General features: G+C 43.5%; 1 protein-coding gene across 1 annotated transcript; it reads left to right on the top strand.

The window, feature by feature from the left end:
- Positions 1 to 22212: 22212 nt before the first annotated feature.
- LOC128901914 (ankyrin repeat domain-containing protein 55-like) lies at positions 22213 to 51758 on the top strand. The gene is given in 7 exon segments (XM_054184059.1): positions 22213 to 22381; positions 39412 to 39539; positions 48049 to 48187; positions 48190 to 48226; positions 49527 to 49682; positions 51028 to 51514; positions 51516 to 51758. Coding segments are annotated over 7 exon segments (1359 nt in total).
- The last annotated feature ends 20331 nt before the right edge of the window (positions 51759 to 72089 follow it).

Below are 72089 nucleotides of genomic sequence, written 5' to 3'. Positions count from 1 at the left end.
CAATATACTTTACAAGTATTGCCTCAGGGATACACACACAGTTCCTCCATTTGCCACCTAATGATAGCAGCTGATTTAGCAGTATGGTCAGTACCGTTACTGTTTACTGTTATATTGATGATCTATTGATTATGGCAGAGTCACAACAAGAAAGTGAAGCAGCTGCTGAATTGCTGAAAGCGCACTTACAGGACTGAGGCTGGGCAATTAATCCAAAGAAAATACAGGGCCCTAGTACTACTGTACAATTTTTGGGAATAGTTTGGCATGGACAGATTAGAGAAATACCAAATAAGGTGCAGCAAACAGTCCAGCAATTTCCTGTACCAATCACAGTAAGAGAGTTACAAATCTTTTGGGGACTTTTAGGGTATTGGAGAACTTTTATCCCACATCTGGTGATATTAATGTGCCCTCTGAAGAAATTAACTACAAAAAAAGTTGTTTGGCAGGGAACAAGCAACAACAAGAAGCCTTTGATGCCTGCAAAAATGCTTTGATTGAGCATGTGCAATCATACACTCCTAAGCGAGGATATCCTTTTGAATTAGAAGTATTGATTCTAGATGATATAGTCTCGTGGTGATCGTGGCAGATCACTGGGCCAAAAAATCAGAAAGAACCTGTAGGATTATGGTCCAAGGCATTACAAGGTTCCCCTATACATCATAACCCAACTTCTCCTCTTATTTTACATCATTTGTTAATATCAGATTCTTGAGTTCTTGTATTTCAGGTGTCTTCGATGTATACCTGCATCTTATCTAGAGGCGATAGCATTGGAACAGTGTTATTGCTGTTGGTAACCCAACATTGATTTGAAGTTCAGTCTGAAAAAGCACAATCCATAGTTCTCCAATCTGTGTGGGCAATTACCGCACATCAGGTTATCAAACCCAGAGTAATATTAGCTGAAGGAGCTGGAGCAACGCATATGGATTGCTGGAAGGAGATGACACTCCTGTTTTCCTCCCCTATCACAGGTTGGCCTGTTGTGCTTTGTAGTCTAGTACTACAAGCACGTGCCCTGGATACATCTCCACAAAATCAATGTAAAAATACTTAGATTTGGTTAGCCTCTACTGTAACTAACTCATCTGCTTTTTATATGAAGAGAAGTCTAACAACTGCAGATCTTTTGACAACTTGTTTCAGTGATGTGACAACCCCAGTACCTGTATTATAGAATTATACTATGCTAAGTGATTTTGATATTAATGTCTCTCATTGCTATCTTTTCTGAGTAGGTAATGGCTATATGTCAATGAATATTACAATATCAACTGACAGTGGACTATTTCCTCCATCGACACCATAAACGTTGCTTCGATTTTGAAAGCATGTGTTGCTCCAACATAACTAATGAATCAGCCAGCGTAGAGGACAACATTCAACATTCTCCAGGACTTAATGCATCAAATGAAAAAACATGGTGTCTGGTGGTGCCTGCCTGGCTGAGTGGTTTAATTCCCTGACAGGAGGAATGGGACACCTGATTCAAAGTATTATTGTAGAGATATGTTTATTCCTTTTTCTATATGTGTTTCTGTAAATTACTCAGTGCTATACCCCGTGAGCCTAAACGAACATCTCCAGCTTTATCACCCCCAGCAGAAGTGGTCTGTTGAGCGAGGGGGCGGAATGTGGGAAAGTAACGGAAGATCAGCGAGGATTGTAAACACATTCAAGTGACTTGCACCTGGGATGTTGGAAACACATATATCACACTAATCGTTGTTTAGTCTTATGTGCTCGACAAGTAGAACATCTGCACTTAGATAATATAGGCCTGTGATGGACTCAGAGGCACCTTATAGAACATGCCTGAGATTCCTGTCCTGCTATCAGAGAAGATCAAAGCACAGTGGAAAACTATGCCTGTGTCCTGGTTTGAGGTAAAACAGAACCAATTTTCTGTTCACTAATTTTACTTTGTAGCTAAGCCTCTTCTAACTCTCTGAAATTAACAGCATATTGTGCATAAACTGTTTGTTCTCAGAGTGATAAGACCTATTTTTATAGTGAATACCAAGGAATGGTATGCAGAGAGGCCCTTGCTTTGGGACAGGTGACCCAAAACTGATCAACAGGGTATTCCATCCCATCTGCTCAGTATACTTCCACGCTCAGTATAAAAGCTGAGGGATCAAAGCGTCAGTACTCTTTCTTCAATGGTTGATGTCCAAGGGGGACTCTGTCTCTTTGATCCCGATTTGTGCGTTCCTCAATCTAGTTCCTGAGTTCAACTCCCGTCCATTGCTGAGTCCAGTCTGGGACTTTCTCAGTGCCTGACGATGACATGATCATCATCCTGGGAGTTTGGTACTGGTTTTGTATATATTTCATTATTGTATTTTTTGATATTATTATCATTTCTTTTTATTATTTTATTATTACTATTTCATTAGTTTAGTTTCTTTTAAACTCATAAGTCTCATTCTCATCCTTCCCTCCCTGAAGGGAGAGGTTGGGGAGAACATCTGTTGTTCATTTCAGTGGCCAGTCCCAGACAAACCACAACATTAGGACTCCTACCTGTCTGATGTAAAATGGTATTTAATTCCACAGATGTGTGTGCATTTATGTACATATACATATATATTAAGCATATATAGAGAGAGAGTGGTGTACCTCAGGGCTCAGTTTTGGGGCCAGTTTTGTTTAATATCTTTATCAATTATCTGGATGAGGGGACTGAGTGCACCCTCAGTAAGTTTGCAGATGACACCAAACTAGGTGGGAGAGTTGATCTGCTTGAGGGTAGGAAGGTTCTACAGAGGGACCTGGACAGGCTGGATCAATGGGCCAAGGCCAACTGTATGAGGTTTAATAAGGCCAAGTGCCAGGTCCTGCATTTCGGTCACAACAATCCCAAGCAACACTACAGGCTTGGGGAAGAGTGGCTGGAAAGCTGCCCGGCAGAAAAGGACCTGGGGGTGCTGGTGGACGGCCAGCTTAACACGAGCCAGCAGTGTGCCCAGATGGACAAGAAGGCCAACAGCATTCTGGCTTGTATCAGGAATAGCGTGGCCAGCAGGAGTAGGGAAGTGATCGTGCCTCTGTACTCGGCACTGATGAGGCCTCACCTCGAGTGCTGTGTTCAGTTCTGGGCCCCTCTGTACAAGAGGGACCTTGAAGTGTTCGAGCGTGTCCAGAGGAGAGCTACCAGGCTGGTGAGGGGTCTGGAGACCAAGTCATATGAGGAGAGGCTGAGGGAGCTGGGGATGTTTAGCTTGGAGAAGAGGAGGCTGAGGGGAGACCTCATTGCCCTCTACAGCTACCTGAAAGGAGGTTGGAGAGAGGTGGGTGTTGGCCTCTTCTCCCAGGTGAATAATGACAGGACCAGAGGAAATGGTCTGAAGTTGCAGCAGGGGAGGTTTAGGTTAGATATTAGGAGGAATTACTTTACTGAAAGAGTGGTCAGGCACTGGAACAGCCTGCCCAGGGAGGTGGTTGAGTCACCATCCCTAGAGGTGTTTAAGAAACGTCTAGATTTGGCACTTCAGGGCATGCTCTAGTGACAGAGATTGTAGGGGTTTTTTTTGGTGTGTGTATGTTTGGACTCGATGATCTCAAAGGTCCTTTCCAACCATGAAGATATTATGATTCTATGATTCTATGATATAAATCTTTTATATATTTTCTACAGCCATCCTGCATGGCAAAATAAGAGATGCACTATATTTTTAGTATCTCGCAAATCACAGAATGGTAGGGGTTGGAAGGGACCTCTGGAGATCATCTAGTCCAACCCCCCTGCCAAAGCAGGGTCACCTAGAGCGGGCTGGACAGAAACGCATCCAGGTGGGTTTTGAATGTCTCCAGAGAAGGAGACTCCACAACCTCTCTGGGCAGCCTGTTCCAGTGGTCTGCCACCCTCAAAGTAAAGAAGTTCCTCCTCATGTTCAGATGGAATTTCCTATGTTTCAGTTTGTGCCCGTTGACCCTTGTCCTGTCGCTGGGCACCACCGAAAAGAGCCTGGCCCCATTCTCTTGACACCAGCCCTTTAGATATTTATAAGCATTGATGAGATCCCCCCTCAGTCTCAGATAACATTCAGAATGAGTTGTTCCATCACCTTTCCAGGGATGGAAGTGAGGCTGACTGGCCTGTAGTTTCTTGGGTCCTCTTTCTTGCCCTTTTTGAAGACTGGAGTGACACTGCCTTTCCTCCAGTCCTCAGGCACCTCTCCTGTTCTCCATGACCTTTCAAAAATGTTGGAGAGCAGCTTCGCAATAACATCTGCCAGCTCCCTCAGCACTCGCGGGTGCATTCCATCAGGGCCTATGGATTTGTGGATGTCAAGTTTGCCTAAATGATCTCTAACCTGATCCTCCTCAGTCGACAGAGAGTCTTCCTTTCTCCAGGCTCTCTCTTACCTTCATGGTCTGGGGTTCCCAAGGGCCAGCCTTAGCAGTAAAGACTGAAGCAAAGAAGGCATTCAGTAACTCTGCCTTCTCTGTATCCTCTGTCACCAGGGCATCCACCCCATTCAGCAGCAGGCCCACATTTTCCCTAGTCTTCCTTTTTCTACTGATGTACTTGAAGAAGCCCTTCTTATTGTCCTTGACATGTTTAATTCTAAGTGGCCCTTAGCCTTCCTCGTTGCATCCCTGCACACTCTGACAATGTTCCTATGCTCCTCCCAAGTGGCCAGTCCCTTTCTCCACATTATGTAAACATCCTTCTTCCATCTGATTTTTTCCAGAAGCTCCTTGCTCATTCATGCAGGTTTCCTGCCTCCTTTGCCTGATTTCTTGCTCCTAGGGATGCACCGATCTTGAGCTTGGAGGAAGTGGTGCTTGAATATTAACCAGCTCTCTTGCACCCCCCTACCTTGAGCCCATGGCATTCCTCCAAGTAGGCCTTTGAAGAGGCCAAAGTCAGCTCTGCTGAAGTCCAGGGTTGTAATTCTACTTATTGCCCTGCTTCTTCCTCACAGGATCCTGAACTGCACCATCTCATGGTCACTGCAGCCAAGGCTACCCTCAACCTTCTCAGTCAGTGAGCTACGGTCAGCGAGACTGAAGCAGAGTCCTGCTTTTGTGGGTCACCAGGGTCCAAGGTGCCTCATTCTCAGTGGTATCTGCTAAAGGAACATGGTTCTGAAACCACCTGTCTATCTCTGTCTCAGCTCCTCTGATACTATGCAACCTTCTAACCATTTCTTGCAACTTGGCCACCTGATGTAACAGATCATCGACCTGTGCACACTGTGTGCAAGTACTTCCCTTTCTGCCAGGAGAAGGATCTGGGCACTCACTGCATATACCACCTGTAATGAAGTCTCCCTCATTACCAGTTCCATCTGAGGGGCTTTCTGTGTAGGAGCACTGGTTTTAGCTCTGAGGCGAGTGCCCACCATTTTGGCAGGGACCTTTAACACTTCCCTGGGCTGTGGGCCAACAAGCAGGCTGCAGGGCCCTTCCTGAGTGCCACTGACACACCACGCCCTGTTTGCAGCGCTCATGGTTGTTAGCACTCCCTAGGGCGTTTAAATCTCCCGCAGTTTTGATTATTTTTATATGATTTGACCCTATGAACAATTCAAAGAATTACCAGTGTATCAGCTTTAGTACAGTGAAAATATTTTGAAAGTATGTGCAGTTCACATGTGTGATATCAGGATAACTTCCTTGACCTGCATAGACTTAGCCTAGAAGTGACGCTAAAATAATTTAAAGTAATTTAAAACTAGTTTCAGATTCTGCTCTATTATTCAGGTTTCAGTGAGAAAAAAATTCTACTCTGATTACTGATGGAAATCAGTGATTTCTCACTTCAGGTTGTTTGCACACACATGGGACTCACACAGTGTGTAAGATATCGCTCTAAAAACATGTAAGGAAATGAAATGAAATGAAATTAATAGAATAGAATAGAATTTCAGTTGGAAGGGACCTACAATGATCATCTAGTCCAACTTCCTGACCACAAGTTAAAACATGTTGTTAAGGGCATTGTCCAAATGCCTCTTAAACACTGACAGGCATGGGGCATCGACCACCTCTCTAGGAAGCCTATTCCAATGTTTGACCACCGTCTCAGGAAAGAAATGTTTCCTAATGTCCAGTCTGAATCTCCCCTGGAGCAGCTTTGAACCATTCCCACATGTCCTGTCACCGGATACCAGGGAGAAGATATCAGCACCTCCCTCTCCACTTGCCCTCCTCAGGAAGCTGTAGAGAGCAATGAGGTCACCCCTCAGCCTCCTTTTCTCCAAATTAGACAAGCCCGGAGTCCTTAGCTGCTCCTCATAGGACATGCCTTCCAGCTCTTTCACCAACTTTGTCGCCCTCCTCTGGAGGCATTCAAGGACCTTAACATCCTTCTTAAATTGGGGGCCCAGAAAATATATTTGTCCTGGTTTGAGATAGAACAAAACCAATTTTCTTTTCAGTAATTTTACTTTTCAGTTAAGTCTCTTCTAACTGACTGTACTGTCTGAAATTAACGGTATGTTTTTCAGACAGTGTCTGCTTCTAGCAGTGATAACGTCTGATGTTTATAGTGAATACCAAGGAATGGTATGCAGAGTGGCTCTTGCTTATACTTATTCCTATAACAACCAAAGTCAGCTAACTTTCTTATGTGCCAAGTTGGAGGGCTGGAAGCGGAAGTGCGTAAAGGGCTCACACCTGTGGGGAGGAGTGGACAGGACAAGTGACCCAAAACTGACCAAGAGGGCATTCCATCCCATCTGCATCATGCTCAGTAGAAAGCTAAGGGATCAAACGGGTCAAGCCTCTTTTCCTTCTTCTTCAGTGGCCACCGTCCAAGGAGGACTCTGCCCATTCTTCTGCCTTTGATCCTGATCCATGTCTTCCTGAATCCAGTTCTTATCTGCTGCTGAGTCCAGTCCCAGTGCTTACCAGTGACGTGATGGTCATCCTCGGAGCTCGATACTGGTTTTGTAGATATTTGTATATATTTCATTATTTTCTTATTAATATTATTATATTTTCTTTTTATTGTTAATATTTCATTATATCTGTTTTAGGGGTTTTTTTTCAACCCATAAGTCTCTCTCCCTTATTCTCTCTCTCCCTTCTCCTTCTGGGAAGGGAGAGGGGTTAGTTCGTAGTTCATTTAGTGGCCAGCCCAGCCTAAATCTTGACAATATTGAACAGAACTGGACCTAGAATTGAGCCCTGAGGAACACTGCTGGTGACCAGTTGTCAGCCAGATATAGGTCCATTCAACTATAACCCTTTGAGCTCTGCCATTCAGCCAGTTCTTCACCCAGTGCACTGTGAACCCACTCAACTCACAGTTGGACAACTTGTCCAGAAGGATGCTGTGAGGGACAGTATCAAAAGTCTTACTAAAATACAGAAAAACTACATCCACCACCACATCAAAATTTCATCCACTAGGCAGGTGACCTTATCATAGAAGGAAATCAAATTGGTTAAACAGGACTTTCCCTTTGTGAACCATGTTGACTGTGCCTGATGATTGCATTGTCCTTTAAATGCCTTTCAATAGCACCCAGTATGATCTTCTTGATAATTTTTCCACAAACTGAGGTTAGACTAACAGGTCTGTAGTTTCCTGGGTCTTCCCTCTTGCCCTTCTTGTAAATTGGAATAATATCGGCTCGCTTCTGGTCATTGGGCACCTCCCCAGACTCCCAAGACCTTTGGTAGATGATCAAGAGGGGTCCTGCCATAATATCCACTAGCTCCTTCAGTACTCTGGGATTAATCCCATCAGGCCCCATGGACTTATGAACATTCAGCTGATAGAGCTGGTCCTGGTCCCTTACAATTTCAGTGTCCACAAATGGAAAGTCACTGTTCCCATAGTCATGGTCCTCCAACTCAGGGGACCTGGCAGCCCAAGGTCTTATTAAAGTATTATTAAAGACTGAGGCAAAAAAAGCATTGAATGCCTCTGCTTTTTTTCATCCCTATTAGTCAGATGATCATCTTCAACAAGTATCAGTCCAATGTTTTCTTTAGACCTCCTCTTGCTATTAACATACTTTTAAAAATCCTTCTTGTTATCTGACACAACACTGGCCAGTTTCAACTCTAAACGAGCTTTGGACTTTTGTGTCTTCTCCCTGCATATATGAACCACAGCTCTGTAATCTTCCTGCGAAGCTTGACCTTGCTTCCAGAGATCCTGCAATTTATTTTTCCTCCTGAGTTCCAAGAGGAGTTCCCTGTTCAGCCAAGCTGGTCTTCTGCCCTGTTTGCTTGACTTGCAACACAATGGGATTGCCTGCTCCTGTGCTTCTAAAAGGTGCTTCTTAAAAACTGACCAGCACTTATGGACTCTTAAGCCCTCAAAAGCAGATTCCCAGGGTATTCTGCTAAATAGCTCCCTGAATAGCTTAAAGTTTGCTCTCTTGAAGTCCAGGGTAGCAACTCTGCTGTACTTTTTTCTCATTACACTGAAAATTTTATACTCAACCATTTCATGATCACTGTGGCCAAGACAGCCACTTGCCATCACATCTCCCATGAGTCCTTCTCTATTCACAAATAGCAAGTTGTGGAATAAATACTAAATTGGCTAAAAAATACAAAAGTACAGCATTGTTCACACATTAAGGAAAAGTATAAAATCAAGAGGCTTCTGAGGTAGAAAATAGCCGCAGCTGGCATGAAGGACACAACATCTGTGGTTCCCTGATAAGCTACATGAGGTACGGGACGGGATGCAATTATTCCGTGGCTTTACCTTATGATGTATAGCGGATACAGGAATGGGATGATACCATGAAACAGATAAGCTGCCAATTAGCTGCCCGCTAGATGCTCAGAGCCAACATTTTGTCAAATTTTGATGAAATGCTGTCCTTTGTGCGAACTTTGCTCATTATAATGTCATTATAATACCAAAACACACCTCCATCCCGAAGGCTACCCGCCTCCAAGGTGCGACCGCTCCTTCTTGAGTCTGCGCCCTGAATTTCTCGTAAACTATACCTTTAATTGTGAAGCGAGAGAAATTTACACCAATCATGATAAAAGTATGTATGACTAAAGTCACTCAAACTCCACCTTGAAGATAACAAATAGTATAAAAATAGCCCAAGAGAGGGGGGATACCCAGGGAAGACACCATCATAAAGAATTACATCACTGACTTCTGGGATCAGTCGACGGGCTGAGCCTCTCTTCCCCCCCATAGGGACGCCTTTGGGTAAGACTTAGATTATACCGAGTGCTTCCTCGGGAAACTTAGAAATTTCTCTAGAGACTCTCTTTTCCTACATTTAAAGCCAGGCTGTATCGTTTATAACTTTGTCGCACGTTTTGTATATGTAACAATACTGTCATTTGCACGTGCTTTGCAGACAGTGTATTTATCACCGGCAATCCTAAGAACCTATATATCTGTTGTTTAAATAAACTGCACTTTTTTAAGTAGCTAGTCGTTTCGCTTTCTCACTGAACGCGACCAAAAACTCAAGAGTGGCCGTGCTAGTTCATGAGCACGACTAGACTGAAGGTGCAGTCCACTATTAGTGTATCCAAATCGTAATAGTTTAATATATATTAAACGCGATTGGACTGATAGTGCTGAATTGGGCATCACTCAGAATTTAAACCTAGCCGCACCTAGCCTCCCACCTCGGTGAGGAGTGTTAGAACGCAAGGGGGTTTATCTTCTGCTAAAACCGCTTTGCCCCTTTTCACGCAACAGAATTTTGGCGTAGTCGGCAGGATTGCCATGGATAAACTGCTGCAAAAATATGATTGTGCCCCTTCCCAGGCTGGGAAGGAGTGGGCCCATAAATTTTGGAAGGATGAAGAGAAAGTGGTGGAACGTATTGAAGAGTGTCGGGTTTCACAGAAGCTCAGAGCGGGGAAAGGCAAAGGTGTGATTTGTGCGGTGTTAGGCGCCTGTTTATCTTGTGCACAACAAGAAGCTAGGGAAACCCCTGCTCCTAATCTGATTTCAGCTGTAGAATATGCAACCCTGAAATCGGAGAATGAGGTGTTGAAGTCATCACTAGCCTTTCAAAAGGAGACAGGAGAAAAATTAAGAACTCAAGTTGATAAGCTTGTGAGTGAGAATGAATGTTTAGGAAACCGGAATGCTCAACTTGGGAGTGAAAATCACCAACTTAAAATGTTATTGGAAAGGGTGACTGGGCTCTTAGATAAAATGCAGCCCTCGACCCAGGTCCAACAGATTCGTAAATTAATGTGTTATCCAAATTCTGGAACCCAGACCGGAGATTTTTGGTCTAATAGTGAAGATGAGGAAGAAGATGAGGAGGGAAGGACTTTTACTGTGAAATCTCGAGTCTTTCCTTTACGACCTCTGATTAAAACTGAAACCACAGTTGATGAGGATGATGAGGAAGTCCGCAACACTGTGCGTACTATTCCGTGGACACCAACAGAGTTAGCAAAAATAAGGGAAAAATATTCGAGGCGGCCAGAAGAATCAGCTGTTGAGTATGTGTGGCGAGTTTCTTCTGAAGGAGGAGATAGAATTATGTTGAGTGAGGAAGAAGCAGGAGACTCTTGGGGACCAGGAGTGTTTTTAACTACAATGGACGGGGATCATAATTATTCCCTAACCGCTCGAGCAGCCTTTTGGGCAGGTGGTATGGATCCGCGAGAGAGGGGAGAGCCATTAGAGATTAGAGCTACAGGCTACTCTGAACTGTTTGCGGCGATACGGAAAGCAGCTTGTCTGCAAGCCATGTATGACAGAGAGGAATTTCGGAAATCCCCAATGTCAGCTGCTATCGACCCCGATCGATTAGCCCCTCTTATCCGTGGTCTTCCCGATTGCCTGAAGCCATTTGTTGTTTGTACTCAAGATCGTATACGAGAGGCTCGGGATGCTCATGGGCGGGGCCGGCGTCGCTACATGCCCACCTGGAATGAATATGTACAGGAAATAGACCAATATGGGCGCCGAATGGGCTGGGCCAGCCTAACTAGCGAAAAATCCTCCGAACACCCCCGAAAGGTTCGCCAAGTCCGAACTCACACTCAAAACCCCAAACCGGTGGAAAGGTTTAAGCCTGATAAGGACCGGAACGAGTTGTGGCGTAAAGCCCTACAATTAGGGGTGCCCCGACAATTCTTGCACGGTGTCCCTACGGGAGATCTCCGTACACTGGTCCAATCTCTAACTAGAAAGAATAATTCGGCTGGGGAGAAAAGTCTAACCAGAGAATCCCCAAGCCGTGAGAAAATTGTGCCTTCTGCACCAGAGCGTAATTTGATTGATTTGACAGAGTCCCAGCCAAAAAACTCCTATCCCCGGGGAGGGCAGTGAGCCACCCTGTCCGGCGGGTACTAGCTATTCAATGGCTCTCTCATAAAGATTCTGAACCTATTATCGCCATTCCTGTCGGACCCCGGAGGATGTCAGTAAACTTTATTATTGATACCGGAGCCCAAATGTCTGCAATCACTAATGAAACGGCACAACTTCTAGGTATAAATCCCACTAGACGCAGAGTCAACTTCACAGGAATTGATGGTGTGGTAAAAACATGCCCCGTTGCAAAAATTAACCTCTGGTTGCCGGGAGAGCAGCGGATGACCAGGGCGGAAGTGTTAGTGGGTGCCTCGCGTACTAACCTCCTAGGATTTGACGTGCTGCGTGGGCGAATGTGGAAATTCCCAGATGGAACTGTGTGGAGTTTTGCAGGATGCGAAAAAGTAATAGACACAGTGAAATTGAGTCTATTGGAAACTTCCATGCCTTTACCTCCCTCTAAAATCACTAATGTCCGGCAGTATCCACTGCCTGCAGCTGCACTTGCAGGAGCAGACGGGGTGGTATCAGATTTAGAAAAAAGAGACATCATCAAGAGGACTCACTCGCCTTATAATTCACCAGTGTGGCCGGTAAAGAAACCAAACGGGCAATGGCGTTTCACAGTAGATTACCGAAAGTTAAATGCCAACACTGCACCCCTCACTGCCGCAGTTCCAAATATCGCGGAAATTGTGACAACGATACAGGGAGCTGCCCATCCTTGGATGGCTGCCTTAGATGTTAAAGACATGTTTTTTATGATCCCCCTCCTTGAGCAGGACAAAGCGCGGTTTGCATTCACGTGGAAAGGAGTCCAATATACCTTTAACCGACTTCCACAAGGATACAAACATTCCCCCACTATTGCTCACAATGCTTTAGCTAAAGTGCTATCAGAGATTCCTGTTTCACAGGGATGTACGGTATACCAATATATTGATGACATCCTAATAGGGGGAGAGAACCAAGAAAGTGTAAAAGACATGATGGAAAACATCCGAAAAACATTACTTGATTTAGGATTGGAAATTCCAGACTCAAAGTGTCAGGGACCTGCACAGGAAGTTAAATTCCTGGGGGTCTGGTGGATTAAGGGAGCTGCTTCTGTCCCTCAGGATACCCTGGAAAAAATAGAGCATGGACAGAATCCATCCAGCGTGAAGGAGTTACAGCAAGTTCTGGGAACTTTAAGTTATTGGCGTAAACACATCCCTGGCTTTTCCATCATTGCTCGCCCCCTTTATAGTTTGCTCAAAAAGGGTAGATCCTGGGAGTGGACTAAACAACACACTAATGCTCTGCAATTACTAATAAAGGAGCTAAGGTTATTCCAACAGCTTGGTCCTATACATCCAACTGACCCTGTCCACGTAGAATGGGGGTTCAGTGAACATGGTTCCCATTGTAATTTATGGCAGAAAGGACCAGCAGGACCGGAGAGACCATTAGAATTTAGCTCTCACTCCTTCAATGATACTGAGAGCAGATATTCAGACCTTGAGAAGGGTTTACTGTCCCTAGTGCGAGCGTTGCAACGAACAGAGCAGATAAGAAGAGAACAGAGTGTGATCATTCGGGGACCTTTTCGCCTCCTAGATGTGGTCCGTAAAGGGACAACACCACCAGCTGGCATTGCCCAGAAACCTACAGTTCGAAAGTGGTATGCTTATTTAGAAGGCATTAATGAAATCATGCCAGTCTCTGAAGGCAGTGTTAAAGTATCCAAGCTGCAAAAGGATATAGATGGTGCCCTATTGTTCCAATCCCCACCAAATAGACCATCTCCGATCCAAGAAGCTCCTCCTTTGAAGGAAGGCAGTGATCTTACAGGAGTGTGGTTTACTGATGCGTCATCTCACCGTGAAAACAATAAGTGGAAATATAAGGCCGTAGCACTGGAAGTAGCAACGGGAGAAAGAGCGATTGAAACAGGGGAGGGTAGTGCACAAGTAGGGGAACTCAGAGCTGTCCTACTAGCTGCACAACATGGAGCCACCTCCATTTACACTGACTCATATGCTGTTTTTAAAGGAGCCACTGAATGGATAGGACACTGGGCAGCCAATGATTGGCAGGTGAACAGAGTCCCGATTTGGGAGACGGACAGTTGGAAGCAACTGTTAGAAATAGGAGAACAGAGAACATTGCACGTTGGTTGGGTAAAAGGCCATGATCGTTCAAACTCGATCACTGCTCAATTCAACCAACAGGTAGATAGCCTCACGCGGCTACAGCAAATTGACATTGTAGATGATGGTCGGGAATGGGAACGCTTACTTGAATGGTTACATGTTAAACGTGGCCACACAGGCCGTGCTGACCTGTATCAGGAAGGTCTAGCCCGGGGGTGGCCCGTGTCGGTTAAGCTGTGCGAACAAATAGTAACTGCCTGTTCACAATGTCGCCTACGACTCAGCAAAGATCATCCGAGTAAGGCGCCTCCCTTACACATTCGGGACAAGAAAACGTTGTGGCATTCATGGCAGATTGACTATATTGGGCCCTTGAGATTATCAGGTGGGAAAAGATATGTCCTGGTAGGAGTGGAGATTATCTCCAGCCTCAGTATGGCCAGCAGTTTCAAATCAGCTACCGGGGACAACACAGTGAAAGGCCTAAAAGGGTGGTTCAGCACACTTCCCCTTCCCGAGGAAATCCAAAGTGATAACGGTTCACACTTTACCGCTTCGGTGGTACAAGATTGGGCCAAAGAAGAAGGGATTCGATGGGTATTTCATACTCCCTATTATCCCCAGGCTAATGGCATTGTTGAACGCACCAATGGATTGGTTAAGCGTTTTGCAAAAACTCATGAACCTGGTTGGCATTTGCGATTGGACGATGCCATCTATCAATTAAATAACAGATGGAGTGGAGACGGCTGTCCTAAAATGAAAGCTTTCTGTGCATCTGCCAATATTATCTCTCCAAAGGCTCCCAGTGAACCGGGAAAATACCCCGGAAGATTTCACCCTGGACAACCTGTGCTAGTGAAAATGCCTCAAATTGGGACGGTACCAATGGTGCTAGCTACTCCCAAAAATCCCTATGCATGGGAAGCCAAGGACTGTTCAGGGAAGATACACCGGATCAGCACCCGGTGGATCTCGCCTTCTTTTTAACCCCGTCGGTCGAATAAGACCGAGCAGATTTTCTTTTCCTTTGTGTCTTACAGGAACCTTGGATGAGCTGTACAGACGGATTGGCCTACGCTACCTTTGAGTGTCTCCAGGGAATCCTGACATTGATCCTGGCAATAATACTATTTTTATTATGTATGGCTACCTGGAGGCCCAAATTCTAAAATGACGAATTGGCAGATGGAATTGATGCTATTCAGTTTTACCTTTTTGTTCCCTGTTGTTTGTAGTCAGAGAGACCCAGAGTGGCCATGGTCTCAAGCCTTTGTTAAACACAATGCGATGGCAGGTACTAGAAAGGGAGAATTGAGTTTGGCCACTGTAGTTCTACAGGAAAATGAGGTGTTACATGAGTGGACCTGGAATAGTTGGTACCCAGTCCTGAAAGGTAAGGCAGGGGTGGAAGCCCGAGTAGGGTGTAGAATGATCAACGGCTCAAACCATGAGAAGGCCATGAGAATAGAGATATTTCGCCCTCAGAACCCACGCTCAATGACGACAAAGCACTGTGTCACCGACAAGTGGGATTGCTGGTATAATTTTACTCTTGTTGAACCCACTCTTGTAACTTGTCGTTGGCAACAGGATGAAATAGCACTGCTATTTGAATTCAAGATAGACGTAGCACCTGACCTTTGGGATAATGCATTGTCACGGTACACTGCAAGCACCGGAACACCAGGAAACAAAAGGGGTTTAAATCTCTCCACTTTGGTTATACAAGGAAGTGAAGTATATTCCAGAGATAAATGGAGATGGAATGATTCACTTCAAATGGCTAAAATCGAGGCCACCCTTGGAAAGAGAATACACATTGGTTGCCGATTTATCAATGGGTCTACTCACCACAGGCCAACTGTAATTAAAACCATCTATGTAGACTCTACCAAACCAGACAAATACAACACTGACTGTTACAAAATTATGGAGCCAAATTCAGATTGCTGGCACAATTTCACTTTTATCAAACCTACAATAGTGTATTGTATTTGGGGCTACAGGGGCACAGAATTGTTATTTGAATTTATGATTGACTCAAATACATCTGAACTTGCCGAAATAAATCCAGAACCTACACCCCCACAAACTCTCAAAGGCGTACCTTCTAAGCCCTCCATTAGTCTAACTCCTTACATTTTCAACATTGGCCCTTATGTTATTAAACACACAGGTCAACAACAGATACTGTTTAATCCCACATATTCCCTCAAACGAGTAGAATTGTCAATGCAGATTAAAATCTCCGCGATCAAACCCACTTGTTTACCATTCCTAAGTACATCTTATGCAGGATGGTCAGCATGGTTACGCAGACGAACTTTTGCCACTTCACAACGACTGAAGAGGGATGTGACTGGTATCTTAGGAACAGGCCTGGGAGTCTTAAATAGTATAGATGCTGAGATACTTGCCAACAAACTAGTCACAACCACTACTGATCTGGACAAATTAAGACGTCCCCTACAGTCCTCTCTATTAGCATTGGGAAACCACCAATGGCTTTTATCGAATATATTGCCTCAGTGGGAAGAAACGGGTGAAAAAGACCATCAGCTGATCACAGATGCACTTGGTACAACCCAAAACAATGTTTCCTTGGCTCTTAGTTGTATCCAAGCCCAATTGTGGATGCAATCTATGACAGCCGCAATCATAAGGGAAGGTGAAGAAGGCACCTTGCCCACCGAAATTCGAAAAGTAATATGGGATAACGCAATTGAATTTGAGAAAAAATTTCAGTCCTGGTGGTATCTGGTTAACTTCACCTATGATCCCATTGAGAGCAAGGCCACAGCTTTTGTCTTAACAATACGCAATGCTTTGGTATACACCATATACCCAATCATTGCACTGGGGTTGAATCACCAAGGAGCCATACTCTATCCAATAGAGCACAGAGTGTGGGCACAACAAAATGAGAATAAGTGGCAAACTGTTGATGTTGACGCATGCGTTTCACGAGACCAACAAGGATTCATTTGTGAGAGTAATACCCTGAAAGCACAAGACATTTGTCTTGACACCAACCAGAATGTTTGTCACTTTGAGATACATCCTGATGAAACCCCAGAGACTGTGCTTGTATATATTGGGAAAGGGTGCGTTTGCATGAGGTCTCCCTGTAGTCTTGTATTCATAGATGACATAGTAGCTGATATAAGTAATCACTCAAACCTTTGTGTTTGTAACTTTACTAACATTATCGGATGTGACTTCAATTATTCAGCTCCTGTTACATCTTTTCAATTGCTACAATCTAATTATACATTGATTCGAGATTTGTTGCCTACCCCCATCGGAATGAATCTCTCACTGGTGAAGAAGTTACTACAACACGATGAATTGAAGCGACTGTTGAAAGAGGCCCAAGAAAATGGACAGAGAACTTTGATTACCGTCCATCATGATGTTGAAGAAATACACCAAGTGCTGGAAAGAGTCAAGAGAGACGGAGGACATGGATGGGGAGATACTCTTTTTGGATGGTCACCGACAGTTACAGGACTTTATAACAAGATGCTCCATCCTGTTGTTGTTTTACTAATACTCATTGTTTTGTGCTTCGCTTTGACAATTGTTTTGTATGTTAGACTTTGGATTATGATGAAAAGTTTAACTCATTTGATCACTCCACGAGATGTATTTGCACTTGATATCCCTCACCACAAGAACACATGTGATCTTTCCTATCCGTATTGAGTATCGTGGAGCTTGAGTGACTGTAGTCACGGGGTGGATTATGTGGAATAAATACTAAATTGGCTAAAAAATACAAAAGTACAGCATTGTTCACACATTAAGGAAAAGTATAAAATCAAGAGGCTTCTGAGGTAGAAAATAGCCGCAGCTGGCATGAAGGACACAACATCTGTGGTTCCCTGATAAGCTACATGAGGTACGGGACGGGATGCAATTATTCCGTGGCTTTACCTTATGATGTATAGCGGATACAGGAATGGGATGATACCATGAAACAGATAAGCTGCCAATTAGCTGCCCGCTAGATGCTCAGAGCCAACATTTTGTCAAATTTTGATGAAATGCTGTCCTTTGTGCGAACTTTGCTCATTATAATGTCATTATAATACCAAAACACACCTCCATCCCGAAGGCTACCCGCCTCCAAGGTGCGACCACTCCTTCTTGAGTCTGCGCCCTGAATTTCTCGTAAACTATACCTTTAATTGTGAAGCGAGAGAAATTTACACCAATCATGATAAAAGTATGTATGACTAAAGTCACTCAAACTCCACCTTGAAGATAACAAATAGTATAAAAATAGCCCGAGAGAGGGGGGATACCCAGGGAAGACACCATCATAAAGAATTACATCACTGACTTCTGGGATCAGTCGACGGGCTGAGCCTCTCTTCCCCCCCATAGGGACGCCTTTGGGTAAGACTTAGATTATACCGAGTGCTTCCTCGGGAAACTTAGAAATTTCTCTAGAGACTCTCTTTTCCTACATTTAAAGCCAGGCTGTATCGTTTATAACTTTGTCGCACGTTTTGTATATGTAACAATACTGTCATTTGCACGTGCTTTGCAGACAGTGTATTTATCACCGGCAATCCTAAGAACCTATATATCTGTTGTTTAAATAAACTGCACTTTTTTAAGTAGCTAGTCGTTTCGCTTTCTCACTGAACGCGACCAAAAACTCAAGAGTGGCCGTGCTAGTTCATGAGCACGACTAGACTGAAGGTGCAGTCCACTATTAGTGTATCCAAATCGTAATAGTTTAATATATATTAAACGCGATTGGACTGATAGTGCTGAATTGGGCATCACTCAGAATTTAAACCTAGCCGCACCTAGCCTCCCACCTCGGTGAGGAGTGTTAGAACGCAAGGGGGTTTATCTTCTGCTAAAACCGCTTTGCCCCTTTTCACGCAACACAAGTCTAGTTCCTAGTTGGCTCACTGAGTACTTGTGACAAGAAGTTATCATCTCCTACAAACGTCAATAATTTCCAAGACCTGCTCATCACAGCAGTATCATATTCCCAGATGATGTCTGGGAAGTTGAAATCTCTCATAAGGACATGGGCTACTGATACAGAGATTTCTCCTAATTCCTTATAGAAGAACTCATCAGTGCTTACATCCTGGCTGGGCGATCCATAGTAGACACCCACTACAACATCTCCTTTGCTTTCCACCCCCCTAATCCTCACCCAGAGGCTCTCCACCACATCATCCCTAACTGTAAGAGCTGTACAATCAAACCTTTCCCTTACATGTAGTGCGACACCTCCACCTCGCCTGCCCTGCCTATCCCTCCTGAACAGCCTGTAGCCCTCCATCCCAGCACTCCAGCCATGGGACTCATTCCACCAAGTGTTGCTAATATCATATTTCTGTGTGGTGGGTTGACCTGGGATGGACACCAGGTCACTCCCCCTCCTCAACTGGACAGGGGGAGAGAAAATATAATTAAAGGTTCATGGGTTGAGATAAGGACAGGGAAATCACTCACCAATTACTGTCATGGTCAAAACAGACATGACTTGGGGAAATTAATTTAATTTATTGCCAATCAAAGAAGAGTAGGATAATGAGAAATAAAACCAAATCTTAAAAACACCTTCCCCCTACCCCTCCCGTCTTCCCAGGCTCAACTTCACTCCCGGCTTCTCTACTTCCTCCCCACAAGTGGCACAGGGGGATGGGGGGGGGGGGGGGTACGGTCAGTTCATCACACGTTGTCTCTGCCACTCCTTACTCCTCACACTCTTCCCCTGGTCCAGTGTGGGGTCCCACCCATGGTAGACAGTTCTCCACAAATGTGAGTCCTTCCCACAGGCTACAGTTCTTCACAAACTGCTCCAGCATGGATCCCTTCCATGGGGTGCAGTCCTTCAGGAACAGACTGCTCCAGCGTGGGTCCCCCACAGGGGGTCACTGCCAGAAATCACAAGTCCTGCCAGAAATCCTGCTCCAGCATGGGCTCCTCTCTCTCCACGGGTCCACAGGTCCTGCCAGGAGCATGCTCCAGCGTGGGCTCTCCACAGGGTCACAGTCTCCTTCGGGTGCATCCACCTGCTCCAGTGTGGGGTCCTCCACAGGCTGCAGGTGGATATCTGCTCCAGTGCCTGGAGCACCTCCTCCCCTTCCTTCTTCACTGACCTTGGCGTCTGCAGAGTTGTTTCTCTCACATATTCTCACTCGTCTCTTCCGGCTGCTGTTGTGCAGCAGTTTATTTCCCTTCTTAAATATGTTATCACAGAGGCGCTACCACTGTCACTGATTGTCTCAGCTTTGGACAGTGGTGGGTTCTTCTTGGAGCCAGCTGGCATTGGCTCTGTGTCGCGGGTGGAAGCACACTGCCACACTCTGTCAGACATAGTGAGAAGCTTCTAGCAGCTTCTCACAGAAACCACCCCTGTAGCCCTTTCCCCTGCTACCAAAACCTTGCCACACAAACCAAATGCATTCTGGGAACTAACCAACAGTTCCAGTTCACCCTGTTTCTCATTCTGTGTGCATTGGTGTACAAGCATTTCAGATATGCTCCTGAGCCCTCCATGCTCCCAGGAGCAGTGTAAATGTTCCCACTGGCATGGCCACCCTCAGGCGATGTCATGCCAATCCTTGGCTTACCTTCAGCAATTGATTCTAGTTTAAAGCCCTCTCGATCAGTCTCACCAGCTTATGTTCAAAGAGGCAGCAAAATTCCCTGAAAAGAGGGTATGGTCTGCAAATGGGTGCTTCCGTTCTGCACAGGAGGGAGTCACCAATGACCATAACTCGCCATTGTTTCTTCTTGGCTCTGTTCTTAATGCAGGGCTTGTTGTGAGAGGTTGGTCTCTCTGACCTTGGCAAGAGTGCTTGCATAGGTTCCTCCTTTATCTCATTATACATTTCATCTACCATACCCAGGGCCTCATAACTTTTCTGTAAGGGTATCTTAGAGGGTAAGGAGGGGTTACTATAAAAGCTCTGTGCAGTAACCTTCTTCCACCCCTCCTTATCCCTTGTAACACTTCCTTCCTCCTGGCACAAAACAGATCCTGGGCCTGCCTCCATAGTGGCCACGCTGAGTTGGCTTGCATGCATCAGAGATGGCATAGCACAACTCCATTGGTCAATCTCCTTCTCAGACTCTCAAATAATACTCAGTCTGCCCACCTCTTCCTGCAGCTTGTCCACCAAGCAGAGCAGTTCATCTATCTTGGTCACTCCTCCCACAGGCTTGCTTGCTATCACCCTCCACCTCCAGGAATATCCCTGCGCACAACCCACATCCGGAAACCTGGGTGGTCACATTCTTTGACAAGCTCTCTGCCTGCGTGGCTGCATTGGTTCTACCAAGTGCTAGGAACTCAGGAGAAGCAGAGGACACCACTTTTTGCCAAGTGGTCAGCATGCTGCTGCACGCCTTCCTGCTGGGAAATATATTTGCTCATCCATTGCAATCAGCTGGGCTGATTGTTTTAGCCTGTTTAAATCTCCTGCACTGCTGGGTGCAGGCTCTGCCCCTTGCTGTCTTGTCTAATCAGCAGGTCTGGGCTCAGTTGCTTGGGGAACGCCCCCTGTTCACTCATAGTCTCTCCTTGTCCTCATGTGTCCCTTGCCGCTGAGTGCTGCTGCTCCTCACACTGCACTAGCGTCTGTTGCAATCAGATAGGCTGATTGTTTTAGCCTGTTGACATTTGAGAACGTTATAAATGCATATATATTTTGAGGCAATATGATAGCAATGATATCCTGTCTTGTAAGCACAAATACTTCAGTGCATAAGAAAGCAATATAAAAGTACTGGCAATAAATACTTAAGCATCTGGATTTAGTGGTCAGTTGAAAGCGCCTTGAAGATGTGATCCTTAAAGTCTAACTGTCTTCACTCTGCAAGCATATAATTTATTGGCACTGATGCTAGCCCTGCAAAAGATTGAGGAATGTGTTGCTCATAGTTTTCTGAAACAGAGAAGAGAGAGGAATGCAGATTTTGACAAATATATCCATGTGGTTTAGCAAAGCAGGTTGTAAAGATGCAGATACAGTCACAGCTGCTTGTGAATTTGGGAGACCCATGCTAGCAGGCTGGCCTGGCTGGACAGGCCAGGTGCTGTAACTCACTGTGGAGTCCTTCAGGAGGTTCAGAAGTCAAGATGCAAGTTTTCTCACACAGCGCTGCCAGAAGATCCCATTTTGGAGCAGCATGGACAAACTTAGACGAAAGAGCAATAATAATGATTTCCTGTTAAGCAATCAGAACTGACTAATAATGGTGCATTACTTTGAGCTTAAAGTTCTATTCTGGAGCTAAACCTGCCAGAACAGAAGGAAAAGTAATATGCTGAGGTTCTTTTTCTGAATTAAATCGATATTTTTGAGGCAACAAAGAGCCAAAACAATGCATGTATTCACAAAGCCTCCAGGAGAAAAGGAGCATAGAAGGCGGCAACATCTACAGCACTGCATTAGGAATCCATTAGGCAGCGTGATGAACGCTATATAAGGTTTGGCTTTCTCCACTCTACCCCCTCCTCCAACACTATCCTGGTCGCCTTTATATCCTCACCTCAGTTTCATACTGGTGACATCACTGGTACTTTGCAAAACAGTGCTCATATTATTTCAGATACCTTTATCTGAAAACAAAAAAGCACACAAAGAATAGTCCTGTGGGTCAGAAGAACTGCATGGGACACATAGGACACCAGGGTCAAATACTGTGTTGTGTAAACATGACTAGTGAGGGACCTGGTTTAGACTGTTCTCTAGCTCTGCTTTATTCACTATATAGATTTAGCCTGAAAAGGCCAAGACAAAGCAGACCTACTAGGTCATTGACTCAAGGAAAGTGTTGGGAAAAGGTTACATGAAAGTATTCATGAATGAAAAAGGATATCAGGCACAAACTGGGAAACATTATGATGATGGTGATGATGACAAAAATGATGAAGTGCAGCAGTGCCAGAAAAAGACATTATATGCCACTACCTCAAATAACCTCTTTGCACCTTATCTATTTACGAAGGGTGAAAAAGGTAAGTGTCTGATTTGGAACCAAAACAATTTTTTTATTTGTCTGTTTACTATGCTGTTTTCCAGCTATATCAAATATAGTACAGTTTGTGCAAAAATCACAGCCATTTTATTTTTCTTATATCTGACATGCTGTGTCTTTATCAGTAGAATTATGTAGATAAAGAACCTATATCAAATGGAACTTCAGCTAAAATATGGCACCTGGTTTATGTCAAAGTTGGCTGATTTTATATGTTTGATCTTTCAGCTAGAGCATCAAGGTCAGAGTTTTTAATAATTCACACTAGGCAGAATAAAGTCTGCCTCTGAGAAAACAGGAGGGATGTAATTAATCTGTTTCTAAACAAATAATGAGTTATAATAGCTCTTTAATCTGAAGAGGATAGATCCTGAGCTGGAATGAAGCACCTAAGTACCAGTCAAGTTCAGTGAAGAGTGAATTGTGTATATCATAATTTATCTTGCCATTGCTATTTTGAGATCTACAAGAAAACATTGTGTTTGGAAGTACTTGAGAGAGGGAGCTATTTCCGGCCAATAGGTGCATTTGCTGTATTTTCTTCCCTTTTGAAAGACTCACTCTTTTTTTCTTTCTAACTTACTTTCTTTATCTACTTGGTTATTTCATTGTCCTTTCAGGAACTTCGACCTATTAATTAAAAGCACATAGGATATCTTTCAGTATTGAAATCACTAGCGTATTTTAGAACACACATTGGAGCATGCATACCACTAGCCTGAATTTATGAATGCAAATATGCAAGCTGTTAATGTTTGGGCAAACCCAGAAGTTACTGTAATTGAGGAGAATATCTTGAGGTGAAGACTAAAAATAGCATGTTTATGGACTTGGTAGGCATTTCAGCATATGCCTGACCATTATTAGATAAATTCCATTTAAAAATTTTCTATAGGTCAACTAAGTATTCACTTTAATGATGACTTTCATGAAATTCTTTCAAGATAGTAAAAAAGTAGCAGCTCATGATAATGAAAAGAGGATACTTAGGGAAAGATATGACAGCAAAATACAATAAACATTCTGTTAAAAGTTGCAGAATTACATATATGTAATTCCAATGCTTTGCTATCAAAAACATGATATGGCAACTCATGAAATAAAGTATATTAAAAAAGGAGCAATAAGTCTTCTTCTAATAAAGGAGAATCAAAACATTCGGTAAATTGTTAGTATGTTAGTACAAGACATTAGTTGCGTCAGTCACTGAAGCCAATGACAAAATGAATTATATCTAGACCAATGACCTTTTTGACTTTCTGCAAGCAGCATGAATCATATCTCAGTTGTAACACCAAGGCACAGCAGGCACTTTAAAACCAAGTAGAAGCACATTTCAAGGGATATAATCATGAGGCATTCCAATTTGTAAAAGACTTAGCAAAAAAAAATAATCAGAGAAACATACAATCATAGAATCACAGAATCATTTAGGTTGGAAAAGACCTTTAAGATCATTGAGTCAAACCGTAAACCTAACACTGCCAAGTCCACCACTAAACCATGTCCCTAAGTGCCACATCTACACAACTTTTAAATACCTCCAGGGATGGTGACTCAAACACATCCCTGGGCAGCCTGTTCCAATGCTTTACAACCCTTTCAGTGAAGAAATACTTCCTAATATCCAATCTAAACCTCCCCTGGCACAACTTCAGACCATTTCCTCTCATCCTATCACTTGTTACCTGGGAAAAGAGACCGACTCCCACCTCTCTACAGCCTCCTTTCAGGTAGTTGTAGAGAGCGATAAGGTCTCCCCTGAGCCTGCTTTTCTCAAGGCTAAACAATCCCAGTTGCCTCAGCCACTCCTCATAAGACTTGTTCTCCAGACCCCTCACCAGCTTGGTTGCCCTTCTTTGGACACGCTCCAGCACTTCAATGTCTTTCTTGTAGTGAGGGGCCCAAAACTGAACACAGTATTAGAGGTGGGGCCTCACCAGTGCTGAGTAGAGGGGGATGATTGCTTCCCTACTCCTGGTGACCACACTGTTTCTGATACAAGCCAGGATGCTGTTGGCCTTCTTGGCCACCTGGGCACACTGCCAGCTCATATTCAGCTGGCTGTTGACCAACACCCCCAGGTTCTTTTCCACTGGGCAGCTCTCCAGCCACTCTTCCCCACCCCTGTACAACATGGGGTTGTTGTGACCCAAGTGCAGGAACCGGCACTTGGCCTTGTTAAGTCTCATACCATTGACCTCAGCCCATCAATCCAGCCTGTCCAGATCCTTCTGTAGATCCTTCCTACCCTCAAGCAGATCAACACTCCTGCCCAACTTAGTGTCATCTGCAAACTTACTAAGGGTGCACTCAATATCCTCATCCAGATCATTGATAAAATATTAAACAGAACTGGCTCCAATACTGAGCCTTGGGGAACACCACTTGTGACCAGCCGCCAACTGGATTTAACTCCATTCACCACAAATATTTGGGAATGGCCATCCAGTCAGTTTTTTACCCAGCGAGGAGTATGCCAGTCTAAGCCATGAGTAGCCAGTTTCTCCAGGAGAATGCTGTGGGAAATGGTGTCAAAGGCTTTACTAAAGTCCAGGTAAACAACATCCACAGCCTTTCCCTCAGCCACTAAGCAGATCACCTTATCATAGAAGGAGATCAGGTTAGTCAAGCAGGACCTGCCTTTCATGAACCCATGCTGACTGGGCCTGATCACCTGGTTGTTTGGTATTTGCTGTGTGATGACACTCAAGATGATCTGTTCCATAACCTTCTCCAGCACCGAGGTCAGACTGACAGGCCTATAGTTCCCCAGATCCTCCTTGTGGCCCTTCTTGTAGATGGGCATGACTTTTGCTAACCTCCAGTCAGCTGGAATCTCCCTTATTAGCCAGGACTGCTGATAAATGATGGAAAGTGGCTTGATGACCACTTCACCAGCTCCCTCAGTACCCTTGGGTGGATCCCATGCGGCCCCATAGACTTGCGTATGTAAAGCCATGTGAGCACTGAAGTAAACAATTTATTCGGTGAAATTACAAATATGGTTTATCCATCACAGAAAGATAGAAAGCACAAATTAAGACATACAGAACTTGGATGGAAAACAGCAATACAAACATGTTATATAGATTGTTGTGATTTCGGCTGGGATGAAGTTGACTTTCTTGCTAGCAGCTGGTATAGTGCGATGTTTTAGATTTGGGATGAGAATAGTGTTAGTAAAACATTGATGTTTTGGGTTGTTGCTAAGCAATCAAGGCCTTTTCTGCTCCTCATATTGTCTGGCCAGGAAGCAGGCTCAGGGGGCACAAGAAGTTGGGAGGAGACACAGCCAGGACAGCTGACCCCCAACTGACCAAAGGAATATTCCATACTATATGACTTCATGCTCAGTATATAAAGCTTGGGGGAAGAAGAAGGAAGGGGGGGATGTTCGGAGTTATGTCATTTGTCTTCCCAAGTAACCATTACATGTGATGGAGCCCTGCTTTCCTGGAGATGGCTGAACACCTGCCTGCCAATGTAAAGCAGTGAATGAATTTCTTGCTTTGCTTTGCTTGCATGCACGGCTTTTGCTCTACTTATTAAACTGTCTTAATGTCAACCCACGATTTTTTCCTCACTTTTACTCTTCCAATTCTCTCCCCCATCCAAACTGGACAGAGTGGGGGTGAGGGGTGGGGTGGGTGGTGAGCAAGCAGCTGCTTGGTTCTAGTTGCTGGCTGGGGTTTAACCACAACAGGACATATCAGCAGTATCTATCAAAATCCAGCTTGGGTAAAGTAAATTGCTAGCATAATACACAGAAGAATTAAGAAATATTTCTACATGCTAATGACGGTACAGTCTATCACAACAAGCTTGCTAATGGACCTACCAGTAACCCGTAAGCAAGTAATCTGGTTGTGACATGTCCTGAGCTGATAATAAACAAATTGAGAAATTGGAAATCATTGTTGGGAGAAAAGCATAGTAATGTACTTATAACACACTATTTATTATAAATACTAAAAACGTATGGCAGAAAATTTGATAAAATTATGCAACTGAACAAATATAAGAAGATAGTCCCAGATATTTACTGACATAAGCCAAGGTGACCCTTGAGAAGATGCGTTTCACATAACAACAGATAGCATATTGACATTGTGGACTTTGTCTTCAGATACTGAGATCTTTGAACTTAATGAATTCATGACAAAGTGAAAAGGTGAAGTATATTTGGAAGTGTGAAAAGAAATACTTCCCAAAACATAGTATTATCTTGGCTTGGATGGACTGTAAGTTAAATGCAAGGTAACTTTTATCAAGCTGTTTCGGAAATTCATGAAGGCTTTTCAGGAGCTGCTTGTATTCCACATGTGACTTCAGTGATAACAGATAACATGCCTTCAAGTGTATTAGTCTTTCTAGTAATCTTAACCTTGCTAAACTGACTTAACTTGATTGAAAGACAAACCTGTATCACCCATCATCATGGATTTTTTTGTCACGGAAACTGGAACAAGAGCACATGATGGAAATATGTTTAAGCAAAACTGTGTAAAAGGCAACAGGTCACCAACAAAGAAAAGTACTAACATGACACAATTCCAAAATAATTAACACTTGCTGATGAGAGATAGAGTTCTCTCCTGATGCATATATATATATTTCATATTTGATCACCCACAAGGCATTGAACTAAATGGGAGGTCCTTTTTGATTTCAGGGGACCTGGATAATGTCGTCGTAATTTGAAAACATCTTTGAAATAATTAAAGAAATGTGTTAATGACATCACACCAATGTCAGTTCTTAACAATGGAATTTCCCATAGAAGTTCATAGGATCCTTTTCTTACTCAGTGCAAGAGTGTGGAGACATCAAAACTGGTACTGGAGACCGGGGGGGCCTGGAGGACCACAAGTGCTTTAGTGTTGACAGTTCAGAAGGACCTGATTTCATTTCACTTTGAAGTCACATAAAACAAGCACATGAACTCTTTCCTGTTTCTCCAACTGTAATTCTATTTCATGTATTTCTCATATGTCCTACATGTTAAGGTGACATTCATCTGACCTCCTCTTGACATTTGCTTTAGGATGAGATGAGTTGTGTGCTAGCAGCATCTCTTTTCCTCTTGATTCTAAAGGAGTTCAGAGTCACTAGCTCAGAAACTGTTAGCTACAGTGTAGGAAAGTAGAAAGTCTTCTATTGCAGCAGTGGCTGGACGCTTTGTTGAATCATAATTAGTAATGGAAGTCAATAATTTACCCCGACAAGAATTTCAGAGAGAGAAAAAATTAGCTGAACCCTATGTTTATAGGTCACAGTGACATATACAATCAATGCTCGCCAACAAATAACCTTGATTAAACCAATCATAGCTGTCTTAAGGTGGCATGCTATGATCATTTTTGAGGTAAATAAAATAGAGACTCTGGAAGAATACCACCTGACAATCCTTTAATGACTTTCCTGTTTTATATATGTAGACACTAGATACTGTTTAACAGTCCAGTCTGTGCAGAATATTTTATTTGGAAAATATTTTTTCCCATAAAGGATTTGTAAAATGATCAAAAATAACAAACTTCACAGTTCAAAGAGATGTACCCTGAGAAGATCTTGAAACTTGTTATTTTAATGTGTCTTGATACTAAAGTATTGCCCTGGCTATGTAAGATATTCTATCATTTTTGCTGTGTGCCAAACCCGGGGTGTTTAGGGTTACCCTAGCTTTTCATTTTGGGTAAAATGGTTTCAGTGATGCTATGCCGGTTTGCAGCAGCTGAGGATCTGCCCTGCTATGGTGTTGCGTGAAAAGTGTGTTTGGTGAGATCATGAGTTTGGTGAGACTTGCTGCATACGCTGGCCACGTGTGCAGCAACTCTGGCCTGTACTTTTCTACTCAGTCCAGTGCAGGAGAGTCTGGTGGGACTCGCTGCATGCACTGGCCACGCGTGCAGCGACTCTAGCCTGTACTTCTCCACTCAATCCAGTGCAGGATATAAGGGGGCTGTCTCGGGTCAGAGAGGGGGAGAGAGACATGAGCACACTTTGAAGGTACAGGGGATGCCCTGAAGCACTGTGTCTGCCCCCGCCCCCCCCCCATAAGTTCTATGTTCATTAACCCCAACAGCTCAGAAGGCATTACAGCATGTTGCAGATAAGATATAGTCTACTACTGCTGCAAGACACATTGAACACCTTCCTACAAGAATTTCAACTTTATGCCCTGACAGGACAGTGGGATGATGCACTCGCAAAGAGCCTGACTGCATTAGAGTGGGTATTTTTGCCACATACCTTTTCAAAACCAGTAACTATGATGATTGAAATGTTACCACGATTGTTTTCCCAGGGTCGCTTGTGCTGTCAGCAGCTTTCTGGAATGGATCCAAGCCACATACATGTCCCCATCAAAAAGGATGACCTTGACCCTTGGTTATCCCAAAGTCTTAACCTCCTTAGTACATTATATTGGGCAAATAAATTACTCTTTCCCCTGGCACAGACTATTGCAGTCACTTTCACAAATTCCTTTACAGCCGCACACCCTGCTAGCACCAAAGCCTCTTGATGGCACTTGTTCGGTGTTTGTAGATGGTTCAGGGACACAGTAAAGGCTTTGGACTTATTTCAACAGGAACTGTTAAATGTAGGCAGACTCTCAATATGTTACTGGTATTGTTCAAAGACTTGAAGGAGCATTTATAAAACAAGTAGAGAACCGATTGTTATTTAGTCTCTTACTGCGATTAATGTTGCTTTTATGAAAAAGACAGTTTCCTTATTTTATTGTCCACATACACTCTCATAGCTGTTTACTTGGTCCTTTAACTGAGGGAAACACAGTTGCGGATTATCACACTGTTGGTAACAACTCCGAACATTATGCAGCAAGCTGAAATGTCGCATGATTTCTTTTCATCGAAATGCGAAGGCATTGAGGAAGCAATTTTCTTTAACACAACAACAAGCACATGATATTGTGTGAACTTGTGCTGATTGTCAACCATTTATACCTAACTTCAACCCAGGCATCAGTCCCCGAGGGCATGGACCTTTGGAGTTCTGGCAGACTGATGTAACCCATGTGTCAGAATTTGGAAAACTGAAATTTATACACCTGAGTGTAGACTGTTATTCAACTGCAACTTGGGCAACTGCGCAGACTGGTGAATCTAGTAAACATGTATGAAAGCATTTGCGATCCGCGTTTGCAGCCTTAGGTGTACCGTGTGTGATAAAGACTGATAATGGCCCAGGGTATGTAGCCCGTTCAACAGAGGTATTTCTACAGCTGTGGGGCATTACACATGTGACTGGCACACCACATTCTCCGACGGGTCAAGCCATAGTGGAACGCATGAACCAGTCTTTAAAAAATTTGCTTCAAAAACAAAAAGGGGGAGAGCAAGGGCTGAGTCCTGTAGATCGACTGAACAAAGCCGTTTACGTCCTGAACTTCCTACGCCTTCCTCAACACTGCCTTGTACCTCCAATCGTGCGGCACGGCGCAGGCCTGCAGAGAGACCTGGGAGATTTTAGGCAGGAAAATGGCATGGTAGCAGTTAAAAACAGTGTGACGGGGAAGTGGGAAGGACCGTGTAGACTATTAACCTGGGGTCGAGGATATGCCTGTGTCGTTACAGATGCCGGAACCAGATGGGTACCAGCCAAGTGGATAAAGCCCTGGTTTGAGCAGACGGATTCAAATGAGTTACCCCACAATACCAACAACGACGATGAGGGCTGAAGAAGTGCAGTGCCCTAGGTGTGGAACTGTGACCCATAGACCCTTGTGCCTTGTGAGGATTGTTGAGGCCGGTGGTGGTTTGAAAGACCACGTGCTGCGGCCCGGTGTGCTGTGTGTTTTAAATCCGGTGTGCTGTGTATTTTAATTCTAGTGTGCTGTGTATTTTAATAAGGAATTAGGTAAAGTGACGGGGTATGCTGTGTGTTTTTAATCCGGTGTGCTGTGTATTTTAAATCCGGTGTGCTGTGTGTTTTAATAAAGAACTAAGTAAGGTGATGGGTTTAATTCGTTTAGCTATTGCAACAGAGTACAGAGAGTCAGGTTCACCTCAACACGAGCTGGCTGAGTGACAGGAGATTAGGGAAGTCTACCATTCACAAGGATTGGTCAAGGTGTGGCATACAGTGCTGTTACACAGTGCTACTGCCAGAGGTTTGGTCGGTTCCGGAGGACTAGTGGGAACAGGTAGTACGTCACTGTAGCAACAGGTTCGGTCATCTACAGCGCAGAAAGAAGGGCAAGGGTACTGATATTTGAAGATGCCACTGAGAATTAGTGTCGGGCTTATCCTTGTGATTGGAAGTTGCAGCTGAGCACAAAATTGAGAACCCTTGGTATTTCGGCTTCTTTTAATACAGCAGGATTCAATTCAGTTTACCCAACATTTAACACGACCCTAGTGAACTTTTGTGGAGACACCACAGGGGTGATGATTGATTTTTGCTGTTGGCTCAGGGTCATGGATGTGAAGATTTTGAAGGTATGTGTTGTATGAACCTTTCTGACCACTCATCATCCATTCATAAGCAGTTACGGGATCTGAAGGATAACATGTTCAAGTTAAAAGCGGTTTCGATGATTGGTTAAGCTCATGGGGTATAACGGGATGGTTATCAGACTTCCTAAAACAAGGGCTCATGCTATTGTTAGTTATATTATTATTGATTATGGTAGCCTCGTGTGTTCTCCGCAAAGTGACTGACATGATAGAAAATGCCATGCATAAGGTCTGGCTGGCTCAAGAAGAAAAAGGGGGTATTGTAGGAATGTGTCTGAGAGAAAATGGTCATGTGAGCCAGCCTCCCTACTGTGAGAGATTAGATTAAGGGCAAAACAGGTGGTAGAAGATGGAATTAGTACATGGGAAAAACGGGAACTGAGAAGGTAGAAAACATGTTGTGCTAATGACTAAGCAATTTACTATGTGAATTCTTGTAACCAATCTGATGTGTGAATGAACTGCATGGACAGCACGTGGACAGTGTAACTAGCTAATCAGAAATAAGTGAGTCGCGTGTATGGCTACAACACAGGGTATAAAAGATGATGATCTGTGCTTAATAAACGGCTTCTGTTGATTCACATTGGATCATCTGGAGTCCAGTTATTTCTCCTCAAGCAAGGTGCCTTTTTCACCTTCCCTTATGATTGCGGCTGTCATAGATTGCATCCACAATTGGGTCGGATACAACTAAGAGCCAAGGAAACATTGTTTTGTGTTGTACCAAGTGCATTTGTGATCAGCTGATGGTCTTTTTCACCCGTTTCTTCCCACTGAGGCAATATATTCGATAAAAGCCGTTGGTGGTTTCCCAATGCTAATAGAGAGGACTGTAGGGGATGTCTTAATTTGTCCAGATCAGTAGTGGTTGTGACTAGTTTGTTGGCAAGTATCTCAGCATCTATACTATTTAAGACTCCCAGGCCTGTTCCTAAGATACCAGTTACATCTCTCTTCTACCATTGTGAGGGGGTAATAGTTCGTCTGTCCATGTACAGCTCATCCAAGGTTCCTGTAAGACACAAAGGAAAAGGAAATCTGCTCGGTCTTATTTGACCGACGGGGTTAGAAAGAGGGCGAGATCCATCAGGTATAGTTGTTAAAAACACTCTTGGTTACCAAGAGTCTCCTGCTTCTTCCTCACTCAACATAATTCTGTTCCCCCCCCTTCAGAAGAAACTCGCCACACATACTCAACAGCCGATTCTTCTGGCCGCCTCGAATATTTTTCCCTTATTTTTGCTAACTCTGTTGGTGTCCACGGAATAGTACGCACAGTGTTGCGGACTTCATCATCATCCTCATCAACTGTGGTTTCAGTTTTAATCAGAGGTCGTAAAGGAAAGACTCGAGATTTCACAGTAAAAGTCCTTCTCTCCTCATCTTCTTCCTCATCTTCACTATTAGACCAAAAATCTCCGGTCTGGGTTCCGGAATTTGGATAACACATTAATTTACAAATTTGTTGGACTTGGGTCGAGGGCTGCATTTTATCTAAGAGCCCAGCCACCCTTTCCAATAACATTTTAAGTTGGTGATTTTCACCTTTAAGTTGGAGATTTTCATTCCCGAGTCGAGCATTATGGTTCCCTAAACATTCATTCTCACTCACAAGTTTATCAACTTGAGTTCTTAATTTTTCTCCTGTCTCCTTCTGAAAAGCTAGTGATGACTTCAGCACCTCATTTTTCCGATTTCAGAGTTGCATATTCTACAGCAGAAATCAGATTAGGAGCAGGGGTTTCCCTACCTTCTTGTTGTGCACGAGATAAACAGGCGCCTAACACCGCACAGATCACACCTTTGCCTTTCCCCGCTCTGAGCTTCTGTGAAGCCCGACACTCTTCAATACGTTCCACCACTTTCTCTTCATCCTTCCAAAATTTATGGGCCCACTCCTTCCCAGCCTGGGAAGGGGCACAATCATATTTTTGCAGCAGTTTATCCATGGCAATCCTGCCGACTACGCCAAAATTCTGTTGCGTGAAAAGGGGCCAAGCGGTTTTGGCAGAAGATGAACCCCCTTGCGTTCTAACACTCCTCACCGAGGTGGGAGGCTAGGTGCGGCTAGGTTTAAATTCTGAGTGATGCCCAATTCAGCACTATCAGTCCAGTCGCGTTTAATATGTATTAAACTATTATGATTTGGATACACTAATAGTGGACTGCACCTTCAGTCTAGTCGTGCTCCTGAACTAGCATGGCCACTCTGGAGTCTTTGGTCGCATTCAGTGAGAAACCAAAATGACTAGCTACTTAAAAAAAGTGCCGTTTATTTAAACAACAGATATATAGGTTCTTAGGATTGCCGGTGATAAATACACTGTCTGCAAAGCACGTGCAAATGAAAGTATTGCTACATATACAAAACGAGCGACAAAGTTATAAACGATACAGCCTGGCTCTAAATGTAGGAAAGAGAGTCTCTAGAGAAATTTCTAAGTTTCCCGAGGAAGCACTCGGTATAATCTAAGTCTTACCCAAAGGCGTCCCTATGGAGCGGGGAAGAGAGGCTCAGCCCGTCGACTGACCCCAGAAGTCAGTGATGGAATTCTTTGCGATGGTGTCTTCCCTGGGTATCCTCCCTCTCTCGGGCTATTTTTATACTATTTGTTATCTTCAAGGTGGAGTTTGAGTGACTTTAGTCATACATACTTTTATCATGATTGGTGTAAATTTCTCTCGCTTCACAATTAAAGGTATAGTTTACGAGAAATTCAGGGCGCAGACTCAAGAAGGAGTGGTCGCACCTTGGAGGCGGGTAGCCTTCGGGATGGAGGTGTGTTTTTGTATTATAATGACATTATAATGAGCAAAGTTCGCACAAAGGACAGCATTTCATCAAAATTTGACAAAATGTTGGCTCCGAGTATCGAGCGGGCAGCTAATTGGCAGCTTATCCGTTTCATGGTATCATCCCATTCCCGTATCCGCTATACATCATAAGGTAAAGCCACGGAATAATTGCATCCCGTCCCGTACCTCATGTAGCTTATCAGGGAACCACAGGTGTTGTATCCTTCATGCCAGGTGCAGCTATTTTCTACCTCAGAAGCCTCTTGATTTTATACTTTTCCTTAATGTGTGAACAATGCTGTACTTTTGTATTTTTAGCCAATTTAGTATTTATTCCACAGTGGCTATTGTGTTTCAGATTTGGTATGAAAGGAATGTTGATAATGCATATTGTTTTAGCTGTTGCCAGGTGAATTTTTTTCAGCTTCCCATAGAAGCTGAGAGGAAGCATAGACATAACAAGCTGGACAATGGAATATTCCGTACCATGGATGTCACGCTCATTATATAAATGGGGGTTGGCTGGAGGGCAGTAATCTGTGATCAGTGCTTGGTCTGGGCAACCAATTCACCGGGTGCTGAGAGTGATTGTGTTGTATTACTTCATCTTGTATATTCTTTTACCGTTATTATTGTTATTTACCTTTTCCATTACTGTTCTATTAAACTGTCTTTATCTCAGTCCACGAGTTTGGCTTTTTTTCCTTTCCCCTTGTTTTCTCCCTCTTCCCCTTACCCTACTGGGGGTGAGGGGGAGAATTGAGCAAGAGGCTGCTGGTTGGGGTTAAACCACGACAGTCCGACAGACCTCTGGAGATCATGTAGTTCAACCCCCCTGCCAGAGCAGGGTCTCCTATAGCAGGTTGCACAGGAACACATCCAGGTGGGCTTTGAATGTCTCCAGAGATGAAGACTCCACCACCTCTCTGGGCAGCCTGTTCCAGTGCTCTGCCACCCTCAAAGTAAAGAAGTTCCTCCTCATGTTTAGGTGGAACTTCCTATGCTCAAGTTTGTGCCCATTACCTCTTGTCCCGTCCCCGGGCACCACTGAAAAGACCCTGGCCCCATCCTCCTGACACCCACCCTTTAAGTATTTATAAGTGTTGATAAGGTCTCCCCTCAGCCGTCTTTTTTCCAGACCCAAATCCCTCAGCCTTTCTTCATAAGAGAGGTGTTCCAGTCCCCTCATCATCTTGGTAGCCCTTTGCTGCACCCCCTCCAGCAGTTCCCTGTCCCTCTTGAACCGGGGAGCCCAGAACTGGACACAGTACTCCAGGTGCGGCCTCACCAAGGCAGAGTAGAGGGGGAGGATGACCTCCCTCGACCTGCTGGCCACACTCTTCTTGATGCAGCCCAGGATGCCATTGGCCTTCTTGGCCACGAGGGCACATTGCTGGCTCATGGTCATCCTGTTGTCCACCAGGACTCCCAGGTCTCTTTCAACTGAGCTGCTCTCCAGCAGGTCAGCCCCCAACCTGTACTGGTGCACGGGGTTATTCCTCCCCAGGTGCAGCACCCTACACTTGCCCTTATTGAATTTCATAAGGTTCCTCTCCACCCAACTCTCCAGCCTGTCCAGGTCTCTCTGTATGGCAGCACAGCCTTCCGGTGTGTCAGCCACCCCTCCCCAAGCTTTGTGTCATCAGCAAACTTGCTGAGGGTGCAACTCTATCCCCTCATCCAGGTCGTTGATGAATATATTGAACAGGACTGGACCCAGTACTGACCCCTGGGGAACACCACTCGTCACTGACCTCCAACTAGACTCTGTGCCCCTAATTACGACCCTCTGAGCTCTCTCTTTCAACCAGTTATCTATCCACCTTACTGTCCATTCATCTAGCCCACTCTTCCTAAGCTTCCCTATGAGGATGCTGTGGGAGACCGTGTCAAATGCCTTGCTGAAGTCAAGGTAGACAACGCCCGCTGCCCTCCCCTCATCTATCCATCCAGTCATGCCATCATAGAAGGCTAGCAGATTAGTCAGACATGATTTCCCCTTGGTGAATCCATGTTGAGTACTTCTGATGGCTTTCTTTTCCTCCACATGCCTTGAGATGATGCCCAGAATGAGCTGTTCCATCATCTTTCCAGGGATGGAGGTGAGGCTGACCGGCCTGTAGTTCCCCGGCTCCTCCTTCTTGCCTTTTTTTGAAGACTGGAGTGACATTGGCTTTCCTCCAGTCCTCAGGCACCTCGCCTGTTCTCCAGGACCTTTCAAGGATGATGGAGAGCAGCCCAGCAATGACTTCCACCAGCTCCCTCAGCACTCTCAGGTGCATCCCATCAGGACCCATGGACTTGTGGATATCTACTTGACCTAACTGATCCCTCACTCGATCCTCCTCAACCAAGGGGAAGTCTTCCTCTTTCCCTGTTACTTTCTCCAATGCCTGGGACTCCTGAGGGCTGGCCTGAGCAGTAAAGACCGAAGCAAAGAAGGCATTCAGTAACTCTGCCTTCTCCGCATCCTTCATCACCATGGCTCCTGTCTCATTCAACAGCAGGCCCACAACTTCTCTGGTCTTCCTTTTGGTTCCAATATACTTGAAGAAGCCCTTCCTGTTGACCTTGACATCCCTTGCCAGGTTTAATTCCAAGGAGGCCTTGGCTTTTCTCGTTTCATCCCTGCACGCTCTGGCAGCATTCTTGTAATCTTCCCAAGGGGTCAGTCCCTTCTTCCACGTGCTGTAAACTTCCTTCTTCCACTTGAGCTTTTTCAGAAGCTCCCTGCTCAACCATGCAGGTCTCCTGCATCCCTTGGCCGATTTCATGCTCTTAGGGATGCACCGATCCTGAGCTTGGAGGAAGTGGTCTTTGAATACCAACCAGCTCTCTTGAGTCCCCCTACCCTCCAGAGCCCTAGCCCACGGGATCTCTCCAAGCAGTTTCTTGAAGAGGTCAAAGTTAGCCCTCCTGAAGTCCAAGGTTGCGATTTTACTTTTTGTTGTTTTGTGAATACCACTCACGATCCTGAACTCTGTATCTTCTCATGATCACTACAGCCAAGGCTGCCCCAACCTTAATGTCCTCCACCAGTCCCTCTGTGTTTGTCAGTACCAGGTCCAGGAGTGCTCCTCTCCTTGTTGGCTCCTGTACCACCTGTGTCAAAAAGTTATCATCAATACACTGGAGGAACCTCCTGGATTGTGCGTGCCTGGCTGTGTGGTCTTCCCAGCAGATATCAGGGTGATTGCAGTCCCCCATGAGAACCAAGGCCTGCGATTGTGAGGCTACCTTCATCTGCCAGAAGGCAGCTGGAGGTTTCGTAATTTTCATAACTGTGGCTTTCTGTGGGTTTCTTATGAAGCCTGTGAGATGACAATGTGAAGAAACATTCCCTGAAAAAGCCTAGGATCTGGGCAAATCTAGTGTCACACTATTTTTCCAAGAGCCATTTCTTGTTTTTTCTCCTTGTATGTCCCCTATTGCTCCTTATTTTTTATAAATATGCAATTGTTTGGATGTCTCACCTTTAATATTATATTCTGATGGATCTTCAGCTTTGACGGTTCTGATATCACTCTCATGATTCCTCTCACAAACAGTAGACTATCCACAGATGCCATTCGAGGATGGTGTGCAGATGAGTGCAGGCTGGACAGCCATTGCCCGCTGCAGCAGGTCCACACATGTGAGCTGCTGCAATAACCAGCTCAATGCTCTTCTCAGTTGGGTGCTCCGAAACAACATGTGGAACATACAAATTATTAGAAAACAAATAGAGGACAAAACAGGAAGCAGCATTATGCTTTGACTGACTTCTTGGTGCACCTGGATCTGAATGCCATCTGCAAGAGTCATCTGAAAAAGGATATACAAGAAAAGGAACAGAAAAGGACTACAAAGATGGTAATAGTTATAGAATAGCTTCTTTTCATAGGCAGGCTAACAACTGGAACAAACTAACTATAATAGGACTTTCAGTTGGCAACAATGTCCATGGCATTGTAATTTGCATGGAGAAGATGAAAAGAAAACTATTATTCACTGGTTTTTACATCTAAAATTATGGGGACACATACAGAAATTATCAGGCAGCAGTTTTAAAGAATATGAAAAGAAGTACCTTTTCACAAAATGCATCATTACCCTGTGGAGGTCTATAGCCTGATTACCAAATGTTAGGTGACTGTATATCACCAAGCCTCATTTCTTATATTTTCTCTCTAAGCATCTGCTACTGACCTCTCTGAGCTGTGTCCCTGGACTAGAGATATCTTTGACCTGTACCCACAGTTCTCACATTCTTACACTACAGCTGACTCTGCTGGTGACCACAGTAGAAACAGAGAGAAAGCTGACTTTTCAATCATTTTGCCCTTTTGTCCATATCAACAGACTGAGAGTGGATGATGGAAAGCTGGCCTGGTACACTGTAACTTCCCCTCTTTCAGTGATTTTTCTTGCTCTCCAGGGCTAGGCATGAGGACCCATGTCCCAGCTGGAAATCACTTCACAGCACTCACAGATACTGAGTGTCCATCAACAGTACTAAGTCCCTGGTGTCAAAACCTTGGTCCACTGACATCAATGACAGAGTTCCCATTAATTTCAGTGAGGACAAGATTTCACACTCATTTTTGGTTTTACAAACCAAAACACCCATGATTAAACTTTGTGAACCATAACTAAAAACAAAACTGCTCTTGTTCAAGTGCTCTATTTTGTTATCGCCCATGCTTAAGCCATCTGGGGACTTGAAAAGCCTTATAATATACCTGATGAGTAGAGAGAAATTAGTGTTAGGGGATTCAAGCTTTTACTTAAAAAATCACTGCTAACAACTTCCACTATTAATGCACTGATAAGCTCTCTGTATCAAAGTTTTATAGCTTGTACTTTACCTGAGTTGCTGTCAATTGGCTTTATGGGGTTCTATATCAAGTTTTAATTTCTTTTCCACTCTACTTTTTTTGCTTTTTATCATTTTGGAAACCAGGTAAGACCCTGGTAAGAGATAGTAAACAACACCTGCCCAACCTACTACATCTGAACAATACTAGCAATTTTTAAGAAACATGTTGAATGAGTAACTTTATACAGAAAATCTTTACATTATGGATGTAGAGTAAAATATAGGTATGTATGACAATGCTGATGAAGGTGCAAATACAGACCATGAATTCTCTGATCTACCAAGGCTGACTGAGCACAGCTAAGATGGAATGAAAATGCAGGTCGATAGCTTACCATGTGCTTTGTTTTCTCCATAAACAGTAAATATGTAATATTTATATTGTGACTTTTTTGTTAACATCACTGGGCCAGTTTCTCAGCTTGCTGATTAGTGCCAGCTAAAATATTAGCTTATAATATTTATTTTGGATCAAAGATAAGACCTATGATAAACCTCACACTGCGTCATGTCAAAGCACCAATCTAAAATAGGCCTTTCTCACAGGATCCAAACAGAGCAGTGAGAAATCATCCCCCAGCCATCGTGGTCCTGACCACGCATTATTTATAACAGGCTATAGTCAGGTACGAAAGAAGCATTCGTATCTGTATACATTTTCTGTAATAACACTAAAAAGCTAAATGCTTGGTTCCCCCTTATGACTCCACTAATTCAGAAGTTGTTACTAATTATTACAAATCAAGAGGGAGAAAAAAGAGTCTGTCAGTCCCAAATGGTTTCAGAATTGCCTAGCTTATCTACAGAGGCTTGAAGGGCACTCCTGTGAGTGATGATTATTTGTTCTCTGGGTTTGTGTCTTTCAAGGAATGACTTCACTCCACTGGGCTGCTTTCCACAACATGCCCCAGCATGCCCAGACTCTGCTGCACAAGGGAGCAGATCTGACTCTGGTGGACAAAGACTTCAAAACAGCTCTGCACTGGTCAGTACAGGTGAGAGAGAAGGGGGAAATTAAAATTGCACAAAACCCACTTTGCCTCAGGTGGAGACACATCACAAATCCCTCTTCTTTCTCCCTTTATGCTGCTCCCAGAAATCAGAGGAAATATGTGTAGGATGCCCCCCTTTTTTTTCTTCTTAAGACATTCCTGCTATGAAGCCTTATAAATTGCTTCTTCCGTCCACATACTTCTACATGTTCTAGGTCCAGAAAGGTTAGTTGAAATACCAGAGCATGGAATTGATCTGTTAATATTTCTATTACTCAAGCTTGGACAAGAAGAAATACTTTCAGCCAGTGCTCTCTGCTGCCCTATTAGGCCCAGGAGAAATAGGTAGTGTGGACAGGCATGACTTTCTCTGCTATGACAACGGCTCTGCTGGGTGGGATTATCATTACATTTAATAACCTCTTCCATAGCTGCTGGAAAGGGGATATTTTTTCCTTTAAGAATTGTATTAATATCTTCTGAGCACAAGAGACTCACAGAGCTCAGGCAGTAACAGCTGCAGGGGTTGTTTTCAGCTGAATAGGGCCTTGTGATTTAATTTAATTTTTAAAAAATGCAGTAAGGGGAAGACCAGGCACTGCACAGAAACTTGTTTCAGAAGTTGCAGGAAAGAGGCAGTTTGTGCACACTGGGCTGAAACACAGAGTGGGACCACATAAAAACTATCACCCACCATGCAAAACCAAATTCTCAGGCATGTTTCGTACAAAATAAATGTTCCACGCTGGCTGTTTCAAAGACCGTATGTTTGGCTCTTGGTCTCCCATCAGACAAATGGGGCCTGTGGAGTCCCAGCCATGTAACTAGACAGACCTTGTCCACACCAAGGTCTGCTCTATTGTAAAGTTCAAACCTCCTGCTGCTCAAGTTCACACCTTCAGTGCAAATGTGGTGGTGTTGAAAACAGATCGTTCTGGTTTGAAGTGAGAATGTCTCATGTCAAATTTTTCATACATGCAATGTTTTTAAGAGTTGGTGCAGATAGGGCTATATTAGGAGTGTCTCAGAAGGTATTTCTCTCATTTCAGCCAGCAATAGTCACTGTAATCAAAAGGAAACACAGCTTTATAACAAAAAACTGCTAACTGATACTGGAACAAAGTTTAAAGCCTTTCTAAAAGTTCTAGATAATGGTATCATTGAAATCCTAGTAAAATATAGTATACGCTATACACTAGTATACTACATACTACTATATCATAATTGTATTAGTAGTACCTTGGAAATAGCTTGGGAAGATTTTGAGTCTTCCTGCATTGTCTTGCCAGTTGTAATAATTTTTACCATAAGTTTCTTTGTCTCTTTCTTAAAACTCTGGCTCCCGAAGTCATATGATTATGTAAAAATATTAGCTTTCATTTAAAGAATAAACAACAAACCGAACAAATGTTTCAAGCCATTGTTCTTCTAAAGTGAAGAAATGCAAACCTCTAGGGATAAGAAGAAGGCGGCAACTAAAAAGAAGTCATTAAAAATAATATTCTGCCATGTGGAGCTGCACTTAGGATTTTTTATAGTTTGATTCAGAGTGCAAAGTTTTGAAAAATTATGAGCCTGCATTTTTGCTATATTATTATAGAAGACTCCAAGTGAAAATAAATTCTCAGAGAGACTCGGACAGGGAATGTCAGACTACTGTGTTAATAACAAAATCTGCATTTTCAGAACACCAGAAAGACATCAATAACTGGTGACCAATTATCATTGGGTCAACCATCTTGAGGTTATCATCAAGGATATTAACAGCATGGTTGACCAAGGCATGTCCCATTAATTCATGACAAAGGGAATTTATAAGATCATCTTCTTGTGCGGAAAATCTAAAATTATTACAACTTCTAATTTGTAATGCAAAGAAGGAATACCAACCCCTCAGGTAATCTTCATTGATTTAGTGAAAGCCTTTGACACCGTGAGCCATTCTCACATCATTATCACTCTTAAACAGAAGGGCGTTGAGAAACATATTATTGCCCTGATTAAAATCATAATATTAATATACACATTGACCTGAAAAATGAGCAGTCAGATCCTATTGGGATTTGAATTGGAGCAAAATAAGGTGATACAATGTCTCCAATTTTATTTAGCTTATATGTGGACCCTCTGCTGTGTAAGTTGGAGGAAGATGAGTTTGTGTTGCAACACTGCTCAAAAAATATAACAACTTTGGCCCTTGCAGATAACTTGGTCCTATTAAGTGAATCCTGGGACGGAATGCAGAAAAATATTGAAATTTTAGAGGTCTTTTGCAATCTGACAGGCCTCAAAACACAAGTGGAGAAGTGCCATGGCTTTTGCATGCAGTCCAAAAAAGATGCTTATATGATCAATGACTGTCCGGCATGGATAATAAATGGCACATCCCTCAATAGGATTGATCCAGGTAGTTTGGAAAAATACCTGGGCCTACGTATAGACACATGGGTGGGAATATCTAAGCCGGAACTACTAGAAAAACTGAATGAATGGTTAAAACAGATTGGGCAGGCTCCGTTGAAGACGTTTCAGAAAGTAAAACACCCACCAAGGTTGCCAAGACAATAAATATTTTAAAAACACCATGTCCCCTAGTTGTACCAGAGGCAGCAGTGCTCTGAGGACCACAGGACAAAGTATCCTGTACAACAACATGTTCTCTTTCCAAGAGTATCACAAAGTCAAGACAAGCTGGGTTGCTCTGAGTCTGCAAGAGACACTAGCTCATAGGGTGTCTGAGGCTGAAGCCCTAGGTTTAGGAGAAGACAAAGCTTCTCTCTGAGCTGGCTGAGTCTCATCAATGTAACTACAGTTGTGTCAGTAGAGTAGTTGTTAATTTTTATTGGTTTGCCATCATAAACACATCCTGTGAAGTGCCCGGGCTGCATCCAGGCAATTTCTGGCAAAGTTTCCCTGGCAGGAGGAAAGCTGAAGATGGTATTACGGATCGTTCCTTTCCTCAGCATAGGGCCCAGTTGTCTCTGTCCCCTGAGCGTACTGTAACTTGTGTTACAGTAAAGGTAATGACATAATACACTGCCATGGTGCTCTGAACATAAACACAAGGAAAACTGCACTTCAGTGAAATCAATCCCATAAGGGAAAAAATTGTACTGGAGGAACAGTTTGATTTTGCCAGTATAGCTATAACTGAACACTGGGCTTCTGCCAGCAAAGCCTTGGGTCAAAGATCAGGACTTTTCAAGCCCCAACGAACAGAGCCATGTGGGAAACATCTGTGGAATGGCTTTTGCTTTCAGTAAATTCTGAATTTCAGAATCAAAAAGGAAAAAAGGTGACTTTGAAAGGAAAGATGTATTTACCAATGCAATAACTTCAACTGAAGTTAAAAAGGAAAACAGTCCACAGATAAATTATTCAAATTTTGCTTTGGGTTGCTCAACAAATACTTGAAATATTTCATGTTTCTTTATTTCAGCAAAGGAATAAAAGATCTTTGCTCTTTTCTTCAATGGCCCTGTTAGTGTTACAGTTAATTTAATATTAAAATCTGATATGTGTGCCTGTGAAGTATAAGAGGAAAGATAAAAGGGTTGGGAAACCAGCAAGCATTCTGTAACATACAACTCAAACAGCACCCAATGATGCACAAGGACAGTTTCCAGGAGGAAGCCAGAAATACTGATTCAAATTTTATTTAATCTATAGTCATTTATGGTGCTACTTTATGAAAGTAAATGACCTCCCAGAGTAGTGCAATGGGAATAGTATTTGCTTGCTGCTGCAGAGAGGAGTGAAATGATGACTAAAATGTCAAGCCATTTGGGATCAGAGCAGAAGGACATCAAAGGGAAAGTCAAAGCTTTGGATTCACAGGTGTGGAATTGAAAACAGAGAGAAGGTGGAAGAAAAGGAAACACAGACATCCCTAAAGTGCAATGCTAAATATAAGAAGCAACATCAAGAGCTGCTAGTGGGGAATTTCCATCCATCTCTAAGAATGTTGTTGAAAAGACTTTGAATACAAAAAGGGAAGATGAAATGTAGGGATACATACAGTAAGGTTACAAAAATGTGTAATTTTCCTATGGTAAATTTACTACTGAACACCCTGATCTAACAATAGTACTGTGGTCCATGGTAAATTTACCACCGTAAGACTATCAAAGAATAAGGGCAGTGAAACTGTTTTAGCTATGCTATGAGGACAGGCTCAGAGAGTTGGGGTTGTTCAGCCTGGAGGAGAGAAGGCTCCGGGGAGACCTTATAGCAGCCTTCCAGTACCTAAAGGGGGCCTACAGGAAGGATGGGGAGGGACTCTTTATCAGGGAATGTAATGATAGGATGAGGGGTAACAGTTTCAAACCAAAGGACAGTAGATTTAGATTAGATATTAGGAAGAAATTCTTTCCTGTGAGGGTGGTGAGAGATTGGAACAGGTTGCCCAGGGAGGTTGTGGAACCTTTCCTGTGGAACCCTTCCCTGGAAGTGTTCAAGGCCAGGCTGGATGGGGCTTTGAGCAGCCTGGTCTAGTGGGAGGTGTCCCTGCCCCATGGCAGGGGGGGTTGGAACTAGATGATCTTTAAGGTCCCTTCCAATCCGAACTATTCTACGATTCTATTCTATGATTCTATAATTTGATGAATGTAAAGAGAGATAGAAAGCCACAGAGCAGTTAGCCAGAGATTTCTTTCAGCATAAGGTTTAAAATATTAGAAAATATCCTTTGAATATTTAGAAAACATAATTAACAACTTGATTGAATTGTTAAAACAGGACAGAAATTTAATAGCCACCTTCAAAGCTTTCTCAGATAAGAAGCTATTGGATATAATATGTTTGAATGTCAATGAATCAGTTTAATAACATGTAATAAACACATAAATACTGGAAAAGGGCCAAGAAGATAAAGTTCATCACATGGCACAGAAAGCTTGTTAAGGAGATGATGAAGGGAGTGATCATAAAAAGTCCAATTCTTTGTCCCTTTCTGGTTTGAGCAGTACATGCAACTTTAATCACACTGAATGAAAACAATAGCACAATTTGTATAAGCACAACCTGCTATAATGGACCCACAATTCAGTCCAAAGATAGGATGTCCCAGTGGGTAAGAATAAGGAATAAAACAATCAAAATCAATCCACGGACTTATATCACACATCATATATTCTCTATCAGCCACATTCAGGACAGTTCAAATACATTTGGAGGCGGACATCTCACGGACAATCCAACCATGGATTTATCATGAGAATGCCTTTATTTGTTCCATAATGAATTGATAAAATACAGAACACGTATATAACCCACAGCTAGAACAAAACAGAGGGACACCAAGCACTTCATGGGTCAGGATGAAATTCAGAATGATTTTGATAAATTGTAGGCATGAACCGAAATTAATAAAATAGCACTGTGTACAGAACTGTGAAAAATGAAAGATGTTTGCACAAAATGAAGAGTAGTAGACTAGTGGATTACAGTGAGTAGGAATTTAAATTATGGTGTTGATACAAAACAAACAGACATCATTCTGGGGCCTCGGCTGGATGATTATGTCGTTTGGGGCACCATGGTTGAAGAAAGCTGTAGACAAACTGGAAAGAGGCCAAAAGCAAGCACCAAGTATGATAAGTGGGTTAAAAAACTTGACCCATGAAGAGAGGTTGAAATGGTTTGTTTAGTCTAGAAAATGGAAGATTGGTGGGAGACAGAACAGTCTGTAAATGTATAAAATGCCAGTCAGAACAGTGGGGAATCTCTTATGCAAATGCTTAGAGTTGTGCAATATTGAGGCACTGAAATTGTAGGTGCAACATGTGAAATTTAGACTTAGCAGGACAGTATAAAACTAGAGGAATAGTAGTGTCACTAGAGCATGAATACAGAAATAGCAAGATACTGCATGTTAATAATTTTTTGTATCAAAACTGACTTTAAGAAGGATGGTAATAGATAGATGTTTATTGTGGTAGCACTAGAAGCATATAATAGACTTCTAGATTCAGTTACCCTTGAATGTGACTAGAGATTTCTCTGATGCTAGTGATCAAAAAATGTAACTGAGAATTATGCTAGTATGAAAGATGTTGACATTTGGCATAGGGACTGGAGAATAAAAATTACTGTTAGTCATAGGACCTAGGTATTCCTGAGCATGAAGATCAACACTTTTTTATTGATATTCAGACAACTAAGAATTAACAACAATTTTAACATGGTTAATAAGAACATGTCTGGTCATAGAAAATAAGCTTGAATAGGATGATCGTGAGTAGACTCTAAATTGAACAGGTGAGTAAACAAAGTAGATACAAAATGCAATTCTTCATTTCAGAGGGGCACATTTTGGTAAATTAAGGGAATTCTCAGCTGGACTGAGAAGCTCTGGGACCTGTAGATTCCAGGGACCTGGAATTTATCCTATCAATGCTGTGAAACTCAGCACAAATCTGTATCCCAAGAGCGGAGAAAAAAGTACATAGAAAGGCTTGAGATATAAATGGATAACTATTCATCCTTAAAAGATATATTTGGAATAAGTAGGCATCTTACAAAATAATGGGAAAAAGTTCTGAAAAGCAAAAAAAAGTTGTATCTCATAATCAAGAAGCGAAGACTAATAATTAAATGTTGAACAGAGGCTGGAAGGAAATTATCTTCAGGGATAAGGCTTGCTTAATATTTTCATCATAACTTGGCACAAAATACAGGAGCATTCTGATGAAATCTGCCAATATAAAAAAAAAGGAAGGCATTAACAGAAGAGAACGGGGTTATCATACAGGGAAAGCTAGATCACCTTGAAATCTAGAGTAATACAAATAGGACAAAACTGAATAGCATAAACCGTTTAAGTCATGCACTTGGGTGTTAATAACAGACATCCCTCTCAGAAACTAGAAAATCTATGTTTGGAAACAACTATGGAAGAGAAATACCAAGGTGTAAAGGGTTACTCCAAAATGACTAGGAACTTCTAATGGGACACACCTGTGAATATGGCAAATGCTGTTCCGTGACATATCAAAAGAGGTATTTCTAACAGAAATAGGGAAGAGCTTGTATCACTGTACAAAGATCTGGCAAAAACGTCTGTGTATGACTATGTACAATTTTATTCCCCCTCTCCAAGGATATACAAGTAAAACACAAAAGGAGAAGGACTAGTATGTTGATGAGAGAAATAGAAAGCATATTTTACAAGGAAAACTGAAAAGACCTTGATTTATTTAGAGTGGCAAGAGAACAGCTCAGAAGAGATATGATGATTGTCTACAAATACATCTGAAGAATAAATACAAGTTAATCTAAATAATAATGTTGGCACAGAATAAGAGAATCATTTAGGTTGGAAAAGACCTTTAAGATCATCGAGTGTTTACAGCTAACACTGCCAAATCCACCACTAAATCATGTCCCTAAGTGCCACATCTACATGTCTTTTAAATACCTCCAGGGACGGTGACTCAACCACTTCCCTGGGCAGCCTATTCCAACACTTGATAACCCTTTCAGTGAAGAATTTTTTCCTTATTTCCAATCTAAACCTCCCCTGGCACAACCTGAGGCCATTTCCTCTTTTCCTATCGCTTGTTACTTGGGAGAAGAAACTGACCCCCACCTCTCTACAGCCTCCTTTCAGATAGTTGTAGAGAGCAATAATGTCTCCCCTGAGCTGCCTTTTCTCCATGCTAAATAACCCCAGTTCCCTCAGCCACTCCTCATAAGACTTGTGCTCTAGACCCTTCACCAGCTTTGTTGCCCTTCTTTGGAATAGAAAACAGAAATTAGAGATACTAATAATTAAAGCATGCAAGTTCTTGAACTGTCTTCATTTGGAATAATGGGGACAAAAAAACCTAATAGCTTTTAATGGACACAATAAGTTTATGAAAGGGATGGTTGCAGGGATTGAATTTGATGATTTAGAAAGGCCTTTCCAGCCTTGTGTTTCTGTGCTATTATTAAAAAATCATGAATTCTTTTTTCTATTTGCACCAAGATAGGATGTGAAATGTTCAGTTTCATTTACAGATTAGGGAACAATGTAAACTTTCTATTAAAATACTGAAGCACTGGAACAAACTAGCTAAGAAAGTTTTCAAGAATCACTTGAGCAAATATTTGACATGGCTTTTCTAGGTATACTTGGAAAGGCTTACAGGAGTGAGTTGATGTTTTGCTGTCCTTTCCAATCCTAAATTTCTATGAGAAAATATAGGCTTATATCTTTCTAGACTAGTTTAGCAAAACAGCAAAAACCCCAAGCTATTTCTCAGAAAGCTGTTGAGTAATTTACACTCAGTAACTTTGGAGATATTTGCAGTGGCACATTATTTATTATTTTTCCAGCGTTCAAAGTGCTCTAGGAAATTCATAAAGCAAACCCAGTTCCCAGCAGGATATTGGAAGCTTTTGGCTTTCATACCTGGAGAGTCTGGTATACACAAAAAACCCCACCATTACTGTATTTAGTCTTTAGCAGAGAAAATGCAGTTTACTGTGAACATTGTAAAATGCTTTTCTTCTCTGAACTTCCTCCCAGAGTGGCAACAGGATTCTGAGTTCCATCATTCTGGACCCCTACCAGGGACCATCAATGATAAACTATGATGATGAGAATGGCAAAACATGTATGCACATTGCCGCTGCTGCAGGCTACAGTGATATTATCAGTGAGCTGTCCTGGAGTGCAACCTGCAGGCCCTTGACATGGATGACAGGTAACCATGGAAACTCCAAAACGGAAATTGCTGCTTCCTTTCTATTAACCTGAGACTAGCTCTGTTTATTCTGTAATCATGTTTCCTGATTCACAAGCCATAGCCTAGTTAATGAACTGCACTTACAAAGAAATGTTCTTGCTCAGAAACACTGCAAAGCAGATCAGCTCACATGTATCACATTAGTATAATAACTGACTAGTAGGAAAGTTATTTAACTTTGTGGTTTTGGTAGGAAATGATAAGATTATATGTGAAAGGACTTTGCAACCACTTGACTTCACTTCTTTCAATCAAAAATTAACATTATTTTCAAAACAATAGAACAGGATCCTACAACTTGAATCTGAGATCCTGCTGCTATTTGCATTCAAGAAATGCCAACATTCCCTTGTTGCAGTTAAGATGGTAACACAGTATTCCTATAGGACCAGGGAACCTTCACCTTCCATTCTTAAAAGACATTTGATCCCTTCCAAGATGAAATCCCTGTATCAATAAGTGCAGAAGAGTCAGCTTCTTTCCTCTTTTTCACCCCACAACTGCCTCCCTTGGAACTTTGCTCCTAAGTTTATTTAACGCAAACAGAACCAACTGACTGTTCTGAGTTGATTATCCTGCTCAGTGGAGCAAAAGTCAAGGTTTTCTTGGCTTAGCCCCTCAGGTACTTAAAGTAATAACATTCTTCATGGAAAAGTCCAATAAAACGGAACAGCAATAAAATCAACAGGGTTCTGGAGAAGTTTCTAAACATCAGTAAAATGTAGTTGAGAAGGCTCTGTTTCTATGGAAAAAAGGGTGAAGGGAGGAGTTTAACTATACTTAAGAGCTCAGGAAAGAAGGCACGACCTCCTATTACATGTTCGCAGATATTTCCACAGAAGGTATCATACTTGAAGAGAGAAAAAGATAAGCTGTTCACTATAAACACACAGCAGATTTCCATTCTATTATGTTTCTGACTGCACCCATCTGAAATCACTGGGGTTGCAAGAAACAGGCACAGAGAAGCCAACTTTATTATTTATTCTTGCACAGTTTATATATAGCATGTATAGGCATTTTCCAGCCCCATATCTACTTTTACTACAGCCAAATAGATGCACATAATTAGATGCTGGTCTATGGTCTTATTCCCACCACTGGCAATTACATTGGTGTGGGATAAGTTGCTGGATAATTCCTTAAAATGTATGTCATGAATCTGGATGAGTAGCATAAGAGCACACCTCATTGTGTCATTAATAATTCAATAGTAAAATTATTAATCTAATTTAATGATATTACCACTTTTCCCTAGGACACCTTTGCACTGGGCTGAAGCATCAGGTAAAGCTGACTGTGTGCAGACTCTGCTAGAGCTGAGGATAGACAGCACCCCTCAAGACATCAATGAAAACACGCCTCTGACATATGCAATGTGCTGGGGGCACACAGCATGCATCAAGCTGCTGACTTTTGCAGGTAAAGCAAAAGTTCACATATTACATATTGGTACTGACTAAAAAAGAAAGGCATTGTTTTTTTGTATGCTACTGAAGGCTTTGAGCCCTGGGTGATGTCTCCTCAATTCATAGGCAATACTCAGTTCAAATTTTCCACGAAAATAGCAATGCTAGAATTAGCCATCTACTGAAGTTAGTGCTAGTCTGCCAGTTAGCAGAGGGTTCTGAACAAAGAAGATGTGGGTATAGCTGTTGCTCAGTCACCTTTGTGCAGAAAATCTATCTTACAGAATAATTTCAGCCCTCAAATATATGCCCTGCACTTTTTTGAAATCTCTATGTATTAGCTGTGTGTTCATGTAATCAGACAGAGGGATAGACTGAACACAAAAGAAGCTTTGCCAGATAGATAATAAAATAAATTTCAAGTTTTCATCCTCAGGATAAGGGTTTGGGAGCGTTTTCTTAGCCTTCTTTATGTCTCTACCTTGATTTTCTCTTCGTATTCTGATTTTTTTTTGTTAAGAAAGTAAAATTATTTTGCCTTTGCTTATTATCTTTCTCTCTCTTTGTATTTCTCATGTTTCATCAGCTGTCATTTAATTCATCTCAGTTCTTCAACTTTGGTAAATGAGTATGCACTTACAAAGATGTCTATCATCACATTTCTTTGTGTTTTCCCCTCCTTTACAGTCAGCAGTGAGTATTATTTACTGTGTTACAAATGGTGACACATGGGTAACATTACCTCTCCTGCTCCTCCTTCTGCTGCACTCTGCCTGTCAGAATAGGTCTGAAACGTTGATTAGTCAATATCTCATCTAAAAACCACTACAGCAACACCGCTGCAGGTAGTTATCTTGATAGGTCTTCTGAAACTGTGCCAGGCCTCTTTAATACATGAAAAAAAAGGAGAGGAGAGGAGAACTAGCACCTTTGTTACAGTGTTAGCAATGACTGTGCTGTTGGAAATATCATTTTCCAAATATGATATAATACAAAGATCAATTGGTTTCAAAGATCCCAGTGTGTCCTTGTTGTTATTGGATCTCGCCTCATCATTAAGAATAATGATTCTGCAGCTGGTAAATGCTGAAGCCAGAAAAGTTTGGTTTTTTTTCCTGATAGCTGCACTGAGCCTACATTAAGATGAGTGTAAGGCAATGAACCCCTTAAGAAAGAGTGAAGTAATATGGTATCATTTTCAGTCTTTGTTAATTACAAATTTGCAGTCCTCATTTTCTGCCTCATTGAACCACCCCTGCAAATATATCTAAACAGTATATACCACATTTCATGGGCTACCACAGGCAGTATTTATTTCACTAATTGATGATAATGACATCACATTTTAATTTGTACTTCCAGTAGATCTGAGCCAGTTCATCAATTTCCCTCCCAGAACAATAGACTCCTAAAGAAAGAAAGAAGATTCAGTATGCTGAACCACATCTCTTGCAAAAAGAAGAAAGATGATCAGAAAATCAGTCAGAAGGACAGAAGCAGAGACTGATATCCTAGAGAAGAGACATCAGAAGTAAATGACATCATCACCACTTTTGATGATTGCATTATGGACACAAACCACAAAGACTTTTCAGATGAGTGTGTGACCACTGCTGACTTTAAAAGAAGGAGCACAGACACAAAGTACCCCATGCCAGAAAAGAAGCCACCAGAGCGTCAGGGACTTCTGCCCATCAGAACTCAGAGCCTCCCCCCGATCACAGCAGGCAATTCCTTCCTAACTGCTTCCCAGAGCACAATGTCAAGCTTCTCCTTCAGCACCAGCACCCACTATTTTGTACACAGGTCTCAAAAGAGTAGGAGTGAATACAACTTGCTTGGACCACAGAAGCAGCTGCCAGGCTTTGTTGGATGACCCCTGGAACATAGACTCTAACCAACTACTCTCCTATAAAGTCTGTACTAGGGCTCCTTCAGACAAACTGATAAATGGCTCTGATAGATCTCACCATATGCTTTTCTGCCCTCCCTGCCTTCCCTCACCTCCCAGTTCTTCATCAGGTAATTTCTTTCTTTTCTATCTCCCATATCCTATAATCTCTACTGACATGGCAAACTGAGTCAGAAAAAATAAGTAAGTCTGACCCATGACGTTTCTATTTCTTTAATATCTTTTTTCAGTTTCTTCTCCCTTTATGTAGTAGCAATTGCAGATAATGTATGCACAGGACATCAGCTGACAGCTGTAGCGAGGAGCTTAGGTGTGGGAAATAAGAGATTTGAGTAGGTCTGATTAGCAAGCAAAAATGCTGGTAGTTAGGAAGCATATAAGGTACCTGAGCAAGGTAAGTGCCTCTAGATTACATATATGCTTTGTGAATTGCAAGTTAATGCTTACTGCTATACCTGCTGCCTCATGTCTGTATTTAGTCCTGGAACTAGATGAGCAAGAGAACAGTGCTGCACTCAAATCTCTAACTGTGCTGAGTGTTGCTTCTGGATCTAAACAAGTAAGCCTATGTGTGCCATGCTGTATGGCTCCACAACTTTCCCCTTATAGACATATTCTGACTTGAGGCTGCAGTGTCACCCCCTTCCCACTCCTCCAAACCTGGGTGACAGCTCTTTGGTTTAATGTTCTGTTCTTAAATTTTCTCCAAAGCTGAATTCAGGTTGCTAAATTTACAGAAGCAGAATAAAAGCTTTTAGGTTGTGGTTTGGAAACTGTAATGTAACAATAATGACGCAAAGGATTAGAATCCTGAAGTAAAATCAAAACCAGGGTTTGGCAGGATTTGGGATCTAGTACTTTGTCTGACTCACATCCTTGTTTAAATGAAGCTGGCTGGCCTGCATGCTGGACTTTACTTCAACACATCAGTGTCTCTAACTTCATCTCCTTTGGGATTAGTCCCATGCCAAATTTAAATACATCTAGCATGCCTTCCAACCACTGTAATATCCAACTGAAAATGAAGCAAGAAAAGGTGATCCCCAAACCTACCAGTAACCATTACAAGGAGTAAACATTACACAATACGTTAATCTACCCTCACCCCAACAGACATGAGCTGTTATCCTCCATGTGGCTAGCAAGGATTGCTCCAGCATGACTCTTCCTACATTGAACTCTGCAAGGTTCAGCTCACATGTGGAAGAAAAGAAAACTTGCAGGGCTTCTTTACAACATAAATATAATAGGGCCCAGTGAGGCTGAGATATTTGAGATCATTCACATGGACAGTAGGAGGAATGAATTCAAACTGGATAAACCAAACCTGAGCATGATTATGGGGAAACATTTCTTGGTGGAATTAGCTAGACTATGAATGTATTTGATGTGGAAGTAACTACTATGTTATTTAAAATGCGATTATAGATTTTTCTTAAGACTGCAGAATACTCTATGGTTAAATCCTTGTTTGCTCTGAACAGAAGGGCAGGTAGTTTTCTATGAACATCCTATGACAAAAAGCTGCAACAAGGTAAATGAATCAGGACAGACCCTGTGTGTCTATTCAGTGCTCCAGGATCTACAGAGGGACTCAATATAGGACCAGCAGTCTACATGCATGAATGAGGGCAAAATCATATCAATTTTGAGAAGTCTCCACGGTTAAAGATAACAAGAGGTTCTTTCAGTATATCAATAGAAAAAGGAAGACTAGGGAAAATGTAGGCCCGCTAACGAATGAGATGGGCGACCTAGTGGTGGAAGACGCAGAGAAGGCAGAGCTACTGAATACCTTCTTTGCTTCAGTCTTCACTGCTAAAGCTATCCTTCATGAATCCCAGGCCCTGGAGGCAAGGGGGAAGGTCTGGAGAGAGGAAGAGTTTTCCCCAGTAGAGGAAGATCAGGTTAAAGACCACTTGGCCAAACTGGACATCCATAAGTCCATGGGTCCTGACGAGATGTACCTGCGAGTGCTGAGAGAGCTGGCAGATGTTATTGCTTGGCCACTCTCCATCATCTTTCAAAGGTCATGGAGAACAGGAGAGGTGCCTGAGGACTGGAGGAAGGCCAATGTCACTCCAGTCTTCAAAAAGGGCAAGAAGGAGGACCCAGGGAACTACAGACCAGTTAGTCTCACCTCCGTCCCTGGGAAGGTAATGGAGCGACTCGTTCTGGATGCCATATCCAAGCACGTTCAAGAGCAGGAAGTTATTGGAAGTGGTCAACATGGATTTACCAAGGGTAAAGAAATTGGCCAAGGGACACAGGAGACCTGCATGGTTGAGCAGGGAGCTTCTGAAAAAGCTCAAGTGGAAGAAGGAAGTCTACAATAAGTGGAAGAAGGGACTGACCCCTTGGGAAGATTGCAAGAATGCCGCCAGAGCGTGCAGGGATGAAATGAGGAAAGCCAAGGCCTCCTTGGAATTAAACCTGGCAAGGGATGTCAAGGTCAACAGGAAGGGCTTCTTCAAGTATATTGGAACCAAAAGGAAGACCAGAGAAGTTGTGGGCCTGCTGTTGAATGAGACAGGAGCCATGGTGATGAAGGATGCGGAGAAGGCAGAGTTACTGAATGCCCTCTTTGCTTCGGTCTTTACTGCTCAGCCCAGCCCTCAGGAGTCCCAGACTTTGGAGGTAAGAGAGAGACCCTGGAGAAAAGAAGACTCTCCCTTGATCGAGGAGGATCGGGTTAGAGATCATTTAGGCAAACTTGACACCCACAAATCCATGGGCCCTGATGGGCTGTACCCGAGAGTGCTGGGGGAGCTGGCGGAAGTCATTGCTGGGCTGCTCTCCATAATCTTTGAAAGGTCCTGGAGAACAGGCGAGGTGCCTGAGGACTGGAGGAAAGCCAACGTCATTCCAGTCTTCAAAAAGGGCAAGAAGGAGGACCCAGGGAACTACAGGCCGGTCAGCCCCACCTCCATCCCTGGAAAGATGATGGAACAGCTTGATCTGGGCGTCATCTCAAGGCATGTGGAGGAAAAGAAAGCCATCAGAAATACTCAACATGGATTCACCAAGGGGAAATCATGTCTGACTAATCTGATAGCCTTCTATGATGGCATGACTGGATGGATAGATGAGGGGAGGGCAGTGGACGTTGTCTACCTTGACTTCAGCAAGGTGTTTGACACAGTCTCCCACAGCATCCTCATAGGGAAGCTTAGGAAGAGTGGGCTAGATGAATGGACAGTAAGGTGGCTAGATAACTGGTTGAAAGAGAGAGCTCAGAGGGTCGTAATTAGGGGCACTAGTGTCTAGTTGGAGGTCAGTGACAAGTGGTATTCCCCAGGGGTCAGTACTGGGTCCAGTCCTCTTCAATATATTCATCAATGACCTGGATGAGGGGATAGAGTGCACCCTCAGCAAGTTTGCTGATGACACAAAGCTGGGAGGGGTGGCTGACACACCGGAAGGCTGTGCTGCCATACAGAGAGACCTGGACAGGTTGGAGAGTTGGGCAGAGAAGAAACTTATGAAATTCAACAAGGGCAAGTGTAGGGTGCTGCACCTGGGGAGGAATAACCCCGTGCACTAGTACAGGTTGGGGGCTGACCTGCTGGAGAGCAGCTCAGTTGAAAGAGACCTGGGAGTCCTGGTGGACAACAGGATGACCATGAGCCAGCAATGTGCCCTCGTGGCCAAGAAGGCCAATGGCATCCTGGGCTGCATCAAGAAGAGTGTGGCCAGCAGGTCGAGGGAGGTCATCCTCCCCCTCTACTCTGCCTTGGTGAGGCCGCACCTGGAGTACTGTGTCCAGTTCTGGGCTCCCCGGTTCAAGAGGGACAGGGAACTGCTGGAGAAGGTGCAGCAAAGGGCTACCAAGATGATGAGGGGACTGGAACACCTCTCTTATGAAGAAAGGCTGAGGGATTTGGGTCTCTTCAGGCTGGAAAAAAGACGGCTGAGGGGGGACCTGTAGGAATATATCTGAGTGAAAATGGTTATGTGAGCCAGCCTCCCTACTATGAGAGATTAGATTAAGAGCAAAACAGGTGGTAGAAGATGGAATTAGTACATGGGAAAAACGGGAACTGAGAAGGTAGAAAACATGTTGTGCTAATGACTAAGCAATTTACTGTGCGAATTCTTGTAACCAATCTGATGTGTGAATGAACTGCATGGACAGCGCGTGGACAGTGTAACTAGCTAATCAGAAATAAGCAAGTGGTATGTACAGCTACAACACAGGGTATAAAAGATGATGATCTGTGCTTAATAAACGGCTTCTGTTGATTCACATTGGATCGTCTGGAGTCCAGTTATTTCTCCTCAGATGGTGACCCCGACGTGATACCCATCGGCGCTTGGCTTGAGCAACGGAATGCGAGGGGCAGAAGACCCAGAAGGAGATCCACCGGCTGGAGGACGGCTCAGCTGGACTGAGACCGGGCGGATTGGCCGGCAATCCGGAATAAACAGACGACATGGCCACGGACACCCAGAGAGAGGTGAGCAGCCGGGGCAGGAGATGGGGCAACAAGTAACAAAAGAAGAAGGGGCTATATTAAGACTTCTCCTGCATATCCTTTCTAAGAGAGGGGTGAAATACGATGAGCGTATGCTCCGAAGGTTGTTAACCTGGTGCAGAGAGAACGGATTCGCACCAGAGCCCCAGACAGCTTTTAAACCAGAAATATGGGAGGCTGTTGGGGAAAAAACTGTGGGAAGTGATAAGTAAAGGAGACAAAGAGGCATCACCGTTGGCGACGACATGGTGGTTGGTGTTATCGACGTTACAAGATATGAAGGCGGAGCGAGCCACGGCAGCCGGGGCTTTTGCAGCATTACAACCCACGGGAGGGGGATCGAACAGGCCAGGTCCAAAGGTCTGGGACAATCCCCTGCTGATCCCCTCTGCTCCACCTGAGGCCGAGGGAGGAGGCAGAATGTCAGCAGAGAAGGACAGAGCCGGAGCTGTTTGCTCCTGCCATTGCCCGCCTCGCCCCCTCCCCTCCCCAGTCGTCTCCCTGAGATAGAAGTGCTGGTTTTTGTATGTCTGCTGTGTGTGTGGGCGCCAGCTTATACCTGCTGATCAGCATCTGTGCTACTGTTTGTTTTTTGTTGTGTGCAGTGTCGTTAGGTGACTCCCCTTGAGCAGGTGTTCTGCCCGGTGTGGTACTGTTCTCGTATGCAACTAGGGCTGACACTCCGTCAAGTGAAGAAGTTTGTGTATACACAATGTTTAGACGTAAGGCGAGCGCGCCCCAGGTAGATAGACCAGGATGGGCTGTAGAACCGATGGAAGTCCTGAAATATTGGGGGAGTTTTCACCAGCCGACACGTTTACACTCTCGGGAATGGCTCGCCTGTGCAGGGCGTATCGCTGGTTGTTTGTCTATAAGGTCATGGTTGATTGGGAAAAGGAGTTGAGCCAAAATCTATAGGATGCTCTGTAGAAAAATGAGGAACTTAAGGAAAAATGAGAAACTGAGCTCTTGTTGCAAAGGCAGACTTTTATGTCAGTCATAAGTGATGGAAGAAAAAAAAAGAAAAAAGAGAAAAAAAGAAAAAAAGAAAAAGAAAAAAAAGAAACCAAACAGGAACAATTAGATGGGAAATGTGCCACGTTAGCACAAAAGTATGCCATACGCATTACGAGAAAGCATCAGAAAAAGAGAAATAGGACACCTGATTCAAAGCAGTACCATAGAGATATGTTTTTGGTTTTTTCCTATATGTGTATATGTTATTGCATGCCTTAGTAGATTGCTCTGTGTTATACCCTGCGAGACTAAAATGAACCCCAGCAGAAGCGGTCTCTTGAGCAAGGGGGTGGAATATGGGGAAGCAACGGCAGATTGGCGAGGAGGACTGTAAATACACTCAAGGGACTCGCACCTGGGTGCTGGAAAACACAGATATCACACCAATTGTTATTCAGTCTCGGGTGCTGGCAAGAAAAACATTTGGATGACATAAGCCTGTAATGGACTCACGGACACCTTATCTAGCTGCTTGAGAATCTTGGCCTGTTGTGGAAGAAGATCAAAGCACAGTACCAGCAAGAACAGGGAGTCCGCATGCGCTCTTGCTAACAAGGACTCTTTTGCTGCCAAGGATTCGTGATAACAAGGACTCTCTTGCTGCCAAGGATAAGTTTAACAATGCTACTAGTACCGCTATTTCTGAGTTATTGCTAGATGTAGATAGTATTCGATATGCGACGCTGCAAAACAGAACTGCTACTGATTTTTTGCTTTCAGCTCACAGACATGGTTGTCAAGATTTTAAAGGACTGTGTTGTATGAATCTAAGTGACCACTCCAAATCCATCCATGCCCAGTTGCAAGAACTGCACCGACCGAACCAGCAACTTGTGGAGACCACTGGGTGAAATCTCTTTGCTGGATGGACTTGGGGGTGGGGTTGGTTGAAGCAAATTATACTCATTGCCTGTGTGGAAGGAATTTGTCTGTTATGTTTAGTGTGTTGTTTGCCGTGTTTAATAAGCATTATACGATCAGTTGTAGATGCCGCTTTGCATCGTACCCTTGTACGAGTTGTAGAATATGTTGCTCTAAAAACTATGTGTGTATCCATGAGAACCTGACCTTCACAGAAGAAGATAACAAGAAGGGATTACAACAATGTAGTCACGTATCAGACAGCCGCTGTTAGCAAAGCTGGATCATGAGTTTGGTGAGACTCGCTGCATACGCTGGCCACGCGTGCAGCGACTCTGGCCTGTACTTTTCTACTCAATCCAGTGCAGGATATAGGGGGGCTGTCTCGGGTCAGAGAGGGGGAGAGAGACGTAAGCTGAGCGAGGGGGAGAGAGACATGAGCACACTTTGAAGATACAGGGGATGCCCTGAAGCACTGTGTCTGCCCCCGCCCCCCCCCCCATAAGTTCTATGTTCATTAACCCCAACAGCTCAGAAGGCATTACAGCATGTTGAAAGATAAGATATAGTCTACTACTGCTGCAAGACGCATTGAACACCTTCCTACAAGAATTTCAACTTTATGCCCTGTTAGGACAGTGGGATGATGCACTCGCAAAGAGCCTGACTGCATTAGAGTGGGTATTTTTGCCACATACCTTTTCAAAACCAGTAACTATGATGATTGAAATGTTACCACGATTGTTTTCCCAGGGTCGCTTGTGCTGTCAGCAGCTTTCTGGAATGGATCCAAGCCACATACATGTCCCCATCAAAAAGGATGACCTTGACCCTTGGTTATCACAATTTGACATGTCGTTGCAAAAAATATTCGTCTAAAGATTCAAAACTTAATGAACCGCAATGTATTTGAAATATTACAAAAGGATTTCTTGTGGGTAAATCCAAAGAAATTGGCTTTCTGGGCTAAATTTAGGAATCTGGGTATTTATTGCCTTAGCAGGGTTCTTTTTGATTCTGTTTTTAATTGTGTTTAGTATATAACCGGCTAAGAGCGTCACAACGAGTAGAAGCACAAGTCATGGCGACCTTGTTAATAAATGGTCTGGTGTTAAACAAAAAAGGGGGAGATGTGGCAGATCTACGAGCAGAGGCCTGCATACGGCCAAAGACACAGTGAGCAGAGCACACAGTAACCACAGAGCCAAGAGAACAGTTCATACCTTCACTCCATCCTGTGACGACCATATAACATTTTCGAATCTCAGACAAAGAATAGGGCTAAGTATTCTTCCTTCGCTAGGAACAGCAACGGCATTAAATATGTTGAATAAGACAGGGTGTTGGGCAAGTAAACAGATAAACCTTACAACTGAAATCATATCTAGCTTGCTTACTGATGCTGATAGCATTCGGCATGCTACGTTGCAAAATCGAGTGGCTATTGATTTTTTGCTGTTAGCTCAGGGCCATGGATGTGAAGACTTTGAAGGTATGTGTTGTATGAACCTTTCCGACCACTCATCATCCATTCATAAGCAGTTACGGGAGCTGAAGGATAACATGTTCAAATTAAAAGTGGTCAAAAATGGTTTCGATGATTGGTTAAGCTCATGGGGTATAACGGGATGGTTATCAGACTTCCTAAAACAAGGGCTCATGCTATTGTTAGTTATATTATTATTGATTATGGTAGCCTCGTGTGTTCTCCGCAAAGTGACTGACATGATAGAAAATGCCATGCATAAGGTCTGGCTGGCTCAAGAAGAAAAAGGGGGTATTGTAGGAATGTGTCTGAGAGAAAATGGTCATGTGAGCCAGCCTCCCTACTATGAGAGATTAGATTAAGAGCAAAACAGGTGGTAGAAGATGGAATTAGTACATGGGAAAAACGGGAACTGAGAAGGTAGAAAACATGTTGTGCTAATGACTAAGCAATTTACTATGTGAATTCTTGTAACCAATTTGATCTGTGAATGAACTGCATGGACAGCGCGTGAACAGAGACTGTAAGCCAATCATATAGCTGCCGCTAGCACGTGCTCTTATTGCCTGTCTATATCTACTCTGTGAAAACTGGAATAAAGGGAGAACGACCATACTCATATTGAGACTCCATCGTTACTCCGGGTCCGTCTCCCACTCCAACAACATATCTCTATGGTACTGCTTTGAATCAGGTGTCCTATTTCTCTTTTTCTGATGCTTTCTCGTAATGCGTATGGCATACTTTTGTACTAACGTGGAACATTTCCCATCTAATTGTTCCTGTTTGGTTTCTTTTTTTTTCTTTTTTTTTCTTTTTTTCTTTTTTTCTTTTTCCTTTTTTTTCCTTTTTTCTGTTTTTCTTTTTTTCTTTTTTCTTTTTTTTTTCTGCCATCACTTATGACTGACATAAAAGTCTGCCTTTGCAACAAGAGCTCAGTTTCTCATTTTTCCTTAAGTTTCTCATTTTCCTACAGGGCATCCTATAGATTTTGACTCAACTCCTTTTTCCAATCAACCATGATCAACCATGATCTTATAGACAAAAAACCAGCGATACGCCCTGCACAGGCGAGCCGTTCCCGAGAGCGTAAATGTGTCGGCTGGTGAAAACTCCCCCAATATTTCAGGACTTCCATCGGTTCTACAGCCCATCCTGGTGTATCTACCTGGGGCGCGCTCGCCTTACGTCTAAACATTGTGTATATACAAACTTCTTCACTTGACGGAGTGTCAGCCCTAGTTGCATACGAGAACAGTACCACACCGGGCAGAACACCTGCTCAAGGGGAGTCACCTAACAAAAAGCAAACAGTAGCACACATGCTGATCAGCAGGTATAAGCTGGCGCCCACACACACTTACACAGCAGACATACAAAGACAGCACTTCTATCTCAGGGAGACGACTGGGGAGGGGAGGGGGCGAGGCGGGCAATGGCAGGAGCAAACAGCTCCGGCTCTGTCCTTCTCTGCTGACATTCTGCCTCCTCCCTCGGCCTCAGGTGGAGCAGAGGGGATCAGCAGGGGATCGTCCCAGACCTTCGGACCTGGCCAGTTCGATCCCCCTCCCGTGGGTTGTAATGCTGCAAAAGCCCCGGCTGCTGTGCCTCGCTCCGCCTTCATGTCTTGTAAGGTCGATAACACCAACCGCCATGTGATGCCTCTTTGTCTCCTTTACTTATCACTTCCCACAGTTTTTTCCCAACAGCCTCCCATATTTCTGATTTAAAAGCTGTCTGGGGCTCTGGTGCGAATCCGTTCTCTCTGCACCAGGTTAACAACCTTCGGAGCATACGCTCATCGTATTTCACCCCTCTCTTAGAGAGGATATGCAGGAGAAGTCTTAATATAGCCCCTTCTTCTTTTGTTACTTGTTGCCCCATCTCCTGCCCCGGCTGCTCACCTCTCTCTGGGTGTCTGTGGCCATGTCGTCTGTTTATTCCGGATTGCCGGCCAATCCGCCCGGTCTCAGTCCAGCTGAGCCGTCCTCCAGCCGGTGGATCTCCTTCTGGGTCTTCTGCCCCTCGCGTTCCGTTGCTCAAGCCAAGTGCCGATGGGTATCACGTCGGGGTCACCATCTGAGGAGAAATAACTGGACTCCAGATGATCCAATGTGAATCAACAGAAGCCATTTATTAAGCACAGATCATCATCTTTTATACCCTGTGTTGTAGCCGTACACGTCACTTGCTTATTTCTGATTAGCTAGTTACACTGTCCACGCACCGTCCATGCAGTTCGTTCACACATCAGATTGGTTACAAGAATTCGCACAGTAAATTGCTTAGTCATTAGCACAACATGTTTTCTACCTTCTCAGTTCCCGTTTTTCCCATGTACTAATTCCATCTTCTACCACCTGTTTTGCCCTTAATCTAATCTCTCACAGTAGGGAGGCTGGCTCACGTGACCATTTTCTCTCAGATACATTCCTACAAAGCTCAACATGAGCAGGCAATGTGCGCTCACAGCTCAGAAAGGCAACCGCATCCTGGGCTGCATCAAGAGAAGCGTGGCCAGTAGACCCAGAGAGGTGATTCCGCCCCTCTACTCTGCTCTGGTGAGACCCCACCTGGAGTACTGTGTCTAGCTCTGGAGTACTCAAAGTACTCAACACAAGAAGGACATGGACCTGTTGGAACAGATCCAGTGGAGGGCCACAAAGATGATCAGAGGGCTGGAACACGTATGCTATGAGGACAGGCTCAGAGAGTTGGGGTTGTTCAGCCTGGAGAAGAGAAGGCTCCAGGGAGACCTTATAGCAGCCTTCCAGTACCTAAAGGGGGCCTACAGGAAAGATGGGGAGGGACTCTTTATCAGGGAGTGTAATGATAGGACACGGGGTAATGGCCTCAATCTGAAAGAGGGTAGATTTAGATTGGATATCAGGAAGAAATTCTTTCCTGTGAGGGTGGTGAGGCAGTGGAACAGGTTGCCCAGGGAGGTTGTGGATGCCCCTTCCCTGGAAGTGTTCAAGGCCAGGCTGCATGAGGCTTTGAGCAGCCTGGTCTAGTGAGTGGTGTCCCTGCTTAGGGCAGGGAGGTTGGAACTAGATGATCTTTAAGGTCCGTTCTGACTGGAACCATTCTGTGATTCTCTGATTCTTTGGTTCAGTGAACTACACTCATCTTCCTCACTTCTGGCTAATACAAAGCATAGCAAAGGTCAGTATTATGTTATCCGCTAGCCTTTATTGGGAGGGTGATAATCTGGTGGCATTGTAAGAAAGGCAGGTATTGTTTTTGCAAGCCGTTTCCATCAGAGGTGACATGATAAGGGAATGACTAGACAAAGAGGCTCCAGCAAAGGCTTGTATAACATCTCTTATCACACAGACAAAAGGACAGACTGATTCATACTGGATTAGTGTCTAGAAGGGTAGTCAAAGGTCTAACCAGGGCTAATGACATTGAGCAATTTTACCAAAAAGGAAGGAAATAAACTAGTCAGATTATCCCTTTATGTGTAGCATAAGGAGAAGTAAACAGAGGCAGGGCACCCAGGAAGGATTTGAGGCACCTCGGACAGACTGTGAACCCTGGAGTACCCAACCAATGGGAAACAGGGGAGGGAAAATTCAGCCGGGATTAGGAAATAATAAGGTGTGTTTCAAGAACTGAAAGTGTGCCTACTTGCTAGGTCACCGTTCTTGCAAGAATGTTCAAATAAAATGTGCTTCGTATCATTCACTGCCTGAGCCGTTGTTATTGGATAAGGAGCGTTTCTCACAGCATCATCCCATGTTGTTTTTTTTTCACAGCATCTGTAGATCTTAATTTCTTCAGTATGTTTCTGTTCCCTTCTGAACGCTTTCAAAGGCTGAAAAGTTAAAATAACATAGAGTGGTTTTAGTTTAGTGTACCACAGCTTTTCTATCTCTGTAAGGGATAATAGAGGATGGTCCAAGTGAGACATTATGGAAAATTACTATTTGAACCAAACCCACTATACGTGCCAAGGAAAAAAGGACCTCAGTACTGTTGCTGCAAAAACTATGTGCATATCCATGAGAACCTGACCTTCAAAGAAGAAAATAACAAGAAGGGAGTGCAACAATGTTGTTGCGTATCAGAAAGCCGCTGTTAGCAAAGACGGATCATGAGCCTGGTGGGACTCACTGCATGTGCTGGCCACGCGTGCAGCGACTCTAGCCTGTACTTTTCCACTCAATCTGGGGCAGTATATAAGGGGGCTGTCTCAGAACGGAGAGGGTGAGAGACATGAGCACACTTTGAAGATACAGGGGACGCCCTGGAAAGCACTGTGCCTTGCCTTCCCTCTGCCGTAACGATGTGGCTCCTCGTTATCCTGCTGCTCGGTGGTGCTGCTACGATCTATGGGTTGGTAAGACTGTCTGAAGTATTTCTTATCTCTGAAGTATATCTGAAGTTGTAGCACTAACACAACCCTGGAGTAATATAGGTTTTTTTCTAATCTGAGTACTAATTCGGGTTGAAAGTGCTTGGGTTGGCATGCTTCCATAGTTAACACTTGTCTGTATATGAAGGTCCAGAAAAGCCTTCTGAATGCCTAGAACAGTGCAGAGCTAACCTAATCCCTTAAATTGTGCTCAATTGGGTGTTCCCAGGATAGCAAACCTAGTGGTGGGAATAAGGTTGCAACAGCAAGGCACATATCCCTTGTGCAATGGAAAGTTTGGAGAGGAACTGGATGACTGATTTCTTTTCTGAATTCTGGCAGAAGATTGCAGAGATGCCTTTTCCCTCAGGAAAGCTACATCTCAAGGGTGAAAAAGAGATGTAGAAACTGCAAGACAATAAACCATGATTAATTTCTCTTGTTGGTGAATGCTGTCCTGCTGTAGCCCAATTTCCAGGTGTTTTTAAAGTGTCAGCGCTATCTTGCTTACATTCCTCTGGGAAGAGGTCCATTTAAATTAGACAGCGATATCTCTTTGGTCTCTAATTTACTGCATAGGGGTGTGGATCAGGAGAGCTGCTTGCTGCTTAGCCTGAACAAGGTTAACGTGATGCTTTAGGGTTGAAGAAAGTACAGCAACTATGTGTGGAATGTTTGCATTGCTTGTCTTCTGTTTTTTCTAACCATTTTGCAATTTTGGGGATGTTATCTACTCCTGATTTAAGACCTTGTGAACAATCCCCCACTTTGTGAGGAGCAGAGCAGATTCCACACTTTGCTTTCAGCAGCAGCTTTCACAAAAATAAGCCCATTTTTTGTCATTGCCAAGTTCTACTACAATTTATTCCATTACTTTCTGCATTTTAAGACAACACTGGAGTTTCTACCTCCATGAGACCATCCCAGAATACTTGCACAGGAAAATGAATTCTGTAAATTACACTACAGTTACATAAATCAAGGGTAGTTTTAATCTTTAGACCTGCCCATTTTGATTTGTAGCTGGGATGCTTCTTAGGCATTGAGGTGAAATCAGGAACTCCTGTACAGGCTGCTACGTAGAGCTTCTTTATATATTCTATATGGATCTGCTTTATATCTCCTTTCAGACAGTATGCTTGAAGATACAGCATATTTAGTGAGGCATTTCCATCTCAAGAACTTGTTTCCCTTGTTGATCTGCTAAACCTGTTATTCAGCCTTTAGGATATAATACAAAGTGAAGCTATTTACAGAATTAGAGGATGAAATTGCAGAAAAGTTTATGCCTGATGCTTTGAGTGGGAAGTGATGCTTATCCCACCTGCAATTACATAGAAAACACAAATGTGCTCAGTGGCATGAGTGATAAGTTTGTGCCAAACAGCACTAATAACAGTGATGAAAAAAGTTGTCTGTTTTGTGGTAAATGCTGTTAAAATAAAAATGCAGTTTTGCAGAAAACATTATTTTTTGTGTTGGTCACTATTTTCCTTCCAAATAAAAGCTTTTAACAAGAAAAAAGTTTGGTTTGGGTTGGACTGAAGCTCAATTTCTCAGTTCTTTTGCAATTTTCCAGCACTCTTACAGAGGTGGAAGCAGCTTTTTCCTTGTTAAAAAAAAAAACACAACAAAAAAACCCCAAAAAAGACAAAAAAAAGAGGCCCCCCCACCATATTTGCAGCAGATAAGCCCTCCCCAGCTCTGTCGCAGGCGGGCCGGGGCGCTGCTGCGGTTGGAGTCTCGTGTCCAGCCAGGGTCGGGTGCCACCGACACCCGTTTCGGTCCCTCCCTGCTACCTCTCTCTGAGAGAGGGATCAGGATTATCATTTTGCTGTCCTGTGTAGTATCAACTTATGATATGATAACATCACTGTTCAGACGGTTATGTTGGGGTGTTTATGCAGCATTGCTGTCCTGCCTGTACCTCAGGCACCGTCTCTTGTAATTTATTAATAATTACACCCAGTCTGTGGGGCAAACGGGGGGGACACTTTCCCCAGTCATTTTGCCTCCCTTTTCTCCTTCGGGTCAGGTATGACAGCTTTTGAGAATTTTGAATATCCTGGGGATGTTCAAACCAGCATGGTCCTATTGTTATGTCTCCTGAATGTGTTCCAGGTCTTGTTTAGGGTTAAACAACTATTTAAGACTACCACCCAGAGCTCTGCCCTGAGTCTGGATAGTCAGGGGTGGCATGGCATATGGGAGAATATGGGCAGAGAACTTCTCGCCTCCAATGGTTTGTGACTTCACCCCCGAACAACTACAGGACCCTGATAAAGTGATAGGTTATTTGGAAGGAAAATGCTCTGGCTATTCTAGAGAGGCACAATTCACCGCACTGTGCTGGGCCCTAGCCAGTATCTACCAAACACTGCTCGATATTATGCATCACCCTCAGGGGAAAGAGAGAGAAATCAGACCAAGAGGCATTGCGGCTACTCCAATGCCAGTGGCAGGCACTGGTGGCTACTCCAACCCCAGTAGCAGGCAATGTGGCTACTCAAACCCCGGTGGCAGGCACTGCAGCTGAACCAGGGAACCAACCCGTGCCGGTATCAGTTGCCCCTATACAGAAGAAGAAATACACAAAGAAATCAGCTCGCTTAGTAACGGATGATGATGAACCAGGGCCATCAAGAGAACAGGAGGAAGAGGCAGAACAAGAGATAATCACTCCTCCCGCCGATCCCTATCTCTGAGTGAGCTGCAGGATATGCGAAAAGATTTCAGCCGACTTCTGGGCGAACATATTATCACCTGGCTGCTCCGGTGCTGGGATAATGGGGCCAGTAGTTTGGAATGGGAGGGTAGGGAAGCCAAGGGAAGGGGACATTGACAAGGCGATTGGGAAAAAGACACAAGCCGTCAGCCTCTGGAGGCGACTTCAGAGAAGATGTTGTATGTCATCCAAGCAAGTGGACCACCATGGAGAGAGGTATCCAGTACCTGAGAGAATTAGCCGTGCGGGAGATGATTTATTATGACTTGGACAATGCAGACTTACCCACAGATCCCGATGAGGTCCAATGCACAAGGCCCATGTGGCGGAAGTTTGTACAGAGCGCACCATTGACATATGCCAACTCATTGGCAGTAACGGAATGGAAAGGCAAAGAGGGACCAACGGCGGATGAGGTGGCTGGCCGGCTCCGGTGATACGAAGAAAGTCTCTCTTCCCCCCTTGTCTCAGCTGTGGAGAAACTGTCGCGGAATGTCCAACAACTTGAAGAGAATATGTCCTACTCCCCACCTCTATGGGCCATCATCTCAGCTATTAGGAGTAGGTGTTTCTCAAGAGAGAATATAGAGGGTACACACCACGAGGCACCCTGTGGTTTTCCTTGTGTGACCGCGGAGAGGACATGAGGAAGTGGGATGGACAACCTACTTTGATCATACGGGCACAGGTACAGGAGTTGCAAGGAAGGACAACTACTAAAGGGGATCCCTCCAGGAAAAGTGCCGCCACGGTTTCCAGGGGGCAGTTCCCCAGACAGAGCAGAAGGCCTGATCTTCTGATCCTCTTGAAGAGACTTCCGAGTCATTTCTGCAAGAAGTGAGTAACAGATACATGACCAGGATTAGAAGGGCCCTGCCTCCGCCCAGGTGGAGGAAAGGGACAACCGGGTTTATTGGACAGTGTGGATTCGATGGCCTGGCACATCAGACCCACAGGAGTATAAGGCTCTAGTGTGAGGAGAAATAACTGGACTCCAGACGATCCAATGTGAATCAACAGAAGCCATTTATTAAGCACAGATCATCATCTTTTATACCCTGTGTTGTAGCCGTACATGCCACTTGCTTATTTCTGATTAGCTAGTTACACTGTCCACGCGCTGTCCATGCAGTTCATTCACAGATCAGATTGGTTACAAGAATTCACATAGTAAATTGCTTAGTCATTAGCACAACATGTTTTCTACCTTCTCAGTTCCCGTTTTTCCCATGTACTAATTCCATCTTCTACCACCTGTTTTGCTCTTAATCTAATCTCTCATAGTAGGGAGGCTGGCTCACATGACCATTTTCTCTCAGACACATTCCTACACTTGCCCACCGAAATTCGAAAAGTGGTATGGGATAATGCAATTGAATTTGAGAAATTGAGAAAATTTCAGTCCTGGTGGTGTCTGGTTGATTTCACCTATGATCCCATTGAGAGCAGGGCCACAGCTTTTGTCTTAACAATACGCAATGCTTTGGTATACACCATATACCCAATCATTGCGCTGGGGTTGAATCACCAAGGAGCCATACTCTATCCAATAGAGCACAGAGTGTGGGCACAACAAAATGAGAATAAATGGCAAACTGTTGATGTTGACACATGCGTTTCACGAGACCAACAAGGATTCATTTGTGAGAGCAATACCCTCAAAGCACAAGACATTTGTCTTGACACCAACCAGAATGTTTGTCACTTTGAGATACATCCCGATGAAACCCCAGAAACTGTGCTTGTATATATTGGGAAAGGGTGCGTTTGCATGAGGTCTCCCTGTAGTCTTGTATTCATAGATGACATAGTAGTTGATATAAGTAATCACTCAAACCTTTGTGTTTGTAACTTTACTAACATTATCGGATGTGACTTCAATTATTCAGCTCCTGTTACATCTTTTCAATTGCTACAATCTAATTATACATTGATTCGAGATTTGTTGCCTACCCCTATCGCAATGAATCTCTCACTGGTGAAGAAGCTGCTACAACATGATGAATTGAAGCGACTCTTGAAAGAGGCCCAAGAAAATGGACAGAGAACTTTGATTACCGTCCATCATGTGCTGGAAAGAGTCAAGAGAGACGGAGGACATGAATGGGGAGATATTCTTTTTGGATGGTCGCCAACAGTTACAGGACTTTATAACAAGATGCTCCATCCTGTTGTTGTTTTATTAATACTCATTGTTTTGTGCTTCACTTTGACAATTGTTTTGTATGTTAGACTTTGGATTTTGATGAAAAGTTTAACTCGTTTGATCACTCCACGAGATGTATTTGCACTTGATATCCCTCAGCACAAGAACACATGTGATCTTTCCTATCAGTATTGAGTATCATGGAGCTTGAGTGACTGTAGTCACGGGGTGGATTATGTGGCATAAATACTAAATTGGCTAAAGAATACAAAAGTACAGCATTGTTCACACATTAAGGAAAAGTATAAAATCAAGAGGCTTCTGAGGTAGAAAACAGCCGCAGCTGGCATGAAGGACACAACACCTGTGGTTCCCTGATAAGCTACATGAGGTACGGGACGGGATGCAATTATTCCGTGGCTTTACCTTATGATGTATAGCGGATACGGGAATGGGATGATACCATGAAACAGATAAGCTGCCAATTAGCTGCCCGCTCGATACTCGGAGCCAACATTTTGTCAAATTTTGATGAAATGCTGTCCTTTGTGCGAACTTTGCTCATTATAATGTCATTATAATACCAAAACACACCTCCATCCCGAAGGCTACCCGCCTCCAAGGTGCGACCACTCCTTCTTGAGTCTGCGCCCTGAATTTCTCGTAAACTATACCGTTAATTGTGAAGCGAGAAAAATTTACACCAATCATGATAAAAGTATGTATGACTAAAGTCACTCAAACTCCACCTTGAAGATAACAAATAGTATAAAAATAGCCCGAGAGAGGGGGGATACCCAGGGAAGACACCATCATAAAGAATTCCATCACTGACTTCTGGGATCAGTCGACGGGCTGAGCCTCTCTTCCCCCCTCCATAGGGACGCCTTTGGGTAAGACTTAGATTATACCGAGTGCTTCCTCGGGAAACTTAGAAATTTCTCTAGAGACTCTCTTTCCTACATTTAGAGCCAGGCTGTATCGTTTATAACTTTGTCGCTCGTTTTGTATATGTAGCAATACTTTCATTTGCACGTGCTTTGCAGACAGTGTATTTATCACCGGCAATCCTAAGAACCTATATATCTGTTGTTTAAATAAACGGCACTTTTTTTAAGTAGCTAGTCGTTTTGGTTTCTCACTGAACGCGACCAAAGACTCCAGAGTGGCCATGCTAGTTCAGGAGCACGACTAGACTGAAGGTGCAGTCCACTATTAGTGTATCCAAATCATAATAGTTTAATACATATTAAACGCGACTGGACTGATAGTGCTGAATTGGGCATCACTCAGAATTTAAACCTAGCCGCACCTAGCCTCCCACCTCGGTGAGGAGTGTTAGAACGCAAGGGGGTTCATCTTCTGCCAAAACCGCTTGGCCCCTTTTCACGCAACAGAATTTTGGCGTAGTCGGCAGGATTGCCATGGATAAACTGCTGCAAAAATATGATTGTGCCCCTTCCCAGGCTGGGAAGGAGTGGGCCCATAAATTTTGGAAGGATGAAGAGAAAGTGGTGGAACGTATTGAAGAGTGTCGGGCTTCACAGAAGCTCAGAGCGGGGAAAGGCAAAGGTGTGATCTGTGCGGTGTTAGGCGCCTGTTTATCTCGTGCACAACAAGAAGGTAGGGAAACCCCTGCTCCTAATCTGATTTCTGCTGTAGAATATGCAACTCTGAAATCGGAAAAATGAGGTGCTGAAGTCATCACTAGCTTTTCAGAAGGAGACAGGAGAAAAATTAAGAACTCAAGTTGATAAACTTGTGAGTGAGAATGAATGTTTAGGGAACCATAATGCTCGACTCGGGAATGAAAATCTCCAACTTAAAGGTGAAAATCACCAACTTAAAATGTTATTGGAAAGGGTGGCTGGGCTCTTAGATAAAATGCAGCCCTCGACCCAAGTCCAACAAATTCGTAAATTAATGTGTTATCCAAATTCCGGAACCCAGACCGGAGATTTTTGGTCTAATAGTGAAGATGAGGAAGAAGATGAGGAGAGAAGGACTTTTACTGTGAAATCTCGAGTCTTTCCTTTATGACCTCTGATTAAAACTGAAACCACAGTTGATGAGGATGATGATGAAGTCCGCAACACTGTGCGTACTATTCCGTGGACACCAACAGAGTTAGCAAAAATAAGGGAAAAATATTCGAGGTGGCCAGAAGAATCGGCTGTTGAGTATGTGTGGCGAGTTTCTTCTGAAGGAGGAGATAGAATTATGTTGAGTGAGGAAGAAGCAGGAGACTCTTGGTAACCAAGAGTGTTTTTAACAACTATACCTGGTGGATCTCGCCCTCTTTCTAACCCCGTCGGTCAAATAAGACCGAGCAGATTTCCTTTTCCTTTGTGTCTTACAGGAACCTTGGATGAGCTGTACATGGACAGACGAACTATTACCCCCTCACAATGGTAGAAGAGAGATGTAACTGGTATCTTAGGAACAGGCCTGGGAGTCTTAAATAGTATAGATGCTGAGATACTTGCCAACAAACTAGTCACAACCACTACTGATCTGGACAAATTAAGACATCCCCTACAGTCCTCTCTATTAGCATTGGGAAACCACCAACGGCTTTTATCGAATATATTGCCTCAGTGGGAAGAAACGGGTGAAAAAGACCATCAGCTGATCACAAATGCACTTGGTACAACACAAAACAATGTTTCCTTGGCTCTTAGTTGTATCCGACCCAATTGTGGATGCAATCTATGACAGCCGCAATCATAAGGGAAGGTGAAAAAGGCACCTTGCTTGAGGAGAAATAACTGGACTCCAGATGATCCAATGTGAATCAACAGAAGCCGTTTATTAAGCACAGATCATCATCTTTTATACCCTGTGTTGTAGCCATACACGCGACTCACTTATTTCTGATTAGCTAGTTACACTGTCCACGTGCTGTCCATGCAGTTCATTCACACATCAGATTGGTTACAAGAATTCACATAGTAAATTGCTTAGTCATTAGCACAACATGTTTTCTACCTTCTCAGTTCCCGTTTTTCCCATGTACTAATTCCATCTTCTACCACCTGTTTTGCCCTTAATCTAATCTCTCACAGTAGGGAGGCTGGCTCACATGACCATTTTCTCTCAGACACATTCCTACAGTACCCCCTTTTTCTTCTTGAGCCAGCCAGACCTTATGCATGGCATTTTCTATCATGTCAGTCAGTTTGCGGAGAACACACGAGGCTACCATAATCAATAATAATATAACCAACAATAGCATGAGCCCTTGCTTTAGGAAGTCTGATAACCATCCCGTTATACCCCATGAGCTTAACCAATCATCGAAACCGCTTTTAACTTGAACATGTTATCCTTCAGATCCCGTAACTGCTTATGAATGGATGATGAGTGGTCAGAAAGGTTCATACAACACATACCTTCAAAATCTTCACATCCATGACCCTGAGCCAACAGC

Source organism: Rissa tridactyla, chromosome W (genome assembly GCF_028500815.1).
Source record: "Rissa tridactyla isolate bRisTri1 chromosome W, bRisTri1.patW.cur.20221130, whole genome shotgun sequence".
NCBI classification, from domain to species: Eukaryota; Metazoa; Chordata; class Aves; order Charadriiformes; family Laridae; genus Rissa; species Rissa tridactyla.
Note: the sequence above shows the minus strand (reverse complement) of the source record. Positions and strands in the feature narration are given on the sequence as shown.